Source organism: Mytilus californianus, unplaced genomic scaffold, assembly GCF_021869535.1.
Source record: "Mytilus californianus isolate M0D057914Y unplaced genomic scaffold, xbMytCali1.0.p SCAF_10, whole genome shotgun sequence".
In the NCBI taxonomy this organism is placed as follows: Eukaryota; Metazoa; Mollusca; class Bivalvia; order Mytilida; family Mytilidae; genus Mytilus; species Mytilus californianus.
In genome coordinates, this window is record NW_026262582.1 from 50,627,098 (window position 1) to 50,699,186 (window position 72,089).

Genomic DNA, 72,089 nt, shown 5'->3' on the forward strand with positions numbered 1-72,089 from the left:
TCCCTTTTGGTCAGTTTTTGACCACCTTACTCTTAGCTCCAGGACTTTTTTCTTAACTAAAATATCAGAAATTATTAAGTTGGAGCCATTTATAACAGACTTAGTTTTTGAAGTAGTGATTTCCCCTACCCTTAGCAAACCAAAGAAGGCAACTGAAAAAACTGCTGAAAATAAAGCAGCTTCATATTTATTCTTACATACTTTATCTAAACAACCTATCATATCTGCTAACAATTGCACTGTAATTGGTGCTCTAATGTCATTACGTTTCCCTCCTTGAATTCTTTTTATTCCTTCTAATGCCTTGCCAATTATAAAGAATTTTGTAGTATCCTGTATGCCTTGTATTTTATGATGGTATGAAACTCCTGATATATAAGATGATATGGTACCCCCAAACAGACCTTGTACTGACAAAAAAGCTATAAAATTTAGCAAATCATTGACTGGCACTGGCCAATGCTGTTTCAATTTGTAAGATGATCTAAAATTACAAAGTTTTGACAGAGCCAAATTGTATGATTTTTGTGTATTTTTGGACACACCTTGATTGACAATATAATCCGCCACCTGACTTAAATGTTCCAGATCTGTGTTGGAATTTTGGTTGGCCACTGGTCTGCTTCTGGAGCTAGGCTTCTGAACTTCCCCCACTGAAAACGAGAAAGACAATCAGCAATTTGGTTTTGTTTTGAAGGGATATAAATTGCCTTAACTAACGTATTGTTTTTTAAGTTCAGTAAAACCATTTGTCTTACTAAAGTCATAACTCTACTTGATTTGCTAGTTTTCATATTAATGATTTGAACAACCGCCTGATTATCAACATAAAAAATAACTTTTTTGTTAACAAAATATGATTCCCAGGACATAAGTGCTGCTACAACTGGAAACAACTCTAACATTGTCATATCTCTGGTGATTCCAGTTTCAGCCATATGCCTTGGGCCCACTGACCTGCAAAATAGATCTCATACCCAACTTTGGACCCCCCTGCACTATCCGCGAACAACTCTAATTTTTCATTTGAAACCCATACATTGTCGGTTATAACAGTGACACCATTGTATTGTTTTAAAAAGTCTAACCAAACGTTTAAATCTGCTTTCATCTGCTTGTTTACTCGAATTTTGTAATATGATTTTCTTACCCCGATTGTTGAATTTATGAGTCTGCGACAGAAGGTGCGGTCTGGAGCAACCACCCTACAAGCAAAATTCAGGAGCCCAAGAAGAGATTGCATATCTTTAAGAGTTATTTTAGAACTGTTTAAGGTATCTCTGATTTTTTGTGAGAGTTTGACAAGTTTTTCATTTGGAAGCCGCATGATTAAATTCTGTGTATCAAATTCTATACCCAAAAAAATAAGTAATGTAGTAGGCAACGTAGTCTTGTCACTAGCAAGAGGAATACCTATTTTGTCGCATACCTCTTGGAATATCTTCAAAGTATTGCCAACTTTTGATGTTTGGCTCGACTCGACAAAAAGAAAATCATCTAAATAATGGAGGATATTATCATTTCTGCTTTTTTGCTGTATTATCCAATGCAAAGCTTTTGCAAATTTCTCCCACAGGGCACAATTTATTGAGGCCCCCCTTGGCATCATTTTATTAAGATAACATTCACCCTGAAATTTTATCCCTAACAAGTCAAAATCCTGCGGGACAATTGGCAACAAGCGAAAAGCCGCTTTTACATCACACTGACTTAAACGGGCAACTGTTTTGTGTCTATTAATCAAACATGCTGCTTCGTCCACTGAACTGTACTGCACTGAACAATGATCTTTATCAATACAATCATTTATGGAATTATTTTCAGGATAGGATAAATGTTGAATAAGTCTAAAATCCCCATCCTTTTTTGGCACTAGCCCCATTGGTGATACCTGAAGTGTGGGAAAAGGCGGGTGTCTGGAGGGACCAGCAATGCGACCAAGTTTAACTTCCTTCATTAAATTTTTCTTTAAAAATGTTGGGTAGCTGTAATGCACTTTTTAAATTGGAACTCTCCCTTGGTTCCCTAGAGCCAAAATATTTTAATGAAAAACCATATTTGAAACCAGATATAATTTCATGTGCTACATTGTTATGTGGGTAAAATTCTAAATAATTTTCGAAGACCGATACTTTAACAGGAGTATTTCCTAATGAATAAAAATTAATACTTTTTGTTACTTCTTCCTTGGGCCCGGTTATTACATTGGGCCTTTCTGTGTTTGCCACTGCATATTTCACATACATATTTAAACCTACAACGAGGGAAGTAGGGACAGTCATTACCATTATTATAGTATTTACATGACATACACTACAAACCAGTAAAAGTCTGAAATGGCCTATATTTGTACTCGACTGTACTGATTTTTACTCGACCAGTCTGAATTGGTCTGAATTTTACTCGACATTACTCGACCCCAGTCTTAACCATACTCGACCGTACTGATTTGTACTTGACCCTTATCTTTGCCATTGAAAATAGTCTGAACTATTACTCGACCAGTCTGAAACAGTCTTAACCCATTCTCGACCAATTTTTTCAGTCTAAACCATACTCGACCAAAGGTCTGAACAATACTCGACCAGTCTGAACCATACTTGACCAAAAAACCTATACTTTTTTTTTAATTTCAGCTGTTAAAATTAATTTCTTTTTTTCTGACATGACAACAGCCACAATAAAATAAAAATATATATAAAAACATATTTTTACATCCTTACATGATTCTCAGATTTTTCAAATAGAGATAGTTAAATTAAATTATCTTATATAATAATTTTAAAGTTTTAGAGTTTTGTTAAAAAAAAGATTTTCTTTTAACTAAAAACCACACCTTTACTGAGAGTAATAAAACCTTATTAAGGTGCTTCTTGTTTCGCATGTGATTTTTTTTTTTTAAACTTAATTTTCCTAAATTCCTAAAGAAAAACTATGGTTACATACAATAGTTATATAATTATCTTTTTAACGAGGTAACAACAGCCAAAAAATCACTGAAATTATTTAACCTTATATTAGAAATATATCTATTCTTATTATAATTTGGGATATATTATACATAATATATATCAAAAAGGGATAAAAAAATTAAAGAAATAGATAAAAAAATTTAACCAGATTTATGGTAAGTATAAAGTAATAACCTCCTGCTTGGAGCAAACTCATTAAAAAGATCACACCTGGTCAGAGAGTATTAATTTCTAATTAACATTCATTAAAAATTGCAACATCCTGTAAAACTTAAATCGCAAGACCTTTTGAATACACTAGATAAGTAATACACGAGTTTAAGAAAAAAAGGGCTTTCTTTTTACCTGTAAAACACACATTTACTGAGGTAAATAAACCTTATTAAAGTGCTTCGTGTATGCCATGTCTTTAATTTTGACAAAAATTATTCAAAATTAATTGAAATAATTTTTTTTCTGCAACTTTGGAACACATTTCCTTTTTTAAATGGTTATCAAGGATTGCTATGGAAGTTCTATTATCATGATTATATTAAATTCTTGGTTTTACAAAACAAAGTTCAGACTAGGTCGAGTATGGTTCAGACTAGGTCCAGCATGGTTCAGACTAGGTCGAGCATGGTTCAGACGAAAATAAAATGGTTAAGTACTGGTCGAGTAAAGGTCAAGTACAAGTTCAGACTGTTAAGTATGGTTAAGACTACAGTCGAGTATTATCAAGTAAATTTCAGACCAATTCAGACTGGTCGAGTAAAAATTAGTACAGTCGAGTACAGGCCATTTCAGACTTTTACTGGTTTGTAGTGATATTTACACTTCCACTAGTTACCTGTGATTGTTGATGTGTTCTCGTGTTAGTGTTTGAAAGTGTAGCTGCATTTGAGTTATAATGACCACGATTTTGTATATTTGTTCTATAACCCTGTGATTGCACTGACACATTGTTTTGTACTGTGGGAGATGTGATGTGTAATAACCAATATTCACCGTGTATGTTTCCCAAAGATAAATTTTGATTCTTTTCTATTTTTAGCCTAAATTGCTCGTCATAGGTGGCCCAGTTTTCTGACCTCGTTGCTGCTAATCTTATATTTTAACAATTCCTGTGCCCGTGTCCTGTATTTCTCAATGTAGACACTCATAAAAACCATGAATGCTGAAGTCCATTCATTTATGGACAAATTAACACCCGACGATCTTTCTTCAATGCAAATTTTCCCCCTTTTCAATTTCAAATCGCCCTCGTCAACCTCCTCCATTTCTTTTTGCGTTCTCAAAAGATAATGAAGCTCTTTAAACTTTCCCTCCCAAATCTTTTCCTTAATTTTAAAAGGCACGTGTTCCCCTACTGTGTCATGAATGCTAGACTCTTGTGTCGGAGTGAAATCAATGGAATTATTTGCTATTTCAAAATTTTTGTGTGACGTGTCGTGCCTAAAAGAGGGAAATGCCCGCGCATCCTCCCCAGACTCAGTACCTGATGATATTTCAGCATTTTCTTCTGGTCCTTGTGTCTCCACGTGTCCAACCTCCTGTGTTTTCCTGACCATTCTTTTCCGTCCAACTTCGTCCTTCTTTTGGGTGATTTCTTCGTTCCGCACTCCCTGTCCTTCTTTCCTGCTGGTTGTCCTCCTCTTCTTTCCAATGGTCCTTGCTGGCGATCCCCTGGCATTTCTTTTGTTTGGCAGCTTTTCGTTTAAATAATTTAGTAATTTCTGCAGCACCTGCTTTGTTGTCGACAGCAAATTAACAAGTGCCCGATACGGGAATTCCAAAATTCAAATTCCACCTGAGAGCGCCATCTATGGCCATGCCAAATATGGCAATGAGCTAAAGGCTGCAACACCCACACACCCACACAAATATTTGATTGAATTAAACCAGATTATTGAAAATATAAAATTTTGATAATCTCTATTAATTTCATTTCAACAATTATTTCAAGATTAACGACGTTTATTTGCGCTAGCTATATAACTGTTATATTTGCCACTGGACACATAACAGTGAATAAATTATGTTACGCGTTTCTGTTTGAAATTGATTTAAACCCTAGCCCCATACATTTAACACACGTCAAGCCTTATTTAAATGTTATTCTTACCCCTCAAATTTTATTCATTAGTACTTAATTTAAATCATAACAACGAACAATCAAATAAAATACCGAATAAGCCATTTTGACCATTTCGGTTTCTTTGACTTTTTACTCTATTAGACCACAATATTATTGTAGAAACAAGCGTGGTATTTTAAATATTACTTATATAAGTAACGTTTCTATTTATTATTATTTTTATTGGTGTCCAACTATACAGATTTAGCTTTAACATATTTTCTCGGTCATCTTGTAATTTCTCTTCGAGATATAAAATATAATCCTTCTGAAAAACTAATTGCCTTTCTGACGCACTTATCTTTCATATCGACGCTTTTGGGTCAAAGATTGGTCACTTGGGACTATTAAATAGCATGTTCCTAAAACGTCTTGAAGGTAGACAGATACAAATAGATAGAAACTTGTGAATTAACTAAGACTTGGAGTTATTTATATTTGTAACCAAAAACAATTACATATGTTCCTTAAGGTAGCACTACAGTCTAACAATGATTTTTTTGAAAATATTTTTTTTTCAAATAATTTTGAAGTAAGTATTGTTCTGCACAGTTTGTAAAAATTCCAAAGTCATTATCATATCACAAGAAAGAATTAATTGAACTTATGTAAATAAAAGCACATGGTAAATAATCTAAAAATATAGGCATTTGGTACCAGTGTCCAGCTGGTAATCCCTGACAACATGATAAATATTGTGGTCTTATGTCATTGTATTGCAACAAGAGTAATTTATATAACATGGAAGGAAACCAAGAAAATTTAAAGAGAAAGATATGAAAATGAAAAAAATCTACCAAAAATTAAAAACAAACTATGGAAAAGAGTGTGAAAGTATCTTTGAAAGCCTCTGACTGCCTGTACAGATTTCTTTTCTTTGGTCTTCTACATTTAAATACAGTTTTATGCATTTTTAACTAATTTTAAGTTTATGTGAAATTTTTCAGTGACAAGTCCATAAAACTCAAAAATCCTGTGGGACACTCTATTTTCAAGAAGGAGATGGTCTTGATCTTTTTATGAAGATGTCTTTTGATGCACAATTTTAATTTTCTAGCTAAGTTCAGTCATAGTATATTTCTTTTTGAAATACAAATGAAAATCATTCTTTATAGTGAGAATAATGATGTTAAATGTTGATTATATGCAGCTGGTTAATCCTGTTTTTCTCTTAACTCACACTGTCTGGACAGAGGCGGAGCTTTGTCTTTATTTAATTACTACATCATAGATGTTGGTCAAATCTGTGACATCAAACTCCCGCCTAATGCCAAGTAAGTGTTGAACAGTGCACTTATAATGCAAAATTTACAGCATTATAGCATCAAAGATACAAAGTGTGTGGTTCTATTGATAAAGTAATGGTGTCAGGACACTCCTGGGGTGTTTCCAGTGGATTTTTTGTATTTATGTTGCATTTATAGGGATTCTAAAGGGGAAATTCTGTTTTTAAAGTCATTTCTCAGAACAATTTTTCATGAGAATTGTTAGCAAAAAATGAAAATAGAAACTTTATGGGTACCCCCTTTAGCTTGACTTTGATATATGTTATTAAAGGGAGCATTTTGTACAAAACCGTGTCCCAGTTTTTGGATAACTTGTTTCTAAATGAATTTATAGGTCTCCAAAGATGAAAGGTGAAATGAGGTCTGGCACCCAGCAGTTAAATCAATATATCTTCTTATTGGAGGTATATGTAAAAAATCTGAGACATGGTTTTGTAGCTTGTGTATGGTTGATTACAGAAATGAAAAACAAATTTTTACTACCATTTGACCTGAATGTGCCATTTCCATCCAAGTTGGAAGACCACTTTTTTGGCAATTAATGAGCTATATTTTCAGATTGATCATACCAAAATAAATTTATCTATAGATTAGCAAATAATAATATTTCAGCTTTAAAAAGAGGTGAAGATTTTAAAAATCCATTGAGTAGTTTTGGAGAAATTAAGCTTTAAAGACTGTTGGTTGGAGTCAGAAAATTCTGATTGTAGGGCAACCTTGAATAAGTGTTATTATTAATTCTTTAAAGATATATAAAATAACTCATTCAAGTAATGTTTTTGCCTTTATTTTTTAAAGTAACTCTTTATATCTATACTCCTCTCAAATCTAATAAATTCTGCATTTTAGGATATAGAATGATGTAAAAATTCATGAAAACTACATTTAGTCCATGCTTTTGTTGAATTTTATAATAACTCATTTGAGTGTTGTTTTTGTTTTATAATTAAAAATTACCTATATAAGTAACAAAAAAAATATGCTTTTTATGTAATGCCCCTGAATGGTTATGATTGAATGCAATTTGAATGAAAAAATACCAATATTAGAATTGCTCTTTTCTTAGACTGATATCCAGCTATCTGAAATGCAAAGTAAACTAAAGTTTTATAATTGTATTTTTAGCTCACATCGCCCGAACGGCCAAGTCAGCTTTTCTCATCACTTTTTTCGTTGTCTGTTAACTTTTACAAAAAGGTTCTTTTCTGAAACTACTGGGCCAAATTGAACCAAATTTGGGCATAACCATCATTGGGTATATATTTTTTTTTAAATGTGTCTGATGTAATGCTTATACTTATCTGGATGCAATTTTGAAAAAAGAGTTATTTCCTCTTTTTGAAAATCTTCGTTCATGAGATAGAAAAATACAATAGCAGCAATAACATTCCAGAAGACAACTTTAGTATACTAGTTCTGGATCTCTCTTCTTTGTTTTACAACAAGTATCAGTGATATATTCCACAGAATGTGTCTTAATGAATTATGAATGATGATTTTTTAAAACAATTGCATGACATAATGTGTGACATAAGCACTGAAATATTGTTGAAAACGTTCAACTGTGAAACACAAACTACACTTTTGGCAGAAATTGGCTTAACAACTCTGAAAATATGACAAGTATATGCAATCGTCATCTGAAACACATTGAAAGCCTAATAGACTGCAGAAAAGGAAAAACAACCTGTGAAATTTCAGATGTGATTAAATTACTTAAGAAATTATCAAGGAGGAAGAAAACAGTTATAACAGCGTACTGGAAACTAACCATCGACCAGGTTCTTCTAGTCCTCAAAAATGCTGAATTTATTTGCAAGTTGGAAAACGTAAGAATTATTTGTTTATATATATAAATCATGATCCTCTTCAAATTAAATGTTGTGTTATTGCCCTGTAGCAATAGAAGGTTTCCACAGCCTGTCGTTGCGGTACTGGTACAGCACCGATGAAGCCGAAGTGATACATGGCACAAGGATCACAGTCTGGTACTCTCGGCATCTACTTCGAGTGCATCCCTGTCTTACTGCGGAACTAGCAAGGCAAGGAGCCACAGATTTTGGACCTGAAAAGGTTATAAAAAAGAAGATGTGGTATGATTGCTAATGAGACAACTCTCCACAAGAGACCAAATGACACAGAAATTAACAACTATAGGTCACAGTACGGCCTTCAACAATGAGCAAAGCCCATACAGCACAGTCAGCTATAAAAGGCCCAGAAATGACTAGCAGGGTTTGACATCTAGTAGGAAGGTGAAGGCACATTTATACCAATCTAAGCTTGTAATGTATAAACCCTTTGGGTCACCATAGAGCCCAGCTAGACAGACTAAGTGCCACTTTACTTGTAGGGCGGTTAGAGAGGCACATTTACACCAAGCGTTGCTTGAAATGTATAAACCCTTGGGGTAAAAGTAGAGCCCAGCAATACAGGCTAAGTAACACTTTAGAAAAAAATATCCAAATATATTTCAGCAAATTCAAACTTTTTTGTCATGGTTATATAATGTTTTTATAGTGATTAAGATAATTACATGACTGCTGTACCCCTATTTTTGACATATTTACCTATTATGTTTGTTTGTTTTGTTCACACATCGTTGTCAATATCATGGAATTTTATACGACTGTTATACCAGTGAGAGGTTAAGCTAGCTTTAAAACCTGGATAAATCCACCATTTTCTACATAAAAAATACCTGTAACAAGTCAGGATTATGACAGTTGTTGTCCATTTGAGCTCTTGATTTTGCCATTTGATTAGGGACTTTCCGTTTTGAGCTTTCGCCGGAGTTCAGTATCTTTTTTATTTTACCTTTTACTATGGTACAATAACACAATAATGGGACGTATAAGTACAGAACCACGTTATATTAACAAAGGAACACTAAAAGGCATATAGACACAGCATAATTTTAGCAAAAATGAAAGACAAGAATACATAAATTATAGAACAATAATACAACGAAGGGATGTATAAGTACAGCGCCACGTCAAATTAATACCACCTATAACAGACTAAGCAGTAAAAAGACAAATAAAAGAATACTATAACACGTTATAAAGATGATACACAACGTCTGTTGCCATAATCCATACTTGAAGACCATCGCGTATTATTGTGAATATTTATCAACAAGGTCTTGGAACCTTCCGATGAACTTTTTTTAGAAAGACGGTTACCCCGGGAAGAATTCTTGGTACCACACCATATTACTAGTTATGTCTGTCGTTTTTCACGACAGATAAACTCCAAGTATAATGATGGAATAGCTGCTAAATCAGAAAATCAAACTTCAATAATCACACAAGAAGTATTGGCTAACATTAATGACCTGTGACTGATCTGTATTTCTATTAACAAATTAACCTATTGCAACAAAGATTAAGTTTGATATTTAATAATAAGAAATTTGACCCTTTCAATGTATCCCAAACAGGTGCTATAGTATTTTTTTTTTCAATTGAGGTAGACATCTATCTTTTCAACCCTTGTAAAGATTGTATCAGGTATGCCCATTTCAGAAACAGAGGTAGCAGAAAAAGTAAAACAGCAAGTTGAATTCAAGTAAAAATTAAATCAACCAATCAGAGTAGTAAGAAAACTCGGAAACATAATGAAAAGAAACCGTCCACATCTGCTTCGCCTCTAACACCAGGACCTAGCCATACATCTATCTAACATGGACCTAGACACACATCTACTAAACAAAGACCTATCAACAACACTTGGATGATTCTATTGACTTCAGTAATACAGACGCTGAAGAAATTCCAGAAATTGAATTATGCTCTGGTTGTAAACAGTTCACATCCAATCAAATTAGACTGGGGGTTGGTTTTGGTGCAGTTATGCAATTATATATTCAAGCACTGGACACATCTGACATATTGTACAGAACTTAGGGCTGTGAGAATAATAAGAATATTTACTGTATGCTGTGCAAGGACATGGACTAGACAATTTTGCACAATTTATTTGTTATTGTTACTTGTTGGATTATAATTTTACTTTTTTACCTTATTTCAATACTTATCCTTTTAAATTAACTTTGAATAAAAAATGCAAAAATGTTATGTGCTTGACCTAATCTGTGTGACGTCACAATCTTGTACATCCGGTGGACGAACTTTAGAGACGAGAACATAATAGGCATTTTTTCAAGTAAGTGTTTACTGTTGCTTTTTCGGTATATGACGTTCTTCTGTTGATTCATTTCCATGTCAAAGTTTAGATTGTTATTGAATGTCTGCAAATTATCGTGAATATACGGGAAACTTAGTTGTAAATGCCGCGCGATATTCGTTAAGTGGACAAACGTTGCTGAGTCGAGGATAACCCGATGATTGCAGATTAAATGACGTATACCGATTTGCTTGTTGAATAACTATTAAGATATTGTAACGTTTGTTGGTCACTTTATTTGGTCCGTTTATTTACTTCATTATTAGTAATTTAAAAAGTTTTCACAGGAAGATTGCTTATTATTATTATATTATTTTCCGAATTTGTCATTCATTAAATTTTAGTGACGTAACAAATCTCGCATTTGCATTGAAAATGTTGTTCCCTACATGCGCTATTTTTTTGCAATATGTAGTGTATTGACGAAAATGTGTATTTCGGTGTTTTCTATGTAAGAAGTCCCCCTCCTATTTGATGTATATTTTTGCTGACTTAAACTGGCTAGTTTTGGGTCAGGGTTTGCATTGAGTAGTTAAGCAGAAACTTTGAATATTTATGCATGGAGACGTAGTTTATTCCGACAGCGTTTCGAAGGTTAAATGAGTTAAGTTTTGAGCTCAGTTGTTGATAAATCTTTGACATGAACAAAAGTTGTCATTTTGCAAATATCGAGATTCGATTAACTGTTCAGCTTGTCAGTTGTTTAATTTAAATTAATTTATAAATAACTGGAGAAAAGATTAAAGTTTGGGATCATTATTTGTTGACATTTTTCATACGTTTCTCAAATTTATTTCTTTAACTAGAAAAACATATATTTGAAAGTATCAAAGCGACTGCTGAATTGATTTAGAGACAATTGCATTAGAAAATCATACCCGTACTTGATACGGAGCTGATTCATATGATTAGTGTTAATACAAGTTATACCATATTGAATTATTTATAACAGATAAACGTCTTGTTCCTGGCCTGATTAATATTAGTTCTTCCTGATCCCACTTGTATAGGAAATAACCTAGATATCAGCCATTCCCCTTGAACTGTGTTTCAGTATTTCCTGACCACAGACCGTTTGTGTGAAGCCATGTTAAGGACAGAACGAGTCTTATTTTGTTTCAACTTTCCTTCTGTGATTTACACGCTGGTTCTTATCATTTGAGTATTTGGTATACTTGTTAATTCACTGGCATTGAAATGGAGAACTAGGTTTCAAAAAGTCTGACTTGACAATTGTTGTCCCGTGTTTTTTAACGACCACTTTGACCAGGTCGGGTTAGTAACATTTTGTACAACGGTCTGTTCCACCTTTATTCATTGTTTAACCTTAAACTTATTAACATGTAGTAGCTTTGATCTGATACGAACTATGTGTACGGACTGATAATTTAGTCCGGATTGGTAATTTAGTCTTAGATGCATGGTTTTTTTTATTAGTTGTTAGTGGCTTTGAACTAGCTATCAGTAACTGCGAGTACTCTCAGATCTGTACTAAGTGTCTTTTTGTTGTTTGGATGTACAAGTACCCGGCCACGTCCATTTGTATTTGTAGTATTTGTATTTTTATTCATCTGATGAGTAAAACCTCTTTCAACTGATTTTTATAATTCGTTCTTATGTTGTACTGTTACACCACTGTCCCAGGTTAGGGGGAGGGTTGGGATACCGCTAACATGTTTAACCCCGCCACATTCTGTATGTATGTGCCTGTCCCAAGTCAGACGCTTAGTATACATATTTGTTTTTCGTTCATTTTTTGTACATAAATTAGGCCGTTAGTTTCCTCGTTTGAATTGTTTTACATTGTCAATTCGGGGCCCTGTATAGCTGACTGTGTGGTATGGGCTTTGCTCATTGTTGAAGGCCGTACGGTGACCTATAGTTGTTAATTTCTGTGTCATTTGGTCTCTTGTGGAGAGTTGTCTTATTGGCAATCATACCACATCTTCTTTTTTATATATAGAGATAGATTGGGATTGTTTTATACGTTTGAGTTAAGTGTTAACTATACCGAGATATATTCTATTGAGATGCATCTTAATACTTGTGGTATAAAACCGGTGAGACAAATAATAAACTAAAATTCTACCAGAACAATTGGGTTGGTGATTTGTGATTTGTCCTGTTAATCATGTAAACCCGGTAGATATCAAATCCAATGAAACCTTATATTACATAGATGGACATAACTGTAATAAAAGTCCTAAACCAAAAGCATAGGCCGAACCCTACCATAGATTTAGAATTAAGAAATGTGGTTTGGTTGCTGTCTAATAGATACAAGGTCATTTTAAGGGTCCTTAAACAATACTACTAGCTTTGGGTAAATATTTGTGTGTCCAGTTGATGAATGATAGAAAAGAAGTTGTACATACAAGGTGTGTTTTCACAGTTATCAACCTTGTGGCTTTATATATTTATGATGATTTTTCTAAATTCAATTATGCTCTGCTTGATAATCATATTAATAATACCAGAAGTCCATTCTTGATAGCACTTGACTTTTGAGATTGCCAACAAAAATGATGAAATTATGTTGTTTCAATCTAAAAATATTATACACGTACAGAAATAAATAATTCAATCGAATGGCTGAAGCAAATTTATCATACTGAAGGACACTTTATTGTATTGACTCAATATTAGCGAAATTAGTACAACATTTATGAGCAATAATGATAAACCAATCTAAAATTTGTTGCTTGGATTATTCATGGTTAACTAGTTGTTTAATTTGTGGAACGTGTTATGATTTTTAAGAACAGTATTTACCAGAAATTATCGGGTTGTCAAAACCACATTTTCGAAAATCACTATTGTTAACAGCTTATAATTTCGATTAATTAAATTAAATTAAATTTCCAATTTATTACTTCAAGCTAATCAATTTGTATTTAGTGTGTGTCTTACTATATGGAATTTTGATTACGGAATGTAAGTATGTCGCTGTTTTCTCTAAAGGACAATAAAGACAACTGGATAATTACGAACTAATGTATAATGTACACCACAAGGCGTTGTCAAATAACATTGTAAAGAAAAGATAAAAACAAATTAGTCAATTGTTTGTCCAGTGGTTGTGTTCACAGAGAAATAGGTAGTCTCGTAGTAAGTCTTGTCACACCAACTCTAAGACGACTGTAAACTGTTTCATTTATTTTATATGTCTTCATATACAATGATCATAAAGTGTCATGAGGGTTTTTTCCCCAAAAAATATTTTGCTACAAAAATTGTAATAGTATAATGTTCAAACTTTAGAGTATTTTCGTTAATTTCTTGTGAAATGAAAATAAATTTTAATAAAAAAATACAATAAAGGAAAGATGACATAAAGAAATAATAATAGTTTACAAATACGTATTTAGATGCATTTAAGGTGGCTCGGGTGTCTTCCTCCATCTTGGATTTCGAAGAAGCAGGTAACGTTGGTCTAGATATTTCATGAAATGTGCAAATTTTGAGAGTAGTATGTAATTTATGTAAAAGACTTTTGATGTAAATATAGAAAATTGTGTGTTTTATCATAATTACGGCTGTAATTTCTCAAAAACACCTTTTCTGTGTTTGATTAGATTTTTTTCAACTTTGCCAAATAAGGGGTGATAACTCAGATAAAGTAATTTTTATACTAGAAAGTGTTGTGAATTTACCTATTTTGATATGTAGCAAGAAAACAAGTTTGGTGACCCCATTTTTTTTTTTCTTATTCTTATCTGAAAGCATTTTATAAGAGCAATCATTTCACATCTTATCTTAAAGTTCTATCTAGTAGTTTTCTTTTTATCACACAAAATTTGATTTTCCATGCATAATCTATACAAAATCTGACAATTTTGCACAACCTCTAGCGTGAAAAAAAGTTCGGTGACCCATACTTTTTATTATATTTTTGAAAAAAGCATGATAAAAACTTCATTTTGACAAATTATTAAAAAATTCTATTAATTTTAATTAAGACGCCCCAGCCACCTTAAGGTGGTACCAAACAACTTAACTAAGATTAATGTTGGCTCGTTTAATTTTTATAAAATTTTGACAAAATAATAACTTCGACCTTTTGACAAAAATATTAAAATTTCAAAAATTGAACCGCACACTTTATCGGAAAATCTTCATTGGATATATAGCAGTTTGACAAACAATAATGTTGATCATCGTGAAGCTTAATATTTCTTAAACAATATAACGTGTTTAAAACTTTTAGCTGATTTTACAGAGTAATCTTCCTGTAGTGTTACGTACAACTTTAATAAAGCAACCCTTATGTTTATTATTATATTTTTTTATTTACTCAAAAGATTATTCATATAATAATTGAAATAACTTTCTGAAATAATAATCCTAGGCAAAGGCTTATCAATGCGCTATACCATACGATAGACAAACGCTTAACAATACCAATTACCATACGACATATAAACCGCTGAACGATATCATGTACAATAAAAAGCAAAATCACACAAAAAAAGAACTCCGAGAAAATTCAAAACGGAAAGTTCTTAATCAAATGCCAAAATCTAAAGCTTAAACACATCAAACAACAGCTGTCATATTCCTGACTTGGTATAGGCATTTTCTTAAGTAGAAATTGGTGGATTAAATCTAGTTTAATAGCTAGCTAAAACACTCACTTGTATGACAGTTGCATACAATTCTATATAAAACGAATGATGTACAAATGCTGACCAGACGTTGTACAAACGCTTTACGAATGATGTACTCTACACGGTCGATCCCCGAACGATATACGTACAATTCACGAATGAACATTGTGGTTGCTTTTACGTTACAAGGAAATAACATTTTCGATATCAGTCAAATCATTATAAATATATATTTTTGTATATCTTCCCTCAAAATACATTCTCTATAATTTTTATATAAATGGCTTTTTGATATTAAATATATTAAGATCTTTTTTAAATTGACATATTTTGGTTTTATTTTTGAATACACGAAAATGCGTTTCTTTTAATGACAATATGCATTCAGGTTAGAGGAGAGTTCACGCCTTCAAAAGAGTTTGAAGACGAAATTATAGACAATAATACAAAAAATTACCAGAGCACAACAACACAGTATCAGGATATATAAATACTGAGCCAAGCCAAACGGATACTACCAAATATGAACTAAACAGTAAAGGTTGAAAATATATACGAAGAGAAATAAAAGGAACACAACCACTACATTCTGTATGTATGTGCCTGTCCCAAGTCAGGAGCCTGTTATTCAGTGGATGACGTTTGTTGCCGTTTAACATATTTTTTTTCGTTCATTATCTAACATAAATTAGACCGTTAGTTTTCTCGATTGAATTGTTTCACATCTTTTATTTTGGGGCCTTTTATGCCGTATAGGCTTTGTCAGTTGTTGAAGCTGTATGATGACCTAAAGTTCTGTGACATTTGGTCTCTAGTGGAAGGTAACTTTGGCAATCATACATCGACTTCTTCTCATATATTTAAAGAATGTCTTTTATACGTTTCACAAAACCCTCTCTGAGTCTTTTAAGTTTTGTATCAGTTCATCAAATACTTTGTGTAATTAATTCACGGGTAAATCGATTTCAGCTTGGAATGACCATTTTAATCTGAATAGTTACTTTAAAGAACAAACAATGAGGTCGACATTTTTTAGAGTTTTAATCTGTTGTTGGACGTTTACATCTGGTGAGTTCGGTTTTCAGACCATTCCCTGGTAGGCAATTAAGACCAGTTAAGCGTATGTTTATACTATTCAGTAAATGATATTATTATTTATTAGAACACAACAATTATTTTTTTAGAGCCTTTGAATACTACTGGATGCCCCAAATTATAAGAACAAACGGAAAATGCGGTTTTATTGCCAATGAGAAAACCCTTCACTAGAGACAAAATGACATATAATTTAACGTATAGAGATCACCGTATGGTCTTGAACAATAACAAAATAGTTGAAAAGTAAAAACAACTCTGATCCAGACTGTCTATTTTAAGATTCAGACGGTTAATTCGTTATATAGCAAACGCATAAGAACATGACCTTTGACGCTGATTGCGAATGAGAGCAAGAATCTACACAAAATATTTTACCCGACACAATCTGTTGTATTATAGATTGATGCAAAAACAAAGAATACATTGAAAACACACAATACACAGTATTGCAGGCATAGCACATAAGGATGTTCGCTACTCTCGTTTCTGATTTCTTTTGTCAGATATTCGGAATCCTCTTGTTTTATTCATGTTGTGCAAATAAACATTTTGCCCGCTAACACCGTCTGTTCTTCGCATACATTTATTACAGTTGGTTGAATAAGCAATGTTTGAAATTCTTGTTATTTTTTTTTTATAGTTGTTCAAAGGAAAAAAGAGTGTCAATATTAAAAGTAAGACAAATCTTTAGAAAATCATTACCACCAAACTATTAACTAATGATATAAAATTGAAAATGGAAATGGGGAATATGTCAAAGAGACAACAACCCGACCAAAGAGCATACAACAGCCGAAGGCCACCAATGGGTCTTCAATATACCAAGACCAAGTACACGCACCTGTTATTTTTTTCTACTTTTCAAGTTCCGTTATCTTTATACTATAAATTGATTGCATTCTTTTAAAATGCTTGTAATTTTCAATCAGAGGAGCTAACATCCAATAGGTGACCAGTGTTAAATATCAGAAATCAGTATAATGACTGTATTTTTGAGTCTTTTCAGCAAAAAAAAAAGAACGATTTGAAAGACTTTGTACTTTGATATGAAGTAAAAACTAGAAAAAAAAATGCATTGATTTTCTAGTTTTTCGAAACGTCTTGATTATGGTATGAAGTCTACTGAATATAATAATATATTTATTGTTTCGTATTGAAATAAAATGTATTATTATATTCAGTAGACTTCAGGTCATAATAAAGACGTTTCAAAATTTTTGAAAATCAATGCAGTTTTTTTTTCAAATGTGAAAACTGTTATCTAAGTATACATATTAAATAGATAAAAGAAAATGATTATTACGTTATGATTATGCGAGTTTTAAATAAAAAAAACATATCATTTGAATCAAATTTCCGTTTTAAAGGTGTCCATCATGACAAAAACGTTGAAGATGTCATGATCACATGATTAAAGTATGTCTATGAGCTGATAGTAAAAAAATGTTCAGCTAATCAGAAGATGTGTCACATCCACAAACAATTATTCTATAATGAATTCCGTCTATTCTTCAACATTTGGAGCGGGACCCCTTCTCCATTCGTGGTATCAGTGCAGGTCTTGATTCTGTCACCTGCAGGTATAAAACATGAAAAAAGAAACGAGTCTTATCAGCTTATTATTATTATAAATTTACAAGGGAGGACAACTTTAATGCAACATATATTGTATATCTTGTTTTAACACAATATAATCATACATATTTCTGCAATACACATATTATCACTTCTATCCAAGCATGACTCACCTTTTGTTAATATTGTTGTAGAAACGCTTGTTCGAAAAGACTTAATATTAACCAAAAGATTTAGATTATTAGACATTCTTATTTTGAATGTTTGCAATTCAACCGGAGAAAAAATTCAACTAAATGCAAACAACTTATAAAGCATGATTTATGGTTGACGGTTGTTAAACGCAAAAGAGGACAACTAACGTAACTGCCTTAAACTTTATGATCTGAAAGTTTCTATAAGTGTTACCATTATAGAAATAAATATAACATGACTGATATTTTGTCAAGTCTGTTTGCTTTTGTTTTATATCATTTATGAAGATGGAAGAGGAGCTCTTTATTTCAAATGATATCCAAAACACCTTGTTTTCAAGTTTTTGATGTTAGTAGGACTGACTTTTTCAAATCATATATAAGAAATGATTGTGCCAAAATAAATATCTATTTCAATACAGACTAGGGCTTATGTTAAATAAACACATACCTTTACGCATAGTCATACAAATGACACAAATTGTAAAACCAACAACCAATCCACTTCCAATACACACACTACGTTTTATGCTCAAGTTTTCTAAATAAAGTTAAAGTGTTTGAATATATATTCTTATTATAAAATTTTTTTTTTTTAAATGTATATACTGTGGATTCATTACTATTCGTTGGATACCAATTTTTCGTAGATTTCGTGGTTAAAGGTGAACCACGAATTTAAATGTTAAACTAAGTACCAATTTTCTATAGGCTTGTATGAAGACTATAGTAAAACCACGAAATCAAATATCGACGAAAACACATTATTTCCTCAATTCACGAACATTAGTACCCACAAAAACAAAATGAATACACAGTATACTATATTATTACATCGCCGCATAATCGAATGGATATCAGATTATCGTAGTAAAATATCGGATGCCGTTCTTGAGATTTAGGTGATATGTTAGTTAAGCTTTTGTCATCTGCACTTTTATATTCCATGAAGTGTGCTGATCTGTATTTTTTGTATTTGTTCTGTTGTGTCTCTTTCTTTTCGTGTCTCTTTACGTAAAGTTTTAAAAACAAAAACAAAAAATATTTTTCAAGTAGATACTATATACTGACATTGTCGAACAGCCAAAATACGTGTTGAATTGTTCTTTTATTTTTCTTTGTGTTAGTGATTAGCTTTATTTGTTTATATTATTTTTTTAAAATATCCTTTTGACATGGCTTGGTACTTATGCAACAATGTTTTGTAATGCTCTGGTCATTTGTTGTATTCTTGTCTTTCATTTTTGCTTTTGTGTTTTGTTTATCATGTTTATAAGCCATTTTATTTTTCTTTGTTGATATATTTATTTGTTTTTAAAGTGATGAAGAATATAATTCAATGTTGACTGCTGTACTGATATTTATGTCTGTTTGTTCACAAATTGTTGTCAATATAATGAAATTTTATACGACTGTCATACAAGTGAGAGGTTTGGCTAGCTATAAAACAAGAGCCTTCGACCATTTTCTTTATAAGGAAATGCATGTACTAAGTCGGAAATATGACAGTTGTTTTTCGATCGTCTAATGTGTTTGACGTGGTAATTTAAATACAGACACTAATAAGAAATAAAGAAATATTCTCGGAAGATCTCTGAGGTTGTTGGATTTATTTACATTAACAGCATTGTACTAGTTTGTGAACTTATTGGACATATTCATGTTTCGTTTTGATTCCGTAACAGTTAAGAGAATAATTTCGGATTCAGAAAAGACTTTAATCAGACATTCAGATATTTTTACAGTTAGGTGGACATTTCTATTGTCATTTGGTATTGCTATTGTCATTTGATATTTCTATTTGTGTAGTATTTCTTGTAAAATAAAATAATACTTAATTATTACATCTATCAATGTGTGTTGTCTTTAGTTGGATAAAAAATGTGATTGCTGGTCGTAACAGAGTAAAATGGCGGAGTCAAATATGTGTATACGCAAACATAACCTACTAGAACAAAACATTGGTTCGAAAGAAACCCATTGGAACAAAATGATATAATAAGTTAGAAAATACTAGAACAATCAGGTCGAGTCGACGATAAAGAAAACTCATAAACAGATGAAAGGCACAAAAGCACTTATGTGAGGACACGTGTAATAAAAGAATGCTTGTTCAAAGCTAGTTATCCTGAAACATGAATAATATTTTTCAGAACAAATTAGCAATCAGTACACATCCAACTGATTCAAGTGTAAAAGCGTCATCAAGGGTCTGAAAAAACATGACTGTTAGCAACGCCAAAATAATTAATTATTAATGATATATCATTGCGATCTATTCTTCTTTTATCTGTTTTGTTTTGTAACACATACCTATAAAACACTGTTGTTCAGCAAAAAATATAACCATTGCAAATAACCCCATTAGCAGCAGTCCACATATTGTAACCTTGATACCTGAAACAAATAATGAAATACTTGTGATTTAGTTCGCTACATTCGATTAAAATGTTCAATCTTCCGTTGTATGTATGTAACATTGATACGATAAATGATTTTGAAAAATCATAAACAAAGTTGTATTTCAGATAGTAAGGGTAGTATTAGATAGATCTACAGAAAAAAAGTGTATAAAGTTATGACTGGTTTGAAAATTTGTATATGCTACTTTAAATTCATTTCCAAATTTTGGATTAGAATTATTGTATGCGGAATATGGTATATTTATAACAAGTAAGGTTGTTATGGGATAGTTGGTTGATGGTTCAACAAATATGTGATTGGTTCAGCTGAATTTGTTTATAATTGTTATAGATGACATGATAACTAAGGACTTGACATATTGTATATATACCTCTGTGTTTAGTTGAATGTTGACCTCTAAATGTCGGTTGAGTTATTTCAGCTGTCTCATATACCTCGTTTCTAATTTTTACGTGTCAATTCGGAGAATTCGGAAAGACAAGACACATGTTAGCCTTCTTTTTAATGTATAACGAAAAATTAAGCTTTCTAGGAGAATCAACAACGGTCTTGCAGAATTATCAATTGGTTAATCACATTGCATTAAATTCATCGTGTTGTAACCAGCAACATGGAATAAATAATCATTGAAAAAAACAAATACATTCGTAGTAATCAATGGCTACAGCTACGTTTTTGTAAATGTTTGTTAAGGAGAAGCTGTTTCTTATTAACTCAAAATTCATCAAGACGAATGTAATTGCTTTTTATAAACAAAACATATGTCCAGCAAAGTGTTAGTGAATGAAAATCAAATACATATGATGCATGTTCTTTTCAGTGATATAACATCCATACACGTTCAGAAATTAAATCTTATCATTTCTTGATCATAGGTCCCAAAGTGATTTTAACGTAACTGTAAAAGTAAACCAAAATCTTACATATTACAATCAATCAAATGCATACAAAATACAAAAGAGTGCCATCAAATATTTAAGATACCTACATGACAGACTCCATAATGATGTGCGTTCGAAAAATATTTTTTTATTCTTTTTATTTATTTCTATATTGTTAATTTGATTGTAAAGATAAATAAATTTCATGCTAATGCTAAAATTGTTTTAGGAAACTTTTCAATTTGGTGTCTCATATATATTATCTCTGAAATGTTTAATAGTGAAACTCAACATTTAATCTAAAGAAATCTTTACATGTCACATATGAAATCTAATTTAAATTTTACAACATACGGCTTCAATAGAGAAATATGGTAACAGATTCGGTAGATAGAATGGACATTTAAACAATTTCATCCTTTTAAGAAACACACTGTCAGAAATTGAAAACACGACGAAAAGTAAACAATATTCTACGATGCAATCTACAGGAACCTAAAGACTTAGCAACAAATATCCAACGATAACCTATTATCTAGGATGCTCATAAAGTAGCTTACTTATTGCTCCACTTAGGACAACTGTTATATTCCGCCGTTGTACCGGCGATAAGTGTCCAATAAGTCAAAATTAAAAAAACGAGGATGTGTTTTACACATAAAGTATTCATATACTCGTGTAGAATGATTAATCAACCGAAACCGATTGTCGGTAATTATATTATATATATTATGCCTGAAATATCATAATCAATAGAAAGGAAATGATTTACTTTGAATCGTTTGACAAAGTAAGAGTTGATAACTATTTATACCACTCGGTCGATGCCACTGCTGGTGGACGTTTCGTCCCCGAGGGTATCACCAGCCCAGTAATCAGCACTTCGGTGTTGACATGAATATCAATTATATAGATATAGGAAGATGTGGTATGAGTGCCAATGAGACAACTCTCCATCCAAGTAACAATTTATAAAAGTAAACCATTATAGGTCAAGGTACGGCCTTCAACACGGAGCATTGGCTCACACCGAACAGCAAGCTATAAAGGGACCCAAAAATTAATTAGTAGTGTAAAACCATTCAAACGGGAAACCCAACGGTCTAATCTATATAAAAACGAGAAACACGTATGAACTACATAAACAGACGACAACTACTGTACATCAGATTCCTGACTTAGGACAGGTGCAAACATTTGCAGCGGGATTAAACGTTTTAATGGTACCAAACCTTCTCCCTGTTCTGAAACAATAGTATAACATCACAACATATGGTCATTTTAGTAAATTTCCTGTTGACAAAACTTTAAATTTTTCGTAAATCTAAGGATTTTTTTATCCCAGTAATAGATTACCTTAGCCGTATTTGGCACAACTTTTTGGAATTTGGGGTCCTCAATGCTCTTCAACTTTGTACTGGTTTGGCTTTATAACTATTTAGATCTGAGCGTCACTGATGAGTCTTAGGAAGACGAAACGCGCGTCTGGTGTATTAAATTATAATCCTGGTACCTTTGATAACTATTGATAACGTTTGAATATTTTCATTTGTGTAGAATCAAGATTTCTAATCACATAATATACATGTAAAAGATGAGGACAGATATTTTAAACATATCGCACTGCATCATTTTCTGAAAAAGAAAACAACAGATGTGATTATCACTTTTTCAAATCAGCCTTATCGTCGAATATGTATTTGCAATGATCAACATTTCGGGTGCCCCTTGTGGAGCAATTTCAGTTTCTGTCGTGTGCCATGACTTGCAAAACTTTTTTTCATTAAAATATTGACTATCCCTTAGGTACCTTCTGTCTCATTTTTTAAAGATTTTCCTTATATTAAATGTTAGGAGCCCAATAATCCGAGAGAGATATTTAATTTGATAACAAATTTAATGCCTGGTTAAAACGTTAAAGTATACTAGTCTACAAAACTTAACTATAAATCACAAAATTTCCAGTTCGATTCCTGATTCAAAAAAAAGTAGTCTTGTTTTTAACAATTTAAAATGGTCCAAGGACACAGTTATCGTCCTTTGGTTTTCGTTGTCTTCGAATATAGTCCCTAGTGTAAACAGTGTATAACTTGCATTTTTTTATACACTTTCCCAATTTATTTCTTGATATTTAATGCATGACATATTGAGTAAGGGGATGACATTACATGTTGAAAAAATTTGGGTGCTGAATCTTTGTTAAGTAGTGATTTGGTCCAGTTAAAAAAGGTCCGAAATTAGTACGTCTGAAGCTGTCAAACTGAATTTTAGACCCCCTTAACACAGAATTGTCAATATTTTGAGTTAGAGCTGGTATAAGTTTCTATAATTTTTATATTATTTGTCCCAATAGTAGTACACTACACTGTAAAAATCTTTTTGAGATAAAGCAGGTGCGATTTTTTTAATTTGAATTGATTGTCTAAAAGAAATGCGCTATGAAATAACTGTGTTCTCGGTCCAAATGCAAACATTACGAATTTGAAGGTTTCGAAGAGTATTGAGGTCACCAAATAAGATAAAATGCACTTGAGCTTAAAACAAAATCATGAATTATTTATCAATGATTATTAATTCACATTACCTAGTATCTGTTTAGCACTGTATTCAGTTTTACAAATTGTTGCACAAAACCGAATTCCTTCTTCGTCTTCGTCACGGCGCATAGTTGTCCCTTCATTAACTGTATGAAAAAATAATAACACCTTCCGAAATATAAACAGTCTCGATATCTTGCATCCCTTGCCAAATCGTTTATAATAGATGGTCGTCCAAACTACTCTTTGGGGTATGAGCTTACTATTTTGACTTTGCGAAATGTCATTGCAAAACAGTAATGGCAAACGGAATTCTGAAAACATTATATCTGTAATCATGTGTAAAGGTATGAAAATAAAGCTCAGAAGTCAGAAGAGCTGATCCTTAAGGGAAGTATATGTTCACTTAATCGGCCACCAACTACTAATCATTACTAATGCTTTTAATTGAATATCATGATCATGGTCATCTAGGTCGAATGTGAGGCACGCACTTTTTTAAATCATTAATTCTATCCTCAAAGGTATTCAATTTTAAACCTTGATCTAAAATCTATGATGAGTTTATTCACAGGCAAAATGAAACATGAATTTATATTTTGGTTACAATGGTTACGTCCAAATCGAATTATAAAATCAATAGTATCATTCATATGATATATTTAATCTTATGTATTATGTGTATGTGTATGTGTATGCTGATGCTTATATTGTTTATTCATGAAATTCAAAAATTACAATAAACCTTGTTAAGATATGTTTTAAAGAATATACGAATGATTTAATTTCCATTTACTTATGTTTAAAACTAAAATCGTTTTATTGAAAAGAAGTGATACGAAACTGGAATAGATCTAGAAACACTTGATTAATGCATAGTACATTTAATTAAGAACATAGTTTCTTATATTTTGGTATTTACTTGAAAAATGATGCATTGAGTGGTTCCAAATACTCAGAAACTGTTTTTATATTAAGGTTAACAATCTGTATTCTTTTCCTGGTTTATTTGGTAAATTTCAAAATGAATATTTTGTCACAAGAAGTCTATTCTATCTTTATATGTTTCAAGTATATAGAATAATGAATATTTCGTGTTGTATTTGAAAAAAACTAAACTACCTTGCAAATTATCATCTAGAATATTGAAAGTGAAAAAGGAGTACTATCAATTACACGGTGAAATATCAACTATGAATACTCATCACAATAACAGAGGTATTGTAAAATAGAGAACTGTTGTGAACAGTTGTGAATTGTTAAATTAGCATTAGCTCTCAAATTCATGATAACCAAGTTTTATGTATCAGCATTTCGAATTTATTTGTCAGACACCAACTAAATAACCCCCGATAATAGATGGTCATATGCATCGATCTTTTTACCCAATACAACAGATGACCTAATATGAATACATAGCACAAGCATTTGTATAACGAACATTTTCTATGTCTGTTTGATGTCAAAAATCCAAAAGCTGATCATTGTTTTACTTGCATACGTGGAATTTTGTTGATATGGGTCTAATCAGTCAGCGAAAGTGTTTTTTTTTCTATTTGCCTAAGCTCACATTTTATTGTTGTCTTTCTATGTTTTTAATAGCATAACATGCTTAGTACATGTGCAATCCATCTCCAGTTAAGGTTCAAATTAAAAGTGGCATAGATACAGATACGAATGAGTTTAAATTATCGACATTTAAACCAATAATTTTTAATTTAGCCATATTTTAGCTTATTTTGATGAATAGTAAACCAAAGAGTCTAAACTTAGCTAACTATGATTGTCATTAAGTTTGATTGATTGATTGATTGTTGGTTGCTTCACGCCACATTAGCACAACAAGGCTATATCGCGGCGACATTAAGTTTGAAACAAGCAATCTACTTTTTGGTTGTTCAATAGTTATCAAAGGTACCAGGATTATAATTTAGTACGCAAGACGCGCGTTTCGTCTACATAAGACTCATCTGTGACGCTCATATCAAAATAGTTATAAAGCCAAACAAGTACAAAGAGGATCCAAAATTCCAAAAAGTAGCTAATATCCTATTGAAAAAAAAATTTAAAAAAATATTCATATCATCTTAAATGCATTTCTTAGCGAGGAGATTACAGGCCATGTTTAGTTACATGTTAATATTAATAGGCAATTATTGACAACCAAGTAGTTTAAGTTAGTCATATCTGCCGGTTTCATTCAACGGTAGTCGTTTTTTTATCGTTTTAACATAACTTAAATCAAATATTCTGAGTTCTTCTGTACTTGGCATCATTGTTGGTGAAACATATGAAAATTATAAACATAAGCGATGAATGAGATTCTTTCTAAAAAAACAGGATATATAAAAACAACTTACTTAAAAGTATTCAGTATTTTATATGAATGAATCAATATTGTAATACCCTTTTTCTGTCTACGTCAATATCTATAAGCTAGAGAATAATCACATAAACATGTTTTATTTTGAGTTAATTATTTGTAACGATTTTCCAAAAAAACAGTTTTATAATTTGTACATGCTCAGCTACTAAGTGAAATACCCTACTTGGAAAGGCACATATATTTCAAATCAGACTAGATTCATCATCTGAATATTGAAATGATAGTATTTATCGTTAAATTTGTATTGTGTCGTCTTCTGTTGTCAATGGTTAATAATAGGTAACTATGCTTGCTATGTCTTTGGTTTCAATAACTTTTAATATTTTATTCATTTCATTACATAACATTAATAAATTTGCGAAAATAGAACATGTACAGTGTATTAGCATTTTAACAATACATCAAATTATATGACATGGATATTGATTACCTTCAGGTTTCTTTATAATCTTTAGACATTTCTTAGTTATGCTTGCTATGACAATAGCACCGAACAGAGAAGCAAGGACTTCAGCATAGACTTGCGAAAAGTCGTCACCTGAAAAGAGGTAAATTGATTGAAATCCAACATTTTATAATTGGTACTATTCAGACATGGAAATTATGATATTCATTTCTGTAAATCAAAGTAGGCTCCCTAGAGAACGTACATTAACATAAAGATAATGTTCACTTGTGCTAGTAACTTGTAACTACTGGTTGAATAAAACTATTCGGTTGTTAAATGTTTACTTATCTTTTATCATTACAAAAATGTTACTCTTTTAGGAAAATACCGCGATACAAGTCAGAAACTAAACAAACAACTAAAACAAGACACCGCCAGTGCAAGGGAAAAGACACATATTGGTGTGCAAGTCTATGCACAAAAAATTATAAAGATTTAACAAAACCAAACTACTTAAACTTCAAAATGTTTTCACAAATTTCGATACAGTAAGGTAATTAGATACGCCATCTATTATAAGGGTGTCCATGTAATGTTGTTGGCGATAGTATTAAAGATTGTCACAAAACGATATTAATACGACTTAACACATATGGGTTCTGATCTTTAACAGAGGCTAAACGGTAACAGTAGAACAAGAGTTTTAAGTCGCAATTTATTCAAGTATATTTTTGGTTGTTTCGAAGTAATGTGTTTAGTTTAGTTTTTTCCTGCTAACTGATCTGCTTATTAAAACTCTCTCAGTAATTACTTAAACTTGAAACTTTTTGACGAAATAGGTCGGCACTTTGAAATCATATAATCGTTAACATTTATTCCAACGCTTCTAACAATAATCATGCAATAATGGTTGCATTATAGAACTTGTTAAGTCATTTCTTTAAAATGTTTTCCTGATGTAAGCATATATTAATTGTATGATTTAAGTATCAAAACGGATTCTGTAAATTGAGGAGGAATTATTTAACACTTGTACGGCACATGCATGAATTCCCTGTAAATAGTAGGGTTAATTATGTTAGATTTTGGCGGATGTTTGTTGTCTGTCTGTTAACTGTTCTATTCATTGTGGAATCGTGTCCTGATCATTTTTTTTTGTTGAGTTAACTGGTTTTTTTTATCTTCTATCCGTGACAAATATTAGTAAATGCTCGTAAATATCAATTTATGCATTATAAGTTGACATATATTTTATCGATAAAATAACTTGATGAAAATTTCAAGTTAAGATAGTAAACTGCTTTTCAAATGTCTTCCTTGTCATACAATAGTTGAAATATGAGACAGTGAGTACTTAATCTACATCATAAACTTTTTGTCTTTTGCTTCTTTTTTATGTTTAAATCTATTTTACGGCATAACATTTGTTGATTTAAAACGCATCGTCGCGTCATTCATTTGATTTAATCATAGTACTGCAAATATATTCTTAATAACAATCATTGAACATTAAAAATACATAAGAAATAGTAAAGAGACAACATTTAAAAAAAAGTGTTCTCTGCACTTCATGCACTAACTAGATGAATAAGGCCGTGTTCACACCAAACGCCATGTACAGTAAACATGTTTAAAATTAGTTTAATGTTATGTACACTGGTTTCACATTAAATTTGTTCACATCTATACACCTGGTTTAATTACCTGTACATAAGATTAATTCACACTTGTAAACTATATGTCATTTATATGTTCATTACATAAAATCGAATTCAAATTTCTTCGACAACTTTTCTAGCAGTTAGGGAATGACCATTTGACTTCAAAAAGGAGGGGGGGTATGGTTTTTTCCTTGAAAATATTCTGATCCCCAGTTTGATAAAAAAAATTCTGGTGAAGTAGATGACAAAAAAATTATTCTGAATCCAGATAAAATCAGTCGTTGATTGAGTAAAGACCAGTGGCAAATATTTCTGTGTACATCCAGTCGAGTCGAGAAGACATTTTCAAATGAAAAATGTTTTTGGTAATGATGATGCTTTGAGTCTAGATAAGGGGTTAATAAATCTACCTAAAGTTTGTTTTTATAACAAAGCAATACATTATGTTTAGACAATTAATTCTGTCAATTTTATTAAAAAAAAACATTTCTTTTTTTAAATATACATAGTAAAATTTACTTTCTTAATACCTAGTTTTGTGTACACTAAACCCACACAAGGCCTACATTGACTATCGACTGCATGTAGATTAAACATGATTTAAACTACATGTAAACATTGAGTTTTGTCAATGGGAACGTAATTGTGTTTAGTTTACGTGTGAATTACACTAACACACCACCAAGTTTAGGTCAATGTGAACACGGCCTCAGACATTATAACCCAATTGGTCTGTGCACATAGAACAATGGAGATCTGAAAAAAACAACCTCGTAGAGTGTAGAAACCTTGTATTATAGGTTTATAGGTAGATAGACGATTATAAGATTCACTCGACGACCTTACACAAAATATTGACTTGAACACTGTCTTTAGGATTTTTTCCTCCAGATCCATGAGAGCAACTCCAATTACCATTAACTATTTCTGGATCAAATTTGGTTATCGTATAAACTGTTTCGTTTGTTGATTTTATAAACGATGTAGAGTTGGTACAGACTGGTTCATGAATTATAACACAACGTGCTTGCTGAATATGGTTTTTGTAAATTACTACAGGCAGGAAAGGATGTGAAACTTTACAAATTAAAAATAATTGTTCGTCCTTGATCATCCATTTCAAACATACAGAATGACCTGTAAAAAAAATCAAATATGATTATTTTAATGGAAAAAAGTAAAATTACCAAAATACTGAACTCCGAGGAAAATTCAAAAAGGAAAGTCCCCAATCAAATGGCAAAATCAAAAAAACAAACACATCAAACGAAGGGATAAAAACTGTCATATTCCTGACTTGGTACAGGTATTTTCTTATGTAGAAAATAGTGGATTGAACCTGGTTTTATAGCTAGCTAAACCTCCCACTTGTATGACAGTCGCATCAAATTCCATTATGGAAACAATACTAGTACCACTATTATTACGCATAATGTTCTTCTTATTTTGTACACATGATCAATGAATCTTTTTATTTTTAATTTTTATATATCTTTTAAGTACTTCTTTACGTGTTGAAATAGTAAAATTTATTGATTGTTAGTGGTTTTCGTACAGATGCAATTAGCAAATGTTGATTTACAATTTTGATCATCATAACTTCTGGTAAAATAAGACTTTAAATTGCTAGTGCATGTATATTGGGCATCTGTTATTAAAACTACACAGGTTTTGCAGCCATAGACTCCGTATTTTGAAATGCGACAGTGTTGTCTAGAGTCATTTACATACATTCTTGCTATTGACATTAGTATGATAATCTGAATGTGTCATAATTGGGATATTTGTCATGTCTGGTAATAAGGGGACACCTGTTATATCAAGACGATGTTTGTTGTTTTACCTTTTTATACTGAAAGACGTCTGAACCAGTATTCTGTTTGATCATTGTAACTTCATGCAATATTGCTACTAGGCGGATGATATTCTCGGGGACTAAATGTCCACCAGCAGAGACATCGACCCAGTGATTGTAAAAAAGAAGGTGTGACCTCGCGAATTCATACAATAGTGACAAGATGAGTTTTGCACACAGAAGTCTCTTCAGGTGCGCTTGAATAAAAAAACTTTCTATTACATATTTTGAAAATTTGTAAAGCTGTTTAAAAACTAAGAAAACTTATCAATTTCAAGAAAAAGGCTAAACCAAGAATCCTTTTTATATAAATACTCATTCTGCGTTTTAAAATAGATTATTTTCAATTAAAAATTTCCTTATTTAAACTCACAAAGAAAAACACAACGTCACAGTACTTGTTTGTGAGAATTATTGGTTCAATATCTGATAATTTCAAACAAAGTATACAAAGGCAAATGTAAGATGTATGATAAAACAAAGGTGTATTGAACTACTGAAGATACAATGACTAGTTTGATAGACTGAGTTAGAAATTTATTGTAGGATACCTTCGAAATAAGAAAGTCTTCCTCCTATATGATTTTTGCCTACTATCAAAACACCAGATGGGGCAGCTTTCATATTCATATTGATGGCGCTTACAACCTCCATAACACGGACTCCATGATATTTTATCTATCTCCTATATATAAACCCTTTTGTTTTTCATGTCCCACCTAGGGGCATCATAATTTTCGGTCTATGTCTGTTCGTTCGTCCGTCTGTCCCGACACAGTCGACGTTTTTACATCCTTTTAAACTTCAAACGTCTTCAAACATCAAGAAAAGAGGGGCGAAAGATACCAGAGGGACAGTCAAACTCATAAATCGAAAATAAACTGACAACGCCATGGCTAAAAAATAAAATAACAAACAAACAAGTAATAGCACAAAAGTCTCAACATAGAAAACTAAAGACTTAGCAACACGAACCCCACCAAAAACTGGGGGTGATCTCAGGTGCTCCGGAAGGGTAAGCAGATCCTGCTCCACGTGTGGCACCCGTCGTGTTGCTCATGTTATTACAAACCCAGTAAATAGTATAATTCGGTAGGTCACAATATGTTCTTTTTTTTAGTAAGAGAATTCTTTAGGCATTTTTGCATATGCAATATTGGCATTATCTAATATAAACACAGTGTCTTGTGTGTGTGAAGTTCATTATGGAAACACCTGTTCTATATGAAAAATTTACACAAATGTGATACATTGGACACAAAACATTCAAACTTGGAACTCTACTCAATAAATTTTTCTTGTATAAGAAACATTAAAATTTTAATCTTGATATTTTTTTTTCGAACTACTTTTTCTTCATCAAATACACATGAATGTACTATAAACATACACAAAAAAAATCTTACAAGATAACGATAGAGAAATTGTAGTAAACCAGCCAATACAAGCAAGTAAACATGGTAAACGGGATTCATCAGCATGTTGAAAATAGTTTAAACTCATTGGATTTTTCCCTGGTCAAGTAAAGCTGTTTAAATACAGGAGTCCCTAAAGATGCGACCTGGGCGACTTATTCATATAGGTATTTATATATCAGGAAATGCTTGAAGAAAAATATTTGTTAAAAAAACATGTTGAAACTACGTTTATACATATAAACATAAAACTATACTACAAAAGGGACGAGTTTTCTTTCCCTATCGTTAATTGTCCTTACATGGACGGTGATGTTCCTTCCGTACTGTCTTACCAGTTTAACATGGTTAAAGGTATTTGACACTATCATTTGTTGTACACATCAAAATCTGATCAACACATTTAAATATTGTCAATACAAATGTTGTTATATGTTTCGCATTCTAGTTGAATATATATATAAAAAATTTAAGTGAACCACTTTTTTTAATGCTAAAACAATGTTGGTTTGTTTTGGATTTTCGATCCCAGCATAAATTAACTAATCGATATTTAGTTATTTTTTTTCGGAATTTAGGTCATCAATGTCCTTCAACATGTTCAACTTAGTACTTCCTTTGATCTGTATTAACCTTTTCCATTCGAGTGTCACTGGTGAGCGTCTTTTGAATACAAAACAATTATCTATGTATCTACGATGAGTGCCTTGGTTTATAGGAATGATATAATTTGTATGACTTTTTTTCATATTGAAATATAAGAAATGACGGAAAATCTTGAAAAAAAAATATGTATATAATACAAAGATATAGCTACATACTTATTTCTAGTAAATTTGATGCTTGAGAAAATTTGAAGAATAGTTCATTTTGTAAGAATATCGTTGTAACAAGAAGTAGTCCATCTCTCATAGCTGTTAAATCACATGACTGTGGAAAAAAGAGAATATAATGGCTCTGAAAAAAACATTATCTTCAACAGCAAACGAAATTGGAACTAAACAGCTCTTAAATTAAAGAGGAATAATCTATTGATTCATTGTGAGTAGCTAAATAAATTTTCAGACTTAGCTATCACGATTGACATGGTATCATTCAGATAACTCGCTTGAAATCAATTAAAATCTGTTCAGTAACTGAACATGAGTCAATGTTTAGAATGTTTAGTTTTTTACCTATCCACATCAACAGCATACTGAATTGTCTGAAGAAAAACAAATACTGAACGATACCCAATTAAATTCAAACGAAATATCTAAACAGTACTGAGTCTGCAGCAATGGCTCATTCTAAAATTAACCTTAATACCTGTACTGAACATGACTGAATAATTTGTTGTTCGGATTTTCCTTATTATCTAAGTATTATTAATAATCATTTCATACTAGAATTAATTTATAAGAACTTATAACGATTCATCACTCTTGATTGCTTTGTGTATAGCTCTTTCCCATTAACCATTTAGAGTGGCTTGTCTCTAAGTATCATTTGATACTAATATCACTCTTTGAGTAAGTTGTTCAAAACCTGATTCATTCTGAATAAAATATTTTCTAAAGCTGAATCAATGTTTTAACTACCTATGAGTAATATTGCTATCTTTTATTAAACCTATTTATGAGAAGTGATTCATATGTCTTTTTTTAAAGGTCCAAGCAAATAAAATAATTTAGCAAATACGACAGGTATAAAAATCGCAAACCTAATTAAATACCTTAAGTATATTAGAGTGTAATAATAAGGAGATAGTCTATGATTGTACATATTGTAGATAAAACACCTTTTAACAACTATGGTCTTTAAACAACCCTATCGTCAATACTGACCAAGGGGCAAGGAGTTGAACTATATATTTCCTTCACCACTGGGCAAAACAAATATCGACTAATATTAAAACAATAAAGGATTTTTTTAGTACATGCATATCAACAAACTTAAAAGAATACATCAACAAGCTGCAAGATTCATAGCCTGCAAATCCAAAGATGATGGTTGCGTTTCAAACATGCTAGCAAAACAGGAATTACAAGATCTACAAACAAGTGGTTGAAGAGCTGATTCCTGCTATAGACCCAGACGAATATTTTAAAACGTACGTTCTGAAGAAAAATTACTGCAAAACACTACAATGTTCAAATTTATTTTTCATAAAAAAAACAGTGGAACCACCACAAAGACACAGTAGTGCGCGCCTCGAGAGTTGAAATCTTAAAACTGCTCTCGCGCACCGTCAATCGATCGACGGCGCTCTCTCTCTTTACCGTTGCACGTGTGTATAAATGCCAGTATAGGTTCAACAACGTACTGATATAGATACAGATATCCACTATTTAAAGTTTAAAATGTTCTCAGAATATCAAATTTATAAAATAACCTTACACAGAAACAATCGATGAACTGCCATCAATAAGTCATTTTGCTAGTCAGTTTTGAGAATTTGAATTGTTTTATTGATAAGGATGTTTGCTATTCTTGTTTTTGATTTTTTGTTAGATATTCGGAATCCTGTGGTTTCATCCAGATATTGTTGACCGCAAACCCATACTTTTCGTTTTACAACTTTTAAACAAATCCTTTAATATCCTTGTTATTTTTTTCATGTTATTGAAATAAAAAAAGGTTCTTATATTCACTTGTTTGTTTTAATATGTCTTATGATTGAGTGAAGCCATTTCAATTGATATTTTATAGTGTGTCTTTCTAATATTGTGATGTTACACTATTGTTCCAGATAAGGTTTAAGGTTGGTACTTATCAAAACGTTTAAACCCGCTGCATTTGTTTGCACCTGTCCTTAGTCAGAAACTTGATGTTCAGTGGTTGTCGTTTGTTGATGTGGTTGATAAATGTTTTTGTTTCTCTTTTTTATATTGATAAGACCGTTGGTTTTCCCGTTTGAATGGTTTTACACTAGTCATTTTGGATCCCTTTGTAGCTTGTTAATCGATGTGACCTATAATGGTTTACTTTTACAAGTTATGACTTGGATAAAGATTTGTCTCATTAGCATTTATACCACATCTTTTTATATATAATTATGATGTAAGCAAAATCTAGAGAAAATTGTTACCCACAAAATGTTCAATGGATTATTTTTTTTTTATTTTTTAAATTGAGACAAGAACCTGCAATGATTTCTACTTGTGTTGTTCCGCTTTATGTATTATTAAAATTTGTATCAGTTTAAAAAGCTGATATTTTGAAACAGAGGAGGGAATTCTCTTACTCTTGAAATCAGTAAACTGAACAATTGACTTTGTACAAAAGGACCACGCCGACTCTTTTAAAAATGTTTTTTTTTTGTTCCAGATTTCGATTAACAAATATTTGAAGTTAAATTTATCTGAAAAGAACAATCCGATTCACTATTTTAAGATTTTGGTTTTCGATATTCAATCCTTAATCACGTGATTAATCGGTTTACTTACAAGTCTAACGTACACTCTTACAGTAGTCAGCTGCTGACATTGTGCATAATTTTGTGTTGGCCTATATCTATGTTTTCGTTTTTATCATCTTTTTCTTTCCTGCGTTTTGGGAAAAAAGAAAGTTAAGATACAAATAGTTCAGGGAAGCAGATTAATTAAATGGCTGCAAGAAAAAGACTAAAAGAAGATCAACAACATGAACCTCTACGAGTACAATTTTCTCTACGTTTTCTTTGGGAGACCTCTCGTTAATATATTTTTACAAATGTTTTAATAAAAATTATAGAATTGTTTGTTTTGTGTACTTTTCCAAAATAAAGTATATTAAAATCTTAACAATTTAGCTGGTTAGAGAAAAAAGACAAAGATCACGAAACCAATTTTTACCAAAAAAGTTAGACACATCAGCTAGATATGAAACAAATTTGACAAATAATAACTATTTATAACCCAAAAATTATAAGGATAGAAGGTGCAGTGGAAATAATTTCTTATTGCAAATGTAGAAATCGACGATCTAAGCTAGAAAATTACTTGTTCCAGTTAATCAGTGGGTTTGACCTTCTGCTTTTACGAAAAGAATGGATTAAACCATGGCAAAGTAAATATGATGTTGAATTTTGGACAAAATACATCACATGTACGCCGTTAAATGATTCTCTGTTTCACACTAAATATAAGGAAGACGGAATACTTGGAGACAGCAATTATGAATATAAGGAAATAAAGTATGTCAAATGTAATGGAAAGTAACATATGTTTGATACATTGAATATCTTTCCTAAAAGTGTATCTGATAAATTAATTTCGGATTCATTATAATCTGGATTAAGAATGCAAATTTGTTTTGATATTTATTTTCCACAGACTTCCAACTTTTCATAAGATAATATTTTAATACCATCTTCATTGTTAGGAAGTTATAATTGTATATCTAAAGGTTTTAATGGATTTATTTTCTCTAAAATGGTTACGAAAAAATCCCAATGAACTTGTATCTTTACTGTTGCGTCTATATGTGTGTATTTCTTTCCAAGGAGTATATGCACATTTTGATCACTCTTTTCAATAATCATTTACGATTGAAGTTGAATAAGAATTTGAAAACAAACAACGAGAAGAAAGACAGAACGGACTGAGTGACATAAAAACAACTGTTGTAAACCACGAGAATGTGCATAATACTTGAACTGATCGATTGATAGTGACGACACGATAATGAATAATAATTGGAATAAAAGGATATTAAGGTGGTACCAAACACCTTGACTAAAATTAATTTGGTTCGTTTAATTTTCCTAAAATTTTGACAAATTTTTACTTTGGCCCTTTGACAAAAATATAAAAATTTCCAAAAACTTGTACCACACACTTTCTCGGAAAAGGCTATATAGCAGTTTGACAAACACTAGTTTTGATCATTGAGAAACTTAATATGTTCTTAACATACACCGTGATTTAAACGTTTAACTGGTTTTTACAGAGTTATTTCCCTGTAGTGTTATGTACCATCTTAAAACAAATCGAAAGATCATTATCTGCTTGAACTATTTGTTCTTAGAGTACTAACAGCACTCAATAGGAATAATCATTCAATTTAAACAAAATGATCAGTTCATAAGATATGTATTTCGATCGGTCCTACCCTCAATTTGTCATGTTTCCAAATTTGTTGTACTAACATTAGTGTGAATAATTTTAATTACGCACTGATAATGACAGTATCAAATAAATGTCTTTATAAAAATCATCAAATGTTTAGCTGTTGGGAGTCTATGATACCATCGTCATATCATGATGAGAGGATGGTTTTAGGCTTCAATTTTTATATTATCTGTTAATGTGATACTAGTATATGGAAGATTAGCACTTCCCCTAAAACGTTTGAGTTTTGCCTGTATATTTTCTGAACACAAACTATTCTGATTATTCAAAATATTCAGACCTTACAAATATACCAATTATGATTTAAATAAAGAAATGTAAATGTCATATATAACGTATTGTATCGTTTAGCCAATCAATCGGCTCTACCTAAATTTAGCCTTTGTGTATGTTTTTGCAGTATTTACCATAATTTACAAATAAATATAAAACAACGCAAACACTATTACAACTCATTTGATACAACACTAGCCATAAACATAAACATTAAAAACATCTATTCAAATATAGATTAGTACTAAGACGGGTATATATGTTTTGCAGTTGCGTTCTATTGCTTTATTAACAAAACATGTTTCAAACATATATCTTGAGCTAATGGGTTATTTTGACATCACACAGATTAACATGACGGACGATGCATGGTAATCGGAAAATTTATTTCACAACATATGCCTTGGTAGTAATGATTTTTTTTTTCTTAATTGCTTTAAAAAAAAATGAGGCATTGGATTGAAATGAGTGGTAATGACTTCTAATTGATTTACACAATCTTCATCTAATTTTGAATTGATGAACTAAAGGTTTTCCAGAGTCGGTAAGTTTAGTTCAATCTATTAAAAAAAACCAGTGCATAATCAAAATTATACAGTCTATGACCAATTTTCAACTATAATCATCTCCTGAAGCAGTTCCCCTCCCCGAATTGTCAATCCCCAGTTACTTTAATTTTCTACTTTAAAAACAACCGACAGGCATCTACTTATATATGTGTTTTGATTAATCATTGTATATTTAACACTTTGTTGAGATATAACTAGACACTATAAATCTATACTGTATCCTTAACAATGATTATTATATACAAAATCGAAAAAACTTAAGCTAATAAATACATCTAGTTAATCGAAATCTCTTTCCAAAGAAATTGGTCAATTTACAATTATTGATCTTTTTCAACTTTGAAATAAAATGACAAGCCTCTACATGCATATTTGTTTTGATTAGTAGTCATTGTATAATTAACATATTGTGAAGATGTGATTAGACGCAATAAACCATAAATGTATTCTTTACAAGGATTCATATGTGCACAATCAACAAAACTTAAACTAATTCATTTGGTTTACCGAAAATTTAAGTTTTACCTTGTTAATTCTTCAAAAATATTTTCTCATCAAGCTACCATTTTAATACCCAATGCGCATGTTCAAATAAGTGAGTTTTGGCAAAATTGTAGAGATGGGAATGTAAAAAGTCAAGGTAATTTAATGCTTTATACATGGTATTAGAGATTTAGAAAAATCATAATCTTATTTTTAAACGTATAATAAACATCATGAATTATTTAGTCTTTAACGATTAACTATACATGCATGTCTTCACATCGTTTTTAGGTCAACAACCGATGAGAATATCTATATACATAGAATTAGAATAGCTAAAGAACGTAACCCCTAATTGAACTGGACTAACATTATACTTTATGAATACTTCGTTAAAAGTTCAGACCAGCAATGTAAGATATGCACTTATGCGTCAGACACAAGTAAAACATTCTTATGACGTCCTCTCCGCAATACAATATATGCAATAGTAAAAAATGAATGTGAGCATGATTTTCTATTAAAAAAAAAGAACACAAATATTCCTTACCTATAAAAATGAAAGGAAATAAAGAAAGGACGACGACAACAACGACGACTAAAACGGTAAAATGATGATGATGATGATGATAATGATGATGATGATGATGATGATGATGATGCTGATGATGATGATGATGAGGATGATGATGACGATGACGATGATGATGATGCTGATGATGATGATACTGACTCGATATACATGATTTCTATCATATATTTGGAAACATATGATAACGATAGGAATGCATGTCACGAACACACTATCGTGTCCTTTATTAATAATCTTGTCAGAATTGACTCTTTATTTTCTTCGTATACACAATTGCTTTATCATTATAATGATTCTCACTGGATTAAATAGATACAAATATGCATCAAAAATATATTCTACAGTTGATGCAATCAATAGTATAATGCGTTTTATTAATACCGATTAGATGGGATAGGGGTATATATGAATAGCCGTCGTTATAATACAATTACAAATTGAAGTAGTTTAACAATTTTTTTTTGTAATAACACACAGAAAGAGATACAATCTACAATGTTGATTCGAGTGTAAAGTTAGTTTAAAAACAATAAAGATATATTAAGATATAATCATAATAGGTATTCTTAAGACGTTAAATAGATTCAAATGATAAATTTAGTTATGTAGAAGGTTGTAGTGGGGGATTGTTTTATATTCAATTTTATTCCATGTGATATAGGGGAAATTGTATTGAAAGGTGACTACTGATATGCTAACATTTGTGTCTCTGATTATATGTGATATATAGTAATACCCTTTGATATCTCCCGTCTCTTCAATATGAAAAAGTAATATCACAAAAATACTGAACTCCGAGGAAAATTAAAAACGGAAAATCCCTAATCAAATGGCAAAATCAAATGATAAAACACATCAAACGAATGCACAACAACTGTCATATTCCTGACTTGGTACAGACATTTTCAAATGTAGAAAATGTCGGATTGAACCTGTTTTTTTAGCACTAAACCCCTCAGGGACAGTCGCACCAAATTCCATTACATTTACAACGATGCGTGAACAAAACAGACATAATAGGTAAAATTGTCAAAATAGTGGTACAGCAGTCATCACCGTGACACAATCTCAATCAGAACAAAAACAAACAAATATTTAACAAAGAAGCACAAAAAAGCATATATCAAATTTAACAACCACGTTCATTGCTTATTTATTTTTGTATTTAAAATCAACCCATAAAGGATTGAAATGTTTGAAGTCCTGTAACTGAATGGCTAGGATCACATCAACTCTGGTGTAGAATCGTGTGTTTGACGTCAGAATGTAAACGTCACACAGGTAGAGCTATAAAATAATTTTGTCGTTCAAAATTATTATAGAACAATAACATAATGACATTATAATAGAATAATAACATAACGGTGGGATGTTTAAAAGTACAGAGCCACGTCATATGTACCAAAGAAATTCAAAAAGTCACACGTACAAAGCACACCAGCAAAAATTAAAGATAATACAAACAACACATTGACGGGATGCATAGGTACCGAACCACGTCAAATGGATATCACCAAAAAAAACCAGACCAAACAGTAAAAGAAGCTTGACTAATGGTGCAACAACTTTTTAACATTTAAAGCTGACGGAAAATCGACCTGGTCACCACAAATATTTTCATGTCATTCAATTTTCGTATGGTTAAACTTCAATAGTTTTGATAGTGTTTTGTTCAAATTGACTTTGCAATGTTATGTTATGTATTAATAGAACTCAACCAACCAATGTTATGTCAAACATTCATGGAATTTTATAAAACTTGTATATTTGTTTCTGATTGAATTAACTAGCTTTTTAGATACATTCTACGTTTTAAGGTTTAAGTTCAAACCTTTTTATAGTGTTGACGCTGATTCCTGATTTTAAATATAGATTATTTTGTTTAATACTGTGTGGGTCTTTGTCAATAAGTTTTTAAAGTAGTTCATTTACGGTGATTATCTAATCTGTCAACACTAATGTTGTGAATAAGGACATGTTTTTGGCAAGGCGAGTTAGGCTGAGATCTAAACAATTGACCAGGATGTATTTTCTTCCAGTCAAATTGGGTGGTTTTCTATTATAAATCCGGTTTTCTTCATCAAAAAATAATTGCCGACATAATATATTGAAAGTGCTAAAACAAATAGCGTCACACAGCAATCAACCAATCGATGAAATGTAAGGTTATTTAAGCTACGATTTTCAATGAATTATTTCACTTCTCGTTTTGTCCTTTATCTTGTTTACTTTTGTTTTCTTAGATCATAAATGAACCAAGTGGTCCTCACTTTGTGCAATTTATCAATATTTCTAGCCAATGAAATCGGTAAGTCAATATATGATGATTTAGACACGTTTATTTTTTCTTCAAATAATAATCAATACTTAAAGCCATATTATGTAAACAGACCTGCTCAAATGGACGGCCGTTGATGTACACTCTCCGATGGTTACACAGTGATACTCATTTGGTGAAAGATACAAGTGCGTAGGGGTTATGGTAAAGTTCGATTGTCAAAATTGAATTTTATATTTACACTGAAAAGATTTAATATGAAGTCAGAACCACATTTAATCGTGGTGGTATATTTAATAGCATTTTATCTCGCATTCAGTATATAGTGGTCGGATTTCTGGTCAGGTCACATTAAAGATTTTAGAATTTAAGTTGTCTGATAACCTGCTAAGGACGCATCAATTTTGAATGAGAAAATTGACTGGATAAAATCAGAATCTTTATAATGGGTTCGATGCATCTATAAAATTGAGAACGGAAAGTGGGAATATGTCAAAGACAACAACCCGACAAAAGAGCTGCCAACAGAGCAGACAATAGTATTTATGTGGACTGCCACTTCGGTTATTGCATATAAAAAATGGTTTATTGTGTCTGTCTATATTTTCTAGTAGGAAGTGGGATTTCTTTCATTTGATTAAATTTAATTAGTTTTCGTCATGTCATAGCTTAATAAACATTGTTCACTTGTCGTATTTTCAACATCCACCAAATAAATCAAAACAATTTTAAGGTAATAAAACCCCAAAAAAGACTTTATGATTGGCTGCCTCTTTGCTTAGCATGAACATTAGTCGGGTACATTTTGGTTTAATTTTGCAAAGTAATACAAATTAAAAATCAGGTTTAGAGTGCCAGTCTATTAAAGAAACAATTATTCAGTAAATCTTAATATAATACATGACAATTTGTATTGTTATTGACATAACTATAAATAACAGTAGACTTATAGAGCTTTCAATTGTTGTAAACTATCCATCCTTAAGGATAAAAAAGACAGAATTATAATTCCGTTGTATAATATTCTAACAAAATCGAAAATATTGGCACCATCTTTTTATGCGACATTACATTTGGAAATTCTACACTTAAATGTCTTCATTTTTATGTCAACCAATATATTCTGAGGTATGAACAGTACTCAATTATCAGACTTGTTTAATTTTAAATTTGACATGTATCTTTTCAGAAATAAAAGGTCAACTTGGCTAATAGTCCCCGCATGCATATCGACCAAAAACTGCCATAAAATATTAGCATTGTCATTAGGTCCTGTCATTGTCGCTGTTGGTCAGTCATTGTTTAAGTTGCTCAGGTCACATTCTCGGAAGCTTTGAAAATAACTGTGTTATTTTCTTATGTTTGAATATCAAATGATGAAATTTTCATATATTTTAAATTTGAAATAAAACCTTGGATACATAAAATGTCATTAGCATTTTTGTTTTGGTCCTGTCATTTTTCTGACACTGTCCTGTCACTGGTCCGGTCATTAGTGTTAATCCACCATGCAGTAGTAAAAGTGCGTTAAATTTTTACAAACAAATTAAAGACGCGCTTTTTACGCGTTAACGCGTAGGTAAACGCCCATTTACTATGAACACAATTAGAAGACGCGCCTTTTTACCGTTAACGCGGAAGAAATCGTGGAAGTAAACGTTAGTTTAATTTTGTTGTCTAGTAAAATTTGGAGTAAACGCACAGTTAACGCGGCGTAAAAATTTTCCGCGCGTCTACATTTAATGCCTGGTCTGTCTCCAACTGTATCAATTGTTAAACTTGTAGACTGATATTTGATCATATTCCTACATTTCCAAATAATCTATTGAACAGTATTCAGAATTGTATTCTGTTTTGGTTATGCTATTATATTTTTATGTAATGGTACATTGACAGTATGATAAGTTCGTCCCTTCTTGGGATATCTACAGTGTAATTCAGCACATTATACATTTAAAACACACCAAAACTATAGTCCCAAGTTGCTTCTATAATGTTACAGCTGTGAAGAAAATGTGTGAGGGTTTCGTTTTCTGTTTTACATAAATGGCACTTACTATTATTGGATTTGCCCATTCTAAATAGGTTTTGCTCATTATATATACATGATATTATGTTATGAACAATTTTCCTAGAAGACATAATGTTATTTAAATTTCCCTATATTTGTTTCCAAAGTAATTCCGATTGATACTGCATATTCCATTTTATTATATATTTTAGACTTATATCTAAATATAACGAATATTGAATCAAAGGAAATGAGACAGTTATAATAAAATAGTTTCACTCGTAAAGGCTCTAGAAAAAAATTCGTTTCAAGACGTTACATAACACGGAGCATTTTTTTTTTTTTTTTTTTTTTTTTGAGTTGAAACATATGATCAAATTAAGGTTATGCAAAACGATACGTCAACAGCTTAGTAAGCTTAGGCGTAAGAAAATTGAAACTGGAAGTGCATGTCACATATTAGCCCATGGGTCAATACGGCTTTTTCCGACAATGTTTTTCAAATCATTTACAAATGAAGTGAGCGAGAACTGCGATTATCATTTATCGATATTTCGTTTCTTATTGGTAATTCTATTTTTGAAGGAGGATATTACTTTGATTCGATCCAACAGTATTTTAATTTTTTTTTAACTCATCAGGTTACTTATGCTCGTGTCTGTGGTGCCGTTTTGTGTCTCAATAACGTAAATGCGTATTTACTACGCTGTTATAAATAATAATAAATATATAATCATATTGTTTGTCATAGATCAGAGCGTTGGTTTTTTATTTTGATTTATTCAAAGTGTGTCATGTCGTGACCTTTTATATCATACTATTAAGTATGGATTTTTCATCGTTGAACGCTGTACGGTTATCAGTGATGCCCAAATACATGTTATTTCGACTGTGTTGGATAATTGTCTCAAAGGCAATCCTAAAATAATATCTCCTTATTTTTTATTTTGACAGAAATACATGTACCTCTTTCAATTAATCGAAATACTAAGAATGTTCTACCGTTAGGAATAGATGGTTAAACTTACCATGACGCAAGTTTTCGAAATATTTGGTTTCTAATGATCTTTCACCTCGTATTTATCTGAACATTTCAGATGATGAGTTTATTTCTCTGTGTGCCTTTAGATTGACACACATTTGACATAGAGATCGCAATTTATAAAGCAACACGATAGGTGCCACATGAAGAGCAGGATCTGTTAATCTTTCTAGAGTACCTGATATCACCCCGGGTTTTGTTTTGTCAAGCCTTTTATGTTGTATTTTGTGTACTGGTGTTTGTCTTTTGGTTATTTTCTAAATTTTGGCCAAGGCGTTGTTAGTTTTTTTTTTCGCCTTATGAGTTTGAATGTCCCTTTGGTATTTTTCACATCTAAATGTTATAAAGAAAAATGATACTGTTTTTCATGAACAGCATTTGCACTTAAACATGAACTTTTTATATTTACCTATCAATATTTGCATTTTTTGTATATTATAGATTACAAGACAAATAGCAATTTCAGTTTGGAAGTTTCGTTTGGAGAGAATTCAACATTAATTTCATTTTCATTAACAATTACAGCACGTCCACTTGCAGATACCGTAGAATTCGTAGTGAACGATAGAGCAATTGATTCCATTCGTTTATACAATCAAAAATGCTATCACAAAAAAGGCGAATGTGCAGAAATTAATTGCCGGTGTTTTAACAAAGATAATTCGTTTATCTTTATTTACAAGCATCATACTATTCTATCGGACGAATCTTGCATATATGGATTTATATTTGTTATCAAAGACATACAGGAGCAAACGATAACATTAACAAGGAATTTCAACGGAAAACGTACGTATGCAATGCTTAATATTTTGTTGCTTCGAAAGATATCAGTTTTGTCTCTAAATTTAATAGCATAAGCCTTCTGATAAGGAATCAGGTATTGACAATTAAGTTTGAAAGACATTTTCCAAAGATAGAATTCAGAACAGACATACGTGTGAATCTTGTCTACGTTGTTTTGTAATTTCAACTAAAAATAAATCTCAACACGCTTACATTTCATACATTGTCCTAGATAAGCAAATTAAATAAAGGGGCAAATCTGACACATTGATAACCACAGCACTTTGGCCTTTGCAACAACAACAAAAAGATAAACAATACGATTGATAGGCACTTAATCGAAAACAAAAGATTGTGTGTTGTTTATGGTTGATAAATACTTATTGGCGATGTCACAAAAAGAGAAAACTGTCGTAGCGTGACTTATATATTGACATTGACAATAAGTGTCTGATTAAAATTAACTTTATGATTAATGGGATTATTTCAGCATTCTAACTGTGATTTTTTTTAAATGAGGTAACAATCCAAATGAGACATTTTTTTTGTCATATCTCCCATGTATTCCTGTCTTTGTGCGTCTTTTATTACTTACTCGAGAGATGATTGCTTCATTTTTAAGGAAGTGATTGACCATGCGGTAATTTATTTTTAAAGTTAACAAACCCTAACTATTTTTTGGTTGACTACGAAAAAGAATCTGTGCCAACAATGACCACGGATATATTATAACAATTGTCAAAAACATTATTTTATACTCTTATTTGCAGTTCTGATATCACTGAATGTGAAATATCATGTCATGCGGAGATTGGCGGATGACACAGTTTGTTTATAATTCTTAAATATTTCTATTTAACACACTGAGATATGGTACATGTATGATACGTGTGGCTCAGTCGTTAGATTTTCTTTGTTATGTTTTTGCAGGGTAAGCTATTGTTTGTCGTCGTATTTTATTTCTTTCGTTATAGATTCGTCTTTTTCTTTTCTTTTTTTTCATTTTTCTTATGTTATACGCTGTCATGTTCAATGTATATATTTTATAATTGTTAAATGTATACTTTACAAAGTGAATGAATGTAATGCGGCAAAATAATTTACAGGCAAATTTAGATTTAAATGTTAAGATACACTGCAGGATCTCCACGTGTTCGCTTTTAAGCTACATGTATGATATTCCTAGAAGTTTAAATGAGGTAAGATAAATGTATATACATTGATTCGTATTGGAAAAATATGATGAATACTATAAGGTTAAAGTATAATGTTGACTAATTATTGTATTTTATTTAGATTTTGGGTCTCTCCAAATCCATGCAGAGCTACACAATCCTGTTGACACGATCTATGTAAATAAAGGTAAGGTACACATACATTGTTTCATACCGGTATCTGTTTCGTTCTGTTTAAGGCGATAATTTAAGTCAGAAACAACATGCTACTTCATCTTTTGATATTTTCTCAATTGCACTTTGAATTATAAAATAAGAATGGCGTCGTTCAAACATAAAAGTCTTGTTAATAATTGTTCAGAAACACAAAACAAGAAAAGACTTTCTTGAATTTAAAACATGTACCGTATAGTGAACAATAAAAGAGTCATGAAATAATTGAATATGCGACAAACAATAGAACAACACACTGAATCACCCAGACATACTCTTACTTGAAACAGTGACGTAAAACACAACATAAGAGTATACTGTAATGAGCAGTTGAAAAAGGAAATACTCATCTCATCAGCATTATAAAAGGAAATACGTTGACAAAAACACATATATAGTAACAGTTTTTTTTTCATTGACACAAACACATGAACTATTTCCAAACTTTTGCTGTCAACAAATTTTAAATGCTGTGTTCAAAATATAAAACCTTATAGTTTTTGCCTTGCACAATTATGGTATGTGCAACTTGATTCAAACATATCGTTCCATGTTCAAATAAGTGCAGACTTTACAGATACGGTATATCCTTTCATTGTTGACATTTAAAATTAGCATGTTATTTCCAGAGATTTAAGATATATGATGAATTGATTGTCCTTGACCATTTTTAGGTCTAAAGACTGATTTAACAAGTACAACATTCAGCTTATTGCTGATTTTCTACTACTGCTGTTAATTGTTAGCATACATCATGGTAAGAGATTTATATCGTCATATTTAAATAATGCTGTAAGTTCAGTACCTTTTTCAAAAAAGAGAAGTCACAATAATTTCATGTCATATGATATATAAGATAGCAACATTATTTGATAATAATGAACACATATTTCAAAAATCAACCTGTTAAAGATAAAAACACTTTTAAGCCTGGTTACTCTGTAACGTCGTTTCAGTCTTGCTCTCCTCAATGGACCAAGTGTTTGAAGGTCACAGGAGTGCAGGCGATATCGGACAGTTTGGTCTGAAATTGTGTTGTTGGATCCATGTATACGCCTGCAGGCTGTCGCTACTGCAGTAACGAAGATCTTACGAATTTAACTTTCCCGACGTACCGTCGTCGCTCCAGATAACGCAGAGAATCAGATGGTGTGACTGTGTCCTTCATACATACAAATTTTCTTTTAATTATCATTCTGTGTGATTTGAATTGGTAGCAAAAGCAGTCTGTGACATTTCTTCTTGCACCATCCCAATGATCCTTTCCGTCTTATCTTGTCGTAGACTATGTATTGACTTACGTGTAAAATTCATCATTTTTAAATTCATCATTTGTTTACTGATTTAATCGACACAATGCTTGACCTTCACATTGGGATGAAGCTGTATTTAGAAATTAGAAAAAAACGTTAATACGGGAAAAAGTTACAATATTCCAAAACATATTCAAACGACCAAAATCGTTAATAGTACATCATATTTTTAAATGTTTAGACACTAGATGAATTCACTATTCACGAAGTTTTCCAAATTTAATAAAATATTATCTAACTTTCTCAGTTTTCAAATTTTTTTTTGCTTTTTGCCTAATATTTTTCTAGGTAATCATTGTTCCTAATCTGATATTTCAAAACTCAAGATGAGATATATTGTCTTATGAGATAACTACCCATGAATGACAAAATAACTTGAATGCTAACATCTATTAGTAACTTTTCCTGACCTATACATTTCTAGGAATATGGTTGGTTAAAAACAAACGCGTGGAGACCGTGTATATTTTATACGGAGTTAGAAGGCGTAGTTTATTTGTTCAATGCACGATAAGAAGAAGGGTTGCGTCCGTATGTAAAAACAGCACAGAGTTTATGAAAAATCAGATGAGTAAACGATTAATACGGTGCTTTTGGTCCAGGATTTGCTTTTTGTACGCTTTTGCTTTTTGTCCGATAATTTAGCTGTTTGACCGACAATTTTGCTCTTTGTCCGTTGGTTTCGGTCCTTTTTTCCTTTGTGTACGTTTTTGCATTTTGTCCGATAATTTTGCTTTTTGACCTACAATTTTGCTCTTTGTCTGTTGCTTTCTGTCCTTATTTATGTTTTGTCCGATAACTTTGCTTTTTGTTCGACACTTTTGCTTTTTGTCCGGTGCTTTCGGAAGCTTTTTTTTTGTCCGACGCTTTTACTTTTTTTTTCTGTAGCTTTCTGTCCGACACTTTTGCTTTTTTCCGTTTCTTTGTGTCCGATGATTCTGCTTTATATTCATTTTAAAATGTGCATATTTTTGTAGGTTCTATTTGAACCTCGATACCCAATGACACATTTGAAATAAATGCAAACCGTTTTCCTCTAGTCCAGTCGAGTTGTGTAACAATTGTTCAGATTGTGGTAAAAGCATCAAACTTTGCAGAGTTTTAGTTAAGGTAATAACAAACATTTATAGCTATGGACCCAATTCAGAAAATTAACATGGCTGATCTGGGTGGGCATGTTAAAATGGCCGCAATAAAATCAATAGAAATCTTTTGAGAAAAATTATAAAAAATAAATGGCATTACAAATTTTGATAATATGTGTTACATAAATCACTAATGACAAAGACTATCATCTGAGGACTTCATATATGTAAGTGCTGGTGGCGATCTTGAATGATGGCCATTTCTAACACAAGAATTTTCAATATCACATTATTTGCCTTTTTTGATATTTGCTTTTTGCATTTATACTAATGTTATGATGCATTTACAACTCGTTTGTTTTACAGATCATTGTTATATGACTGTTGCTTTTTATATTGGATATTCAAAAAGTGTTCAAATCAGGCATACACATGTTGACAAAATAAATGTATCTTATACTAGTACATACGTACATTTACTAACAAGATTGCTTAAGTACCTGTAAACCACAGAAAATTACATATATACAATAATTTATGACAACGCTTTATCAAAAAGGATAAAAATTGTAGATATTGAAATCACCAATGTAATTAAAATAATAGAACTATGATCTCGTTATACTCAATATGAGCTCATATTGGAGTATAACGAACAGAGTTCTATATTCTAAAAGGATTGTGAAATCCTCGAGTGAAATCACTGGAGCTGAAAAATCTAATTTACAAATAAACTGGAAAGAATTGTGAAACGCCAAAAGTGGACTCGTGAGGATTTCAATTCCTGGCAGATTCCAAACAGACATTAGAACTGGTTATCAGTCCTTTGATGCTAGCATATACATATGCTGTGTATTGAATTACTTTCTTGCATCACTCCAGCATCACATGGCAAAATGTTACTAATGCTGTCAAGATACATTATCAGATCTCAAAATATTTAGTCAGGAAAAACGAAAACATATTTATGAAGTCGGAGATGAGTTACCGATTAAAAATACCTGTAAAATAACCAGACACTGGTGTGGTGAATAAAGAAGGACAATGACTGCATGGAGTTTTTTTTTTTGTTATGATCCATCTGACGATCTTCATAAAGCATCGATAAAAGAGTATGTGAATGACTGTGCACTCATACTACCAGTGTTTTATTATCCAAACACAGGAGTTGCGGTATCATGCTAAATGTTTGTTAAAACTGAATCAAAGGACTGACTACAAGCTCAAATGTGTATGTCTTGGTTTGTTTTTTTGGCAACTGCTTGTCATTGTAAATCCTCGTGTGTCCTCGTCGTTTTACACATTATCTTTAGACCATTTTCTCTTTAAATTATTCAGCTCCAGTGTTTTCGATATCTACAATTTTGATCCTTTTCGACAAAGTTCGGTCATAAATCAAATTATATATATATATATATATATATATATATATATACGTAATTTCTGTATTACATGTAAAACGTCACTTAGACAAACCTGTAAGTATAAGACATTTTGAATCAGATCCCTCTATTTCGTAAACATGTGGCTGCCTTATGTGTCCACTTGGTGAATATCAAATATAAATAACAACAGTCATATAGGAATAATTTTGCTAAACTAGTTGTAAATTTAAAAAAAGATGAGTATAACCATGATACATGCAAATAGCAAAATTATGATGCAAAAAACGTATAATGATATATTGGAAATTCTTGCTTTCAAAATGGCCACATTTCAAGATGGCTACCAGTACTTCAACATATGAAGTCCTCAGATGGTAGACAGTGTGATTTGTGATGCATACACCATGTGTTATCAAAATTAGTAGAGCTATTTTTTTTTATTTATTTTTAAAACTTTTTTTTTCAATTTCCTGGCAGCCATTAAAAATACCGCCAGATGCAGACCGTTTCTGATTTTCTGAAATATTTTAAATGTGTTCATTGCTATACATATTTGTTTTGACACTATAAGTGTTAATTTCTGTGTCATTTGGTCTCTTGTGGAGAATTGTCTCATTGGCAATCATACCACATCTTCTTTTTTATACTGAACTAAAAGTCTGCAAAGTTTAGGCTATTTTTCCACCATTTAAATAATTCTTTCAAAAATCGACTGGACTATATGGAAACCCTTAAGTACATCGCTGCAGCAAGCTTATGAGTCATTCACTAAATTTAATAAAATGTGAATGTAAAAGGATAAACAGTTGCCGAAGACGATGCAAATGTTTAAAAGCAGTATTAAGTTGTACTATTCTGTGTGAATGTGGAGGAAAAGGATATTATAGACAGAGACAGCTATTGTGTGGTTTGACAGGATGTACAACTCATTCATTATGTTATACTTTTAACGTCAATAAACAACATTTGAGCAGACAATTTCCTTACTAGCATGATGTGATAATCATTATGTCTGCCATGCAGGTTTTTTGAAATTTGATTTCATATAAACATTATCAATCAAATTATTTATTTTCATAAAACTATGACATGTATGAATTTGGAGATCTACCTATTTTGGCTGAACTTTGAATTTCAAGATTTTTTCAAGATGGCCGCCTTCAATGCGGGTAACATTTTAAAACATTTTGTTCAACAGGGCAATTGGTATAAGCACTGTAACTCTACCAGGTGTCATGTTAATATCTTTACTAATAGTTATCGAAGGTATCAGGCTTATAATTTGATTCACCAGACGCGCGTTTCGTCTACATAAGACTCGTTAGTGACGATCAGATCAAAATAATTAAAAAACCAAACAAGTATAAAGTTGAAGGGCATTGAGAACCAAAAATTCCAAAAAGTTGATCAAAATACAGCTAAGGTAATATATACCTAGGCTAAAAAAATCCTAAGTATTTCGAATAATTCATAATTTTGCAAACAGTAAATTTATAAAAATGACCATATAAATGAAATGCTGACTACTGGGCTGGTGATACCCTCGGGGACGCAACGTTCACCAGCAGCGGCATCGACCAAGTGGAGTAAATAGTAATCGAAGCTAATATAATATTCATGATTTTTTTTTAGTATTTTATAGAATCAAAACAACCGCCATCTTAAAAATGGCCGCCTTTCCCACCAATTTCGACTTTCAGAGTGGGTCCATAGCTTAAAAGGTTTTCCATGACCTTTACTACTATTATGCCAAATTTCATGCTTGTACCGCAATCTGAACAATTCCGCTAAAAATCTGCTCAAATCAACCGGACTACTTTAAATGAGTGGTACAAAAAGTATCTAGTTTTTTTTTTAAACTATTTACCGTTGGTAAAGCCAAGCATGTTTTAATTAACCGTACGATTCGGTTAAAAATAAGAAATCGTAATTATTTAGACGACCGTGATAATGAGCATTATTAATTTATCTTTAAATCTGAAAAAATAATCGCCTGAAAAGAAAGCCACCGAATGCGAAACGGTTTACTCCTGGTTTGCCAACTTTTAATAATACCAATTATCTATTAGTAAAGAAAAACAAAAAGGTTTAATGAGCATACAATTGTATAGTCTGTTCCAACTTAGGTATATATATATATAAAAGAAGATGTGGTATGATTGCCAATGAGACAACTCTTCACAAGAGACCAAATGACACAGAATTTAACAACTATAAGTCACCGTAATGCCTTCAACAAAGAGCAAAGCCCATACCGCATAGTCAGCTATAAAAGGCCCGGAAATGACAAAGTAAAACAATTCAAACAAGAGAACTAACGGCCTAATTTAAGTAAAAAAAAGTGAACGAAAAACAAATATGTAACACATAAACAAACGAAAACCACTAAATTACAGGCTCCTGACTTAGGACAGACACAAACATACAGCATATGGCAGGATTAAACATGTTAGCGGGATCCCAACCCTCCCCCTAACCTGGGACAGTGGTGTAACAGTATAAAAGAGGGACGAAAGATACCAGAGGGACAGTCAAACTCATAGATCGAAAACAAACTGACAACGTCATGGCCAAAAATAAAAAGACAAACAGACAAATAATAGTACAGATGACACAACATAGAAACTAAAGACTAAGCAACACGAACCCCACCAAAAACTGGGGGTGATCTCAGGTGCTCCGGAAGGGTAAGCAGATCCTGCTCCACATGTGGCACCCGTCGTGTTGCTTATGTTATTACAAATCCGGTAAATAGTCTATTTCGGTAAGTCACATTCGTGAAAAGGGAAGGGTATTGTAGTTACGACATAAGGAACATATCCGATATCCTCTGTGAAACGGTTATTCCATAACGGTCAACCAACTCGTGATGGCGTCCGTAAAATTTACGAAGGGATGACTTCAACTTCACCATTTGGAACTCTTGGTTTAATAGCTTCCTTGTGAGCAGCAATCCTCTATCAAGGAAATCATGATAGGAAACATATGAACGAACTATAAAAATCAGTTGAAAAAGGCTTATCTCATCAGATGGATACAAATATAGTTTATTAGTGTTTTTCTTTTTATTCACGTATTTCTTATTTTTGTAATTCCATTTTCATTTGTATAGAAAAATAATAAATAAATCAAATATTTTGTCTCTCAATAATTTAATATCAAATCAATCGATTCATTTAACATACATATGTGTACAACTAATGACAAAAAAATATTTAGTTACAAAAGTGTCTTAATAATTCATTAGTTTTTGGATGAATTTTATGATATAAATACACAAATACAAGTTGTCTTTCATTGCAAACATAATTTATAAAATATATCAATCAAGTTTATGAATGCATTGCATCAGGAAATAATAAAGCACTACATGGTAAAATAAGTAATATTGGGCACTATATGTATATTGATTGGAATTACAATCTTTTATATATATATATATTTCAAAAGTCACAAATCATCATATTCACAAAGTCAGTAATTGCAATATTTCACTTACTTGTTCAGTTCAAATGGAGACGATGAGATGCTGAGTAGTCTATCCCTTTGATGAGTCCTTGTTGGCATATTTCTTTCAGTAGTCCGATTCTTGTGTCAATTACTTTGTATCTACGTCTTTTTGGTGGGCGGGCTCCTGCTGCTGCATATTGGTTAATATTACATTATGTTAGTGCTTTGCTCTTTTTCAATAACTCAATGATCTCGTAGATGATAGGTTGGACATGTTGGAGTCTTCTCAATTTCGTTTTGCCATCCTTCCAGGTGATTGATGGTGCGTGGACCTTCTGTGTACGTAGTTTTGGTTCCATAGAAAATAATTCAATCCAGTTCTTTGTCACGTAATCACTAAATAATGCTGTAGTGGGTATGTTGTCAGCTTCACTAATGTTTTATAAAGTTTTAAACCATTCTTCATCAACAAGGTGGGGTAGAACAAGAGGTAATACTGCAGCTCGTCGTTTAAGTCGAGTGATATCTTCATTTTCTTTATAATACAACTGTAGTCAGTGGAAGAAGCAGCCTTTGCGGTTACCCCTGAAAAGACCGTGCTGTATTGTTTGTTGCTGTTTTGTAATCAATAAATACTTTTTTCTGGTTGGAATTGCAACTGATGTTATTATGTCACATATGAAACTTGGCTACTCAACTGTTGCATTTATATTCTATTTGTTAGAATTAACTGGGTATTTTTATTATCAAATTTCAGAACAGTATATTTATTAAAATTAAAAAAAATATAAGTTTAATAAATAAAAAGAAATTTAAGAGACATGTATTCTAGTCTTTAGTTTCATTATTAAACTTTTAACTTTTTCACAATGTACCAACAATTTAAACTATTTGTTGATAGATTGTAAAAACAACAAACATTTTTGTACACATATTTGTCTATTTTTTATATTTGTCAAATTCAATACATTTTCCTGCTAAAAACTATATCAAATATATAATATTTTTGCATATTTGCCTTGATTTAATAGCAGGATATAGTATCGTTTATAAAATTTTACACGTAAAATAAAAGGTTACACATATGACTATAATTCAGAAATAAACTATAATAATTGTTAAAATAACAATTCCCCCTATGTTTACATATGCATGTATTTAAAAGTGGCAAACCAGGATGACACCATGCAAAACATGGGGATGCAAATATCTTTGGATATTGTTTTTGTCTCGCCTTCGAAGAAAGTAGCTGAAAGCTAGACTTAGGGATTGGTTTTCCGGCGACGACATTAAAATGGTGACTATGAATTAATTCGATCTTTTCTATGTTAGTTTTCTGCTTTAATTGAAATTGAAAGGAACTACTTACAATAAACAAGATTATTTTCTATAAAGTTACATTACTGTCTGTGCATCTCAAGTTTGTCGACCTTTTTCAGGCTTTGTCCACTAGATCATGTTCCAGCGACTAAATTGAAAAGCAATTTTGCTGTCCATCACCCTGTCTTTATTCTGAATTGTATACTAGTATGTCAGTCATCAGTTTATTCTTAAATAATATTGATAAAAAAGATCTGAACGATTACAATTTTGTATATACTATTTGTTTTATGTTTGAAAGACATAATTTTCCATTGTGCTTGATTTCATTTTCTTGGTTTCATGGGGTTTCGTTCGTGTATAGGCTGTTTGTAGAGTGTACATGTCTGAGCGTTAGGATTCAACGGACCGCGGTTTATTGTTCAAAGTTATGTTTTCATGATTTGTTTTTTCTTGTCTGATATTTTATCAGCAATGGGTCACCTACAACTACCTTATGCAATGCTTGTTATTTCTACTCGAACATTGAACGATATTCATCTATCTTGACCTCATTTCACCTTTCATTAGTCAATGTTTTTTTTCATGTGAAATGGTTATATGGCGTACATGCTAGTCGCGAATGGTTTGTCTGAAATGTACTTCATTTTTATGTTTTTGAGTGTCGTATCGAATACTAAATACAATGGGTGGACAAAGACGGTTGTATTTGAGAACTGTTTTATGCAGATGTCGGATCGGCAATGTAAACTGACATTGCCCTAACTTCTGCACTTCTTCGATCAATTATTATTAGGGTTGGTTTCTCAGAAACTATAGTACATACATGTATGCTAGATGCAATTGAAAGATCTGACAAAAAGTGATACTCCGACCTTGAGCTCTGTTTCATAGTCAGTCAATTTCAAGATTCGATATTTTAATTTTTGCTTCCCAGATTGTTTTTTTTTAAGATACCATACAGACATAACTTATTTCAAATGGGATAGCACATCCTCATTTTTACGGAGATGTTGTGTTTCATGCCAGGAAATTGAGAAACGATCCTGGTAAGATTATAAATCCCTTAAATAAATTATTTTAAAAGGTTACCAATTTAACATTGTGATTATATATTTGAATATTGTTTTTATTGGTATCCATATTGATTTTGATATCAGTGAATTAAAAACAAACTAAATGTTATCGTGATATACATATTCACTTTCATGGATCTACAATATGTCGATACCTGTATCTTGGCATTGCACAAGGTCGTGTTTTTCTCGGACTGTTTAGTTTATGACGTCCTTCCACTAAATCCACTGTATGTTGGATGTGTATTGGTTGATAGTTTAGTCTTAGATGCATGATTTTTTCATTAGTTGTTATTGGCTTTTAATTAGTTGTCATAAACTGCGAGTACTCTCAGATCTGTACTTTTGTTGTTGGGATGTACAAGTACCTGGCTACGTCCACTCTGTGCTTTTCTGAGATGTATTTCTATTTGTATCCATATGATAAGTTAAGCTTTTTTCTGGAGCCTATAATTCAGTGGTTGTCGTTTGTTACTGATTTACATATTTGTTTTTCGTTTACTTTTTGTACATAAGTTAGTCTGTTAGTTTTCTCGTTTGAATTTGTTTTCACTTGTCATTTCGGGTACTTTTATAGCTGACTAGGCGGTATAAGCTTTGCTCAATGTTGAAGGCCGTACGGCGACGTATAGTTATTAATTTCTATGTCATTTGGTCACTTGTGAAGTGTTTTCTCATTGGTTTTCTCTACAGGAGACACATCAGTGACGCTGGATTCTATTGATATTTAGTTGTAAACTACATGATGTAAAACTAAGAATAATTGTGAAGATTCCAATGAGACAACACTCTACAAGAGTTCAAATGCGAGTTTGCTAGCAACTACATTACACCATAAGCCCTTCAACGCGGAGCAAAAGTTTACAACTCATAGAAAATCAAAAACGAGAAGTTCAACGGCACGATTCATGCATAAACCTAAAGGCAAAATGATTCCAAGTGGTACAAGTGACTGACTTTTAGTGTTTATTTGACCTTAACCTTATCTCGGGTCGATATTGACCTAGGGCTGATAATACATCTGATATGAAAAATTTCATGTAATAATCTGATTAAATACTAATAGTTGAGCAGTTTACTACAAAATCATGCAATTGAAGATACAAACATGAAAATTCGTAAAAACATGCCTTTAGGTGTATTAAATTATATTAATGAGACAATTTTCCACAAAAGACCAAATGGCGTTGACGTAAGCATCCATGGCTAGATTGTTGTACGTTTAAAAAGCCAAAAATGCTAAGTTTAACACAATTCAAAACGATTTTGATAGATAGACAAAGGACAACTGTTGAATTATTAAATTGAAGATCCTAACTTTTGACAGACATACATAATATGCGTCAGTTAAACATGTTTTCTGGTACCAAACCCTTCCTTTTTCTTGAACATTGGTCTAACGCCTCTCAAATTATGTTTACGGGCTTGGTGTCCGAGTGATTGTAGTGGTACTGGTCCATATTTAGTAATCGCTAGGAAGTCAATACTGAGATTTCAAGTTTATGATAATGTGCTCAACTGTAATTATTATTTACTAGAGTTGCAGGTTTTGCTGCAGAATATCGATGTTTCTAGCACTATATCGCATATACACATACAGTAAATCATAGAAACTAGAGGCTCTCAAGAGCCTGTGTTGCTCATCTGTATCTACTGTGGTTTTGAAAATCATGTAGAATACGGTTAAAATCATAATAGATACCACATTATGATTGAGGCCAAGTTTAATTTAATGTGGCATTTTAAATAAAAAGCAGAAGATTTTAGAAAGAAAATACAAAAATTGCCAATATATTGCAGAAAATGTAGTTAAAAGGACAATTATTCCAATAAAAAGTCAATTTCCAATTTAGGTATTGTTGTCTTATCTGTAGATTTTTCTTTGCTTGATATTTTTGCTATTCACAATGCCAAACTGCATTTCCCCCATGTTCTTTTTTTGGCGACTGTCTTGGTTTATGGGCGGGATAATCGGATACAGTTTTTAAACTAAATACCCTAAGGATAATTTCAGCCAAAATATGTTTTAATTTGGCCCAGTAGTTTCAGAGAAGAAGATTTTCGTAAAAGATAACAAAAATTTTAGGGCAGACCAATCTTGACCTGATGATCATTTTTACTCCTCTATCAGATTTGCTTAAAATGCTTTAATTTTTAGATATATAAGCCAAACTTTACCCCCCACCCCTCCCCCCCCCCTCCCCCTCCTTTTCCCTATTCCCCAAATATTGTTCCGATTTTAGCCATGGCGACCACCTCTGTTAATGGGCGAGGTTATTGGATAGATTGTTTTAACTAAATACCCGAAGGATGATTTAGGCCAAGTTTGGTTTCATTTTGCCCAGCAGTTTCACGGAAGATTTTTGTAAAAGATTACAAAAATTTACCAAAAATTGTGAAAAATTGACTTTCAAGGGAAATAACTCCTTATGGAGTCAATTGAAAATTTTGATCAATTGACTCATTAGTATATCTTACTTTGCTGAACAATTTTGCCGTTAGCAGTATATCTATTATAATATTCACGATAATAACCAGAAAACTGCAAAATTTCCTTCAAATAACCAATTCAGGGGCAGCATTCCAAAACCGTCTGAAAATTTCAGGGCAGATAGATCTTGACCAAATGAACATTTTTATTCTTGTCAAATTTGTTCTTAATGCTTTTCTTTCAGAGATATAAGCTGAAACCTACAGTCTATGTTCTATTTTTAGCCATGGTGGCCATCTTGATTGCTGGGCGGGGATCATTGGACACATTTTTTAAACTAGATACTCTTAGGATGATTTATGCCAAGTTTGGTTTAATTTGGCCCTGTAGTTTTAGAGGAGAGTAGAAAAGTTAAAGACAGGTGCCAAGTGATGAGAAAAGCTCATTTAGCCCTCTTGGCCAGATGGGCTAAAAAGTAACACATACCGAAAACAACCGACAAAAAGCAAAAGTGTCGGATCAAAAGCAAAATTATCGGACAAAAAGCGAAACGGACCGAAAGTAACGGAAAAAAGGCAAAAGTGTAGGACGAAAAGCAAAATTTTCGGACAAAAAGCAAAACCGTATAAAAAGCAAATGTTGGACAAAAAGCACCGTATCAAACAATTAAAATAAATTCATAAAAATCATTTATAGATAACAACTTGTTATTTTTTGCATTTGTTTTTGTATAGATCAATAGAAGTAGGTTCATTAATTGTAAACTTGATAACATTGTCGGCCACTAGTCGCATAACCACATTATAATATAGTCGGTAGAATAATTACGTAACACAGCGTGCTAGTGACTTAATACGATACATATGGGGTGTGTAATTTCCAAATGAGGGTTCGGGCTTTGCTTTCACACCATATGGAATTAACTGACCCCATAAATATCGTACTAGGTCACTAACAGACTATGTAACTAATAGTATGAACTCAACAATGAGCACAGTGCTTGTCATATATATAAATATTTATATAATAAAACGTTGTTTTCAATTTAGACTTATTTATATTTTTTTGGGCTTGTATTATATTTGCCTTCGGGTTTACATGATCCGTTCATCCTATTTCGACTCTTTAAAATTCAAAAGTCTATCCTAAATTGAGGTAAATTATATGGCCTTCCAAATGGCGTTTCGATTCCTAACATCACTGAAGAGACATTGATTGTCGAAATCCAGATATGGTGTACAAAAAATCTTTGCACCTTTGTTTGCGGTATATCATCTTTGCCGCAAGTTTATTGTTTTCTGTTTGGTATTAAATTTATAGTTAAGATCCATTTATTACATCTTGTGATCCGTTTATTTGGCAATCGCCAATGGCAGTCAGCAGGGTTTAAGAACATCCGTTGTTCGACCTGTTAGTCAATTGCGTTTTGTTTAAATATACTTTTTCACTTTTTGGGTCTTTTGGAAAATGTTGTTTATGCTGTATTTAGACCCCTCTACCAAGAAATTTGTTTTGCATGCACACGTATAAAAATTGCGGTTTTTATCCAACGCAATCATATGTTTGAACGTTGTTTTCAATTTAGACTATATATACATATATTACGTCAGCTTTATATACAGATCATTACATGACAAAATATCAAATAATTTAGACGAGATAATTTTTGAAATAATCTTAAATTAAGGAATGTATCTCCCCTGATGCAAAGCTCTGATTCCTTGGCCGGCTTAGGCTTTACTTTGTTGTCCTTTTTGGTTTAAAGCTCTTCATCCTTTTAATAAGCTTTAGATTATCAAATATTTTGGCCTCGAGCATCACCGAAGAGACATTGACTGTCGAAATGCGCATCTGGTGCAGAAAAATTGGTACCATTTATGTTATTAACGATCTCGATTACGCGAAAGCAATAGCACAAGCATAACATCAACGCTAATAACTTAAAACAGGAACCTGATTTTGAGAAGACCAGATAAGGTTATAGTTGGTTTATACCTGTTTACGAGCGCTCCATCCCTCTAACCTTGGACACATTCGTAACATTAATCAATAAGAGCAACTTGAAAAGAACAACAAAAAACCTTAAAGCAAAATACTACTTTACCTGAAAGGAATGAAATATGTTATCCATACTAAAATATCAATCATTACCTATCAAACGAATTTATTGTTAAAAAGTCTTAACCAGTTTTCGAAATTTCCATATGTATTCTTTAGAACTATAAAATCTCCATTTCAGAATGTCTTTAGGCTTAGGATTAAAAAAAACATGACCAGTACATTCTCTTTAGAAGACTCATAAGTCAGTTATGAAACAAACTTACACTATTTTTCTTATTAGATTTTGCGTTTTGTATTTCTTATTCTTTATAATTTATTTCAAACAGTTTTTCTATGAAAGCTTTGTTTATGTTTTTCTTGAGGTTTTTCGGGATATGAATTTAGCCAATATTTAATGACTCATATTCAATACTCATGCAGAATATTAACAATATGCCAAATAATAGTGTCTAATGATACTATATGACTTTCTTCGCGTACAAACTCAATAAATCAGTTATTAATTTAGCTGATCTCTTTTAAAGTACATATTTGCTTTAAATACGGCTTTAATAATGAAATTGCTTAAACGGGGGGGTTCACACGCTTGACCGCGACAATAATTATCAGTCTAGAGTCATTCAGATACATTAAACTTATGTTGGGCGATAATGAATTGGTGCATGCCTCACTCATAGCTTTACTTTTATTAATTTTTTTCCCATTTATAAACAAATATTGATTTAAAGTTTGTAATATAATTGCAATCTTTAAAAGTAAGACCATTACAGTATAAACCTATTAAAACTACAAATTCTTGTATTGTTCATGATTATTCTTTTGTCAGAAGTTTTGAGTCATTTCTCAACATATGAATAATGCTCAATTTCTTTGTGCAGTTAAGTGTTCCTATATTATTTTTTTTTGGTAAATCTTGAATGAGAAATTCGGTAATATCTTCGCAAAATATATCAAGATCTTTTTTCCAACCTTTGATTAAAATTTTTATCTTAAGCAAATAAATGTTTTGTTAGTCGAAGTTACATGAAACCTAAAGAGTCTAAAATATCATATTTCTTTACTTTCACTGTAATTGGTAAATCAAGGTGTTGGTGTAAATTTAAGTTCCTTTTATAAATTTATCTCTCCAAAACATTTAGTGTAAGAATGAAATATAAGTATAAAGGGTAACAGGATTCATATCAGCAGACAAATATCAGTCTCGAAATCGTAATACCAAAACAGTAGAATAAAGTATAGAATAATGGTCATGCTTGGACTTACGTCCATTTATAAAAAAAACTTGCTGAAATAAGGTGTTCGTTTTGCTTTGTGGAATACATAAATGTGCAACCATATAAGGTCAGAATGGAGAAGTTAAAATTGATTCTAGGGAGCGTGCCTGCTAATTCTGGGTCTGAAGTTTTACCTAAGCTTCTTACAAGATTTATTTTGCTCTTAAAGACAATTTTTACCACATAACATTTTTTTTTGTTGAGCCTGTAAAAAAAGAGAGCTACTAATAATAAAAAAAAATATCTACAAAATAATTCAGCATGGCCAATTTATGCACATTGGCTCCTTTTAAGAGATATTGCCCTTGCAAAATTATTTTAACAATTTTTAGATAAAATCTGAAACAACGAACAATTCTATTGCTTTTTAATGATTATGCAAACAACGTCAAGGAGCGTTATAATATTATTATTTTTTTGTTAATTAATACATGTACCAATATCTTAAAAACCTCTATTATCCTCAATATATATTTTTTCGTGTATACTGACAACTTTCTTTTCTAGGAATACATGAACCATTAAGTAACAACGATATAGGTTGTACTTGTATAAGAGACACATTTCTGCAATTATGGAACATCTTTCTGTAGCAAAAGCCATATGTATGTACTTATTGAAAAATTTGTCACCAAGAGTAGTCCGTGCTAATTTTGACAGATATTTCTCACCTACCAATCTACTCTCAACGCTGACTGCAAAATATAACACTCTCTTGGACTTGAAATCAAAGGGAATTCTGAACCAGACTCGAAGGCATATTTTAGTTCCAAGAAATGGTATATCTTTATGTGACTGCTCAAATTCTGTGGATTTAGATTTTATTAATATGACGTTCACATTATTAATTTTATTATTTGGTGATGGCTAAACAAAAATATTTCTCATTTATAAATGACATCTTCAATATCTTGTCATTAACAGTTTCTCTTTTTTACTTACTTCTTGCTTAATTCACTTCTGAATCGAGTGCCTAGATGTATAAAATAACAACACTGTTCTACTTCATGATATTGGAACCATATAAACAGTTAATAACGCACTCAGGGCATTACTCTAACAAATAACTATTCAAAATTAACAATAACAGTTATGTTGAAAATGGAACACTACTTATAATTACTTATATATGTAATTTTTGTAAATATTCTATGCAGAGGTTTCTTTTTTTTTTTTTACAGATTTTACTAGCGTTTACATATTTCCACCAATACTATTGTATTTTTCAATGAAGTATAAAAACTAAAATAAGAATTTCTTTCCAGATGTATACACGTATAATATTAAAGCTTTTGGATCAAACACTGGTCTTTTTCGGACTATGTTAACATCATTTTCATTAGAAATCTTGAAAGTAGATAGATATGAACAGATGTAAATACTATTCAATTGAGACATTAAGCTGATCAGAATTTGTAACTCAAAAATATTATATAAATTCCTTAATTAATTGAAATTGATAGTTATTTGAAGGATAAAATAGTATAAAATTACTTATGGAAATACTATTTGTGTCATTATTTTTTACAGTTCATTTGTAAAAAGTTATCCTTAATATTGAAAATGGTGAGTCAAATACTCCAGCATATCACATTTTAACACTGATTTTAGGACCATATAAATTGTTTGTTGCAGGGGTAGCTGATTCCAAAACATTTGATGTAGCATTGATGATCTGTTTGATCAAAAACTTGACAACTATCATTCCTGTAATCAATGGATTTTACCGTGAACCACAAGCGATAACATTACAGAACATCAGATTTAAATTGCTGAGGGACACCCCAACCCGTCATGCTACAACAATAGTAGACCTTGGTTATCTCAATACAACATGCAGATATATATCAGACGTAAGTGTGTCTTTGCAACGCTTAAATTAATCAATATTTCAGAAGAGTATTCAGTTTCATGTTTCTTAACCTATTGAACAAGTCTGTTCTGAAATTTAAAGGCCTTGATTACGAATTGTTGGTTCTGTGTTCCGGGAAGTCATAAAAAAGGCAGGCGGACATCACAGTAGTCTGGGACTCCGACTGAACAAAATTCTCTTTGTTTCCATACATATAAGTAGTTGATTCATTATTGAAACATTGGTATTGAGAAATTTACCACCTAACATCCTTAACATCTGTGTAATGCGACAAATTTGAGAATCTTAGTCTATTTTCCATGGTACATGTGGTAGGGGATGCAAAATACCATGGCCAGGTATTTAATGTTTTAAACCTTTTTTTTCACTTCCTTTTTTTTACCCACCTACCATGAAAAAATTAATAATTTCAGATTTTCAAAATTGTCAGAGCTATTTGAACAACTTTATATAGTAATAATTCTTAAGTAGTGATAATTCTCATGTAAGTATTTTGTAAGGATAAGCTCAGAAATATCAGAAAAGATTTTTCAAACATTTTTACCTTGCCGATTATTGACGTCAGTATTTTAAAACTGCTTATATGTTCAAAAAAGTTTCTTGAATGAATAAACAGGGGAGGTCAGTTTCGTATAGGGCTTCAATTTTCCAAACAGATGAGGTTCAATTTTTGCATGGGGTTTAAAATGTCATTTGTTTCTTTAACTCTTAAAATGTATTAGCTCTGCAAAAATAGCCCTTTTCAATACCTTACATTTTGAGTTGAAGTTTTATTTGCACTGTCTTTGATTTGATATATATCTTGTTTATTTTTGGCAATTGCAGATGCAGTTTTATCTATATTACGTTTGATTTATTACAGATAAAATTGGGAACAGCATTGTGGTATATTTTGAGCTACAAACTTACAGGTACGTCTAAGACATTTAAATTATCAATTTGAATTATCATTGCAATATATAAAAAAAAATCAAAATATAGAAAAACAATGAACATCTTTATCAGTGAATGCAGTACATATAACAACATACAATTGTAATAGAGATCATGCAGCAGATGTTACCGTTGTCCCCGAAACGAGTTTAAAATATTTAATGATTTAAAGTCGGAGAAAATATTCCTTCTTTAATATGACAACCTTGTTGTTCTCCCTCTTTTAATAAAAATATATGTGTAACTTATTAAGGAAACGCACATTACCATGCCGAAGTATAGAATGGCATCGCGATCCTACATTTGTACCACGCAGATTTTATCAAAAGATATAAACATGAATTCAAGATTGATTCATACCGAACAAAACTTGTCAGAATTCGTCCAATATCTGTTGCGTGTTATATTCGAATTTTTATGAGAATTTTTGTTTTCTTCGTTACTTGCGACTTCTAATGTTTTTATTGCCCAACTGATCTTACGCTTCTTTGTCATTATATCAAATTAAACACTGCATACAGTTTGTACATCATTTCTAGATTTATCTTCATTAGGAACGCTCCAAGCCAAAACCATTGTATTACAGTTATATATTGAACAGTTAATTTAAATTTACAGAGCAGCTACCCTATGCTTGTCAGCAAATGAACAAATAAATTTTAAGAGTGTCATGTTTCTTTTAAAAAATATCCTACTATTGATGTCTTATGTATTTTCGCAGCTATAAAAGCTATTAAACACACCAGCGAAGAAATTTCTAAATGCAAAGAAACAACAGACGTCGATTTCCGATATCAACTACAGAAAGCAGGTATATATAATCAACATCATAAATTGTTAGTAATCTGTTCTATTTACAAAGTCAAATCATTCTTTATAGAGTTTGAAACCACCACATTTTTTGTTGTTAGAGAAAAGTTGAAGGAAAAGTATCGTACTCTAACTTTTGCATGTGAAAATCACCTTCCATCTTACCTAATCTTCAATTATCTGTTTATTCTGTTACTGCCGTAATACTTTGCAACAACTTTGAAAATGACCCTGTGACGGATATTGCATGTCTAACAGATTATATAACTTTGTTTCGGGTTCTTTTCACTCTGTTCGGAGAATTTATTGTTCGTACTGTTTTTGCTTCCATCCCTGTTGATATGTACTGGATATTATTGTTTTACTGAAATTGATACAATATCAAATGTTAACATTTTGCGTGAACACAATTTCGTAGATATGGACATTCTTTTTTTTTTCAAATAACACATACTAAATCTCTACGTTGACGTTGTAGTTAACACGTCATTAAGTAATTATCAGTCCTTCAGTCAATATTCAGACTTATTAACTGCGGAAATTCAATTTTATTCCGACAATTCCATTGCAGTCAATTAAGATCTATCCAGTCTGAAACTAACATTATCAACCTGCTTGATTTCGTGACTGACAACATATTTGTTACGTTGGGAGGACATGTATTTCAACAAACCATCGACATTCCTATGAAAACAAAATGTGCCACTCTTTTTGTCCACTTGTTAATTTATTCATTTGAGGCTCCAATATCAATATTGGAAAACATAGAAATGGTGTGGAAATTATCGTCTGGTATGGCATACTGATGTTCTGAATAATCTGTTTTTATGGTGTATTTTTTTTCAAAAATGAGGATCGAAAATAATTAACTTTTTTTGTAAACTTTCCATGGTTTTGCGAACGAAACGTCAGTATGGAAGTTGTTTACCAAACGACAGACTGTTCCCGCTTTATGGTTTTATAAGGGAAAAACGGTGCGTTCAGCTGGTAACAAGTAAAATAGAGTTATTTCCGGTAGTATCAGAAGTCACCTTAAAGGAAGTCATTTTAAATAATATCGGATCTTTATGAAAAATCTTGTTATACTTACATACGTCTATGCTATCTTTTATCTTTTATATTCAAAACACGATAGTTATTTTCAAGTCCTTTTCCACGAATAGTTGAAGAAAAAGTGTCGTACTCTTAACTTTTGCATGCAAAAATCACCATCCATCTTGTCCAATCTTTAATTATCTGTTTAGTCTGTTACTGCCGTGATACTTTGCAACCACTTTGAAAATGACCCTGTGACGGATATTGCATGTCTAACAGATTATATAACTTTGTTTCGGGTTCTTTTCACTCTGTTCGGAGAAATTGGTGTTCCTACTGTTTTTGCTTCCATCCCTGTTGATATGTACTGGACATTATTGTTTTACTGAAATTGATACAATATCAAATGTTCACATTTTGCGTGAACACAATTTCGTAGATATTGTATTGACATTCCGCAACGCGATTTATTGTTTATCGTTTTTCAAATAACACATACTAAATCTCTACGTTGACGTTGTACATAACACGTCATTAAGTAATTATCAGTCCTTCGGTCAATATTTAGACTTATTAACTGCGAAAAATTCAATTTTGTTCCGACAATTCAATTGCAGTCAATTAAGATCTATCCAGTCTATTTCAGACTTTTCAGCAGTTTTTATTTACCTGCACACTTCAACAGCTGTTGAACGCTATGAAAATCGGCTGAGCAGTACTAAACTGACTGTTAGCGAACTGTCTGAGATGTACTGAATTTACCGCTGTAGATAGATATGAAAATAAACTGAAAGACTAAATATGACCTCATTATTCTTTTATGGCAAATAGGGGATATTTATTGAAGAATTAAACTGTTGGAATGATTGGAGATGTTTTTTTCATTGTATATAGACTAGGATATCCGATTTTATAAACAATAATTCTTTTCTAGATTATTTGACTAGGGATTTGGCTGTGATAATTTTGCAGAGTGATAAGGGGAATGAAAGAAAAAATTTCTGAACGCAAAGAAACTATAGACGATGAATATCGATACCAACAATTTAAAAAAGGCATACTTAAATTACAGCATACATTTTATATAATCTGTTCTGCTTATATACGTCTGATCATTCTTCAGAGTATTTGAAACTAGCCATGTTTTTGGGGTCCGTTGAACTCTGATTTTAGTTTTTAAAGAATTCCACATTGCACTAAGGTATGTAAGAAATCATAGAAAGTAGGACGAGTTTACTAAATAAATTAAGTGTTAGTATTTTATTTTTAAATGTTTCTCTTTTGTAATAGTCGCGCTTAAGAATATATAAAATGATTATCTCCGTATGAAAAACAGTCATGCTTGATTGTATTGGTTCGTTGTGTTGCAATTTCTTTTATTATGAATTTGAAAATGTTTCGTGTTATTTAATTTAATTCTGACCAGTTACACTGCATGCATATATAATATTTTAAAGTATTTTTCACACCATGCATATAACTGAGGGTAAGAATTTAACTTTTTACAGAACACTGAAATGATACTTTATGTTAATCAATTGGCATATGATAAATGTGACTATCTTTAATATCATTTAAAATATTTGACATTTCCAAATTTTACACAGGTAGTGCCCTTCCAAACTAAAAGTCAAATTGAAAGAGTTAGTCCAGCTTTGTTTCATAAAAAAGAATGGCGAACGTAGATCCATGTATTTTGTCTCAGGGAAGGATAAATCCTACTTTGTACAAAAAATTACTTTGATTCAAACAAAAAATTTTCTGAAACTAGCATTATCAAGCTGCTTGATTTCGTGATTGACAACATATTTGTTATGTTGGGAGGATGTGTATTTCAACAAACCATCGACATTCCCATGAAAACAAACTGTGCCATTCTTTTTGTCCACTTGTTCATTTATTCATTAGAGGCTCCAATATCAATATCGGAAAACATAGAAATGGTGTGGAAATTATCGTCTGGTATGGCATACTGATGTTCTGAATAATCTATATTTATGGTGTATTTTTTCAAAAATGAGGATCGAAAATAATTAACATTTTTTGTAAACTTTCCATGGTTTCGCAAACGAAACGTCAGTACGGAAGTTAACCAAACGACAGACTGTTCCCGCTTCATGGTTTTATAAGGGAAAAACGGTGCGTTCAGCTGGTAACAAGTAAAATAGAGTTATTTCCGGTAGTATCAGAAGTCACCTTAAAGGAAGTCATTTTAAATAATATCGGATCTTTATGAAAAATCTTGTTATACTTACATACGTCTATGCCATCTTTTATCTTTTATATTTAAAACACGATAGTTATTTTCAAGTCCTTTTCCACGAATAGTTGAAGAAAAAGTGTCGTACTCTTAACTTTTGCATGCAAAAATCACCATCCATCTTGTCCAATCTTTAATTATTTGTTTAGTCTGTTACTGCCGTGATACTTTGCAACCACTTTGAAAATGACCCTGTGACAGATATTGCATGTCTAACAGATTATATAACTTTGTTTCGGGTTCTTTTCACTCTGTTCGGAGAAATTATTGTTCCTACTGTTTTTGCTTCCATCCCTGATGATATGTACTGGACATTATTGTTTTACTGAAATTGATACAATATCAAATGTTCACATTTTGCGTGAACACAATTTCGTAGATATTGTATTGACATTCCGCAAGGCGATTTATTGTTTATCGTTTTTCAAATAACACATATTAAATCTCTACGTTGACTTGTACATAACACGTCATTAAGTAATTATCAGTCCCTCGGTCAATATTCAGACTTATTAACTGCTGAAAATTCAATTTTGTTCCGACAATTCAATTGCAGTCAATTAAGCTCTATCCAGTCTATTTCAGACTTTTCAGCAGATTTATTTACCTGCACACTTCAACAGCTGTTGACCGCTATGAAAATCGGCTGAGCAGTACTAAACTGACTGTTAGCGAACTGTCTGAGATGTACTGAATTTACCGCTGTAGATAAATATGAAAATAAACTGAAAGACTAAACATGACCTCATTATTCTTTTATGGCAAATAGGGGATATTTATTGAAGAATTAAACTGTTGGAATGATTGGAGATGGGTTTTTTTCATTGTATATAGACTAGGATATCCGACTTTATAAACAATAATTCTTTTCTAGATTATTTGACTAGGGATTTGGCTGTGATAATTTGCAGAGTGAAAAGAGGAATGAAAGAAAAAATTTCTGAACGCAAAGAAACAATAGACGATGAATATCGATACCAACAATTTAAAAAAGGTATACTTAAATTACAGCATACATTTTAAATAATCTGTTCTGCTTATATACGTCTGATCATTCTTCAGAGTATTTGAAACTAGCCACATTTTTGGGGGTTCGTATTACTCTGATTTTAGATTTTAAAGAATTCCACATTGCAATAATGTATGTAAGAAATCATTTTAATTGGGACGGATTTACTAAATAATTAAATGTTAGTATATTATTTTTACATGTTTCTTTTTGTAATAGCCGCGCTAAAGAATATATATAAATTATTATCTCCAAATGAAAAACAGTCATGCTTGATTGTATTGGCGCGTTGTGTTGCAATTTCTTTTATTATCAATTTGAAAATGTTTTGTGTTATTTAATTTAATGCTGACCAGTTACACTGCATGCATATATAATGTTTAAAAGTAATTTTTCACACCATGTATATTTCTAAGGGTTAGAAAATTAACTTTTTACAGAACACTGAAATGACACTTTATGTTAATTGATTGATTGATTGTTGGTGTTTTAACGCCATTTTAAGCGCCACTTTTGGGCTATTTCGTAACAGCCAGTTTTTATTGGTGGAGGAAGCCTGAGTGCTCGGAAAAAAACCACCGACCTTCGATAGGAAAACTGACAATCCTAGTCAATTTAGAGTTGGAACTGGTTTTTTTTTCTCACAAAAACGAATGACGATCGTAGATTCAAGCATTTTGTCTTTGATTCAAACAACAAATTTTCGGAAACTAGCATTTTCAAGATGCTTGATTTCGTGATTGACAACATACCTGTTACGTTTGGAGGACGCGTTTTTCAACAAACCATCAGCATTCCCATGGGAACAAACTGTATCCCTCTTCTTGTCCACTTGTTCCTTTATTCCTATGAGGCTGACTTCATACAGGAACTTTTAATGAAGAAAGAAACGAAATTAGCAGTATCCTTTAACTTTACTTTCCGCTATATAGATGATGTTCTCTCACTAAATAGTTCAACTTTGGTTAATATATAAAACAAGAAGATGTTGTATGATTGCCATTGAAACAACTCTTCCCAAGAAACCAAATGACAAAGAAATTAACAACTATAGGTCACTGTACGGCCTTCAACAATGAGCATAGCCCATACCGCATAGTCAGCTATAAAAGGCCCCGAAATGACAATTGTAAAACAATTCAAACGAGAAAACTAACGGACTAATTTATGTTGAAAAAAATGAACGAAAAACAAATATGTAACACAGCAACAAACGACAACCACTGAATTACAGGCCTCTGACTTGGAACAGGCACATACATACAGAATGTGGCGGGTTAAACATGTTAGCGGGATCCCAACCCTCACCCTAACCTTGGGCAGTGGTGTAACAGCACGAACAGTGCAACAAAAGAACGATAAAAATCAGTTGAAAAAAGGCTGAACTCATCAGATTGATACAATTAGAAACACATCTAACAAAAACACAGAGTGGACGTGGCCGGGTACTTGTACTATGTTGAACGAATCTATTCCATTGAACTTGAGATAAAGGCTACATCAGATACAGATATGTCTGCCTCATATCTTGTCTTACATCTAGCAATTGACAATGTGGTTCGGTTGAAAACAAAACTTTACAACAAAAGAGATAATTGCAGCTTTCAAATTGTGAATTTTCCATTTCTATGCACTCCAGCAGCGCCTTTATACGAAGAATATATCTCCCAGTTGATACGATATTCCAGGGCTTGTATTGCCTTGATAGAGGGTTGCTGCTTACAAGGAAGCTATCAAACCAAAAGTTCCAAGTGGTGAATTTAATTTCGTAAATCTTACGGACGTCATTATGGGTCGGTTGACCGTTATGGTATATCTTTTTCACAGATGAAGGCGAATATGTTCCAACTGATGTAACTACAATCCTGTCCCCTTTTTCTCGAATGTGATCTACCAAATTAAACTTATTACAGGGTGTGTACTAACGTGAGCATCACAACGGGTGCCACATGTGGAGTAGGATCTGCTTACCCTTCCGGAGCACCTGAGACAAGTTTTGGTGGGGTTCCTGTTGCTCAGTATTTAGTTTTCTATGTTGTGTCTTGTGTACTATTGTTTGTTTAATTATTATCTTCTTTTTTAGTCATGGCGTTGTCAGTTTATTTTCGACGTATGAGTTCTAATGTCCCTTCGGTATCTTTGACCTCTCTTTTACGATTGACTTCATTATTTCACTTTGATTTCATATTGCGTAGACCTTCTTTCAAATATGCCATCTCTATCATCGAAGACATTGTCATATGTATACGAAGTATTGACTCAAACATTTAAAATGAAAATTATGTGACTGAATTGATGTATTAGGGTGGTACGAGTAGCATCAATAACCATCTCAAATTGAAAAAAAAACTGTACGGAATTTTCTGAAACATTAAAGAAATAAAACAATCACCAGTTCTATCTTCTCAATATGAAGTTCTTGCAAACTTCATGGTATATATAGTAGTAAAACTTCACTAGGAATAATAAAAGCCAAGCCTTAAATTACCAAGGATAAACTTTAATTCATCGTATCAAAAACAGTGCATGTGATAAGTACTGTAGATAAGTCTTTTTAACATTAACTTAGATCTTAGATCTTGGTTAACCGGTTAATAACCGGTTATCGATCAAAAGATCAAAAGATTATCCGATTAATCACATGAATCAGTAATGCAAAACTGTTCGATTAGACAA

At 31.7% G+C, this 72,089-nt stretch overlaps 2 protein-coding genes and 1 long non-coding RNA gene across 3 annotated transcripts in view; 2 read left to right on the forward strand and 1 right to left on the reverse strand.

Moving 5' to 3' along the window:
- Positions 1–17,571: 17,571 nt before the first annotated feature.
- On the reverse strand, positions 17,572–38,099 carry LOC127718819 (uncharacterized). Its single transcript, XM_052224894.1, has 8 exons — positions 38,044–38,099; positions 32,405–32,513; positions 29,160–29,450; positions 26,695–26,802; positions 23,926–24,024; positions 20,350–20,433; positions 18,488–18,577; positions 17,572–17,841 (listed from the first exon to the last, which is right to left on the reverse strand). The coding sequence occupies exons 2-8, from the start codon at positions 32,493–32,495 to the stop codon at positions 17,756–17,758; spliced, it is 849 nt and encodes a 282-aa protein (XP_052080854.1). The 5' UTR covers positions 32,496–32,513; positions 38,044–38,099; the 3' UTR covers positions 17,572–17,755.
- Positions 38,100–44,679: 6,580 nt separating this feature from the next.
- Positions 44,680–46,841, forward strand: LOC127718862 (uncharacterized). The gene is made up of 3 exons (XR_007989988.1): positions 44,680–44,713; positions 46,007–46,072; positions 46,773–46,841. It is a non-coding gene; the product is annotated as an uncharacterized LOC127718862 (long non-coding RNA).
- A 15,164-nt stretch (positions 46,842–62,005) lies between these two features.
- The window catches only part of LOC127718824 (uncharacterized), an 11,385-nt gene continuing 1,301 nt past the window's right edge, over positions 62,006–72,089 (forward strand). Inside the window, exons 1-5 of the mRNA XM_052224899.1 lie at positions 62,006–62,272; positions 63,129–63,346; positions 64,229–64,277; positions 65,021–65,110; positions 69,279–69,398. Of these exons, the coding sequence (XP_052080859.1) occupies positions 62,068–62,272; positions 63,129–63,346; positions 64,229–64,277; positions 65,021–65,110; positions 69,279–69,398 (682 nt within the window). The 5' untranslated portion in view covers positions 62,006–62,067. The remainder of the gene's footprint in view (positions 62,273–63,128; positions 63,347–64,228; positions 64,278–65,020; positions 65,111–69,278; positions 69,399–72,089) is intronic.

Excerpts from the sequence above, each read along its gene's own strand:
- LOC127718819 (XM_052224894.1), bottom strand. The coding sequence starts at position 32,495 with ATGAGAGATGGACTACTTCTTGTTACAACGATATTCTTACAAAATGAA. Across the intron at positions 20,434-23,925 it reads CAGTGCTAAACAGATACTAG|GTATCAAGGTTACAATATGT; the intron begins GTAATGTGAATT and ends TATTTGTTTCAG. Across the intron at positions 17,842-18,487 it reads TTGTATGACTATGCGTAAAG|GTGACAGAATCAAGACCTGC; the intron begins GTATGTGTTTAT and ends TTATACCTGCAG.